General features: G+C 36.5%; 1 pseudogene; it reads right to left on the reverse strand.

Moving 5' to 3' along the window:
* Nucleotides 1-8,576: 8,576 nt before the first annotated feature.
* Nucleotides 8,577-34,742, reverse strand: LOC110212460 (peroxisome biogenesis factor 10 pseudogene; annotated as a pseudogene).
* Nucleotides 34,743-72,089: the final 37,347 nt, after the last annotated feature.

The following is a 72,089-nucleotide window of genomic DNA, read 5'->3' on the forward strand; positions in this document are numbered from 1 at the left end:
CTACATGCTTTTAAGTCAAATCCTTATAATTCTCATTAAAGATATGCTTTCTGTCAATAAGGCTAAGCTGCTATGTACTCTTAGTTAGCAAAATCTAAATTAATTATTTTGCAACATTCACATCTCTTCAATCAAGGAAATAGACATTTACTGCATGTATGCCACGTTCCAGGCACAGTTGATCTCTATCATATTATTTTGATAATTTTAGTACCACATTCCGTTCATTAAACAAAATCCATTAACTAGAAAATTTGTAATTCTTCGTTCACAATAACAGAAAAATCTGTTAAGAGACAAAAAACCAATAGCCTTAATATTCTATTCTTAGAAGAAGGAAAAGAGTTAGCAAATGATCAATGGAAAATTCTACTAGTTGAGGCTCTTCCTCCTCATGTGAAGGACTGCTATTTGATTCAGCAGAACCATAAGTAGCAGAGAGCAAACAGAACTTTACTCCATGGCTCCAATATTCGAGGACATGTAATTCCTCCTACAATGGACTTGTTCAATGAATCTCAGCTTGCATTGGCCATAACATAATACAAGTACATTTTCTCCCCCAAGGTGACCACTGTCATCACAATTCACTATGCAGTCCTCTAAAGGCCCAAATTATTGTAGGAACCAAATACTATCACATAAAGCACCCCTGTCCCAAGCAAGATCCAATCACTGTAGCCCTTTCAGACCTGCCTCCAACTCTTTGAGGAAGTGAAGACTGGATTACTGGCTCTCTAACCCATGAAGAAGCATTTATAATGTATATATATTATGTACCAGGCACTGGCCTAAGCAGTGGGAATACCAAGAAAGGTAAAAATAGTCTCTATTGCAAAGGAGATCACATTCTAATGGGAAAAAGGGAGGAATTTACAAATAACTAAATACCTATAAGATATATACAATATGTAAACTTAAAGGGAAGGGACTAATTGACAGTCAATAAACATTTATTAAGTGCCTTATACATGACAAGCCCTGTGTGATTGGGTGGTACAAATAAGAAAAAAGAGTTCCTGTCCTCAAGGAATTTACAATCTAACAATAAAAGACAATACAGAAAAAGAAGCTGTAATGAAGAATAGGGTGCTAGAGAGTACCCAGTTTAGGGAATTGAAACAAAACAGAATACCTAGTGGGAAACGAAGGAAGGACTAGTACTGAGGAGGAGGGGTTACCAGGGGAATACATCCTGGAGACATCAGAATTTGAACTAATTCTTTAAGGAAACTGAGGAAAATAGATGTCTGAAAGGAGGAAGAGCTGTATTCTAGGTAGAGACAAAAGGATAGAAAAAGATTGAATAAATTGAATATCCTTTGACCTAGTGATAGTAGGTCACTGATACTGATTCTCAGTCTTCACTACATAGAGAACAGAGAAAGAGTTAAATTAATTTAATGTTTGTTTGTTTTTCCTAAACTAGGGGTGGGGGGGAGGAAGAGACAAGGGACAAAATAAATTCCTGTTGACTAAAAAAAATAATAAATGAAATTTAGAATTGATAAGATAGAAATTGGAAGTGCTGAGTATGAAACCTTTCACTAGCAGTTTAGTTAAGACTGTTCCCACAATCAGACTATCTTGTATATTGCCACCACCTGCTACACTTCACTCCACTTTTCATGCAACTATTTTTTTCCCTCTCACGTAGAAATATTCCTATCTACAACTTAATGATTCAGGCAGTATTGGACAACATATCATAATGTTATCTTTGCAAACTGTGTGATTACTGGAATCAGATATATAAATGATTTCTTCTTGTCTAGTAGGAATTTTTTGTGTTGAATGGGCATTGAGTAGATGGTACAGTTTCAGGTTTTTTTTTTCCAATGTGATATTAAAAGAGGCTTTTTCACTTCTCCCAGTAATTGCTGAACTTTGATGATTACTACTATATCAACTGATTTTTTTTTTTCAATAAACAAGGATTTATCTTCTCTCTCTACTATTCATCTATTCCCACTGGGAAAGATATCAAAAGAAAACCCTTATAAGAAATATTCATAGTAAAGGTAAACATAGTTGCATAATGGCCATGACCAAAGATGTGACTTTCTAATACAGTTTAATGTCCCCACAAAGAAATGATGTAAAGGGACCCTCCTGCTCAAAAACTTTATCTCAGCACTATTTTCTACAGAAGTTTAGCAAGTGAGGTGCAGAGCCAAGATGGCAGAGTAAAAGCAGTGATTTGCTTGAGCTCTCCCCAAAACCCCTCCAAATACCTGTAAAACCAGTTCTAAACAAATTCTAGAGCAGAAGAACCCACAAAAATACAGAGTGAAACAAATTTCCAGCCCAAGACAACCTGGACTGCTGATCGGAAAAGTCTGTTGTGCCAGGCTAGGAGAAGAACACAGTTCAGTGTGAGTGCACAGGCAAAGCCCAGACCTTGGCAAACCTGGAGGAGTCCTCAGGATTGAATCAAGGAGAGCTGTGGCAGTTTCCAGACTTCACAACCCACAAACACCAAAGATAACTTAGAAAGTCAGTAGGAAAGGTCTGTTGGACAATGGTGAGAGGGGAGTTCAGTCTGGCCTTAGTCCCGGCACAACCTAGGGGTGACTGCTGCTTCCAGAGCTCTTGGCCCACAGACTGAAGGGGAATCGAGTGCTTGATAAGAGGGGGATTGCATGAATGTATTCTGGTACTGAGGCAGGATTCTCTTGCTTTGCTTGTGCTTGGATCTGGGTCACAGTTCTGGGTGGTGGTCTTGGGGTGAGGAGGAGTGCTGGTGTGGTGGAGCTTGTTGTGGTAGTAAAGAGAAAATCCTCTTCACAGTTGCAAGGTAGAAAAGAGTGCTTGTGGTCACTCATAGACCAGAGCACAGGTCAGGAAAGGAGTAAACACCTCGACCCTTATCATACCACCTTGGAAAAAATGAAAATTTACAGGTCCCTGGACCTATCACAAAACCCCTGAAGCTTGGGACAGTACATTCTCTACTCTGGAAGCAGACCCCTACCTTAACAAAGAGTTTAAAACTCAAGTAATTGGATGGGATCGTGAATAAACAAAGGTTCAAAAAAAGTCAGACCACAGAATCTTACTTTGGTAACAAAGAAGATCAAAACATACAACCAGCAGAAGACAAAAAAGTCAAAGCTCCTACATCCAAAGCCTCCAAGAAAAATATGAATCAGTCCCAGGCAATGGAAAAGCTCAAGAAGGATTTTGAAAAGCAAATAAGAGAAGTACAGGAAAAAATGGGAAGAGAAATGAGAGTGATGCAAGAAAATCATGAAAAAGTAGTCAACAGCTTGCTAAAGGAGACCCCCCAAATCCTGAAACCTTAAAAACAGCCTAACCCAAATGGCAAAAGAGGTCCAAAAAACCAATGAGGAGACTGCCTTAAAAAGCAGAATTGGCCAAATGGAAAAGGAAGCCCAAAAGCTCACTAAAGAAAATACTTCCTTAAAAATTAGAATGGAGCAAATGGAAACTAATGGCTTTATGAGAATTCAAGAAATTAAAAAACAAAACCAAAAGAATGAAAAAATAGAATACAATATGAAATGTCTTATTGGAAAAACAAGTGACCTGGAAAATAGATCCAGGAGAGATAATTTAAAAATTATTGGACTACCTGAAAGCCTTGATCAAAAAAGAGCCTAGATATCATCTTTCAAGAAATTATCAAGGAAAACTGCCCTCATATTCTAGAACCAGAGGGTAAAATAGAAATGGAAAGACTCTACCAATCACCTCCTGAAAGAGATCCTAAAGGAAAACTCCTAGGAATATTGTAGTCAAATTCCAGAGTTCCTAGGTCAAGGAGAAAATATTGCAAGCAGCCAAAAAGAAACAATTCAAGTATTGGGGAAACACAATCAGGACAACACAAGATTTTACAGCTTCTACATTAAGGGACTTGAAGGATTGGAATCCATATTCCAAAGGTCAAAGAAGATAGGATTACAACCAAGAATCAAATACCTAGCAAAACTGAGTATAATCCTTCAGAAGGAAAAATGGGTGTTCAGTGAAATAGAGGACTTTCAAGCATTCTTGATGAAAAGTCCAGAGCTGAATAGAAAAATATGACTTTCAAAAACAAGACTCAAGAAAACCATGAAAAGGTGAACAGGAAAGAGAAATCATAAGGGACATATTAAAGTCCCTTTCTCAGTATTAGGGTAGTTGGAAGAAAAAAGATATAATTATGTATAGATAGGTAGAGGGCTCAAGGTGAGTTGAAGGGGTGATATTTAAAAAATAATTAAGAGGTGAAAGAGGATTATATTGGAAGGAGGAGAAAGGCAGAGGTAGAATGGGGTAAATTATCTCACATAAAACAGACAAGAAAAAGGTGTTACAGTGGAGGGAAGTGTGGGAAGGTGAGAGGAAGTGAGTGAATCTTCTGCTCACTGGATTTGGCTTAAGGAGGGGATAACATACACACTCAGTTGGGTATGGAAATCTATCTTACCCTTCAGGAAAGTAGGGTGGAAGGGGATAAGAGAGAAAGGAGATAACAGTAGGGAGGTCAGATTGGGGGAGGAGGTAATCAGAAGCAAACACTTCTGAGGAGGAATAAGGTTAAAAGAGATAATAGAATAAATGTTGGGTGGGATAGGATGAAGGGAAATATAATTGCTTTTTTTTTTCCTGGCTAGGCAATAGGGTTAAGTGACTTGCCCAAGGTCACACAGCTATTGAGTGTTAATTGTGTGAGCCCAGAGTTGAACTCAGGCCCTCCTGATTCCAGGGCTGGTAGTCTATCCACTGCACCATCTAGCTGCCCCAAGTTGCTTTTTCACAGCATTACTACTATGGAAGTGTTTTGCATGACTACAGATGTATAACCTGTATCGAGCTGCTTGCCTTCTCAATCAGGTGCGGGGGAGTGCGGAAGGGAGAAAATTTGTTACCTAAAGTTTTAAAAACAAATGTTTAAAATTGTTTTCACATGCAGCTGGAAAATAAGATATACAGGCAATGGGGTATATAAATCTATCCTGCCCTACAGGAGAAGAGAAGGGGAAGGGGCTAAGAGAAGGGGAGTGACAGAAGGGAGGGTAGATTAGGGGAAGGGGTATTCTGAATGCATGCCAACTTGGGGTGGGGAGGGGCGAGATGGGGAGAAAATTTGGAACTCAAAATTTTGTAGAAGTGAATGTTTAAAATTAAAATTAATAAAATACAAGAGAAAAAAAGAAATTTAGCTATTTTATGGTTAAAGTATTGACACTTTTATCTTAGGCAACATTATTAAGGAGTAGATAGATTAATACATTAATAGATATAGATAAACACATAAATCACACATGCACATATACACATATGGGTACATATGCATATATCTCAAAGTATTCATTTAGCAAAGAAGAGTTGAGTATACTCTCCTAAAGAAAATATTTAAAATAATGATTGGAGTTAATCAAACCAAGTAGTAGCATTAATTACTATCTTTTAATTCTTGAATGGTTTCAAATTCTCTCCTTTGTTTAGAATAAATTAAATAATACCATAAGGCAAGAAACCCTCATGAATAAAGTGTTACAGTTGGAGGAAGAAAGCCTAATGTTCAATTTTGCCTCAGTCCCTTGATAATTAAGTGTATAAGCTTGGGAAAGTCATTGCCAGTTTCTTCACCTTCAAAGTAGGCAGGTAGAAAAAGTGTTTATTTAAAGAAGGAACAGGGTTTACATTATGATTTTGCTACTTATTGGCATTATGAACTTGGGAAGGTAGCTAGCTTCACTTCTCTATGTCTCATATAACCTTCAGTAAAATTAGGTAATTAGATTAAATTATCTCCAAAGACAAGTCTACTTTTAATTTTCTTTCCCTATGCTCTGTAATCATTATTCACTTTCCCCTAGTTTTTATGACAGCATCTAATGAATAACTGTATAGATTGGAATTTTTTCCTTTTATTTCTTACTTTAAATATAAAATTGTCAAGAAAATTCAATAAAAATTTAAAAGATAAAATTAGATCTTTTTGTCAAAAGAATAAAAGTCTCATAAACAGAAAACAAAAGTAACTTCTAAGATGTCCAAAGGTGCCCTAAGGAGTTCAATTTGGATTTGACCCTGTTTAAACAATAATGAATTTCTATGACAGTAAGGGTTTTGAGGGACTGATCATATATTTTAACAATATGTTCTTGACATGGGAGCTTTTGCCCTTTCTTCTATCCTCCCAAGCTTCCAAGAACCAATCCAGAGTCGAAGAATGAGATGCAAAGGAAGTTAGAGAAGATGAGAAGCATTGTATAAAAATAACCAATCTGCCTAGGATTTTTAGTAGAGATATTAAAAGTGATGAGTAGGTAAATCTCCACAGTAGCCCTATGCTAAGTACTCCAAGAGTCCTTCACTTGAGTTTGATGATTTGTGGCCAAAGACTCCCAACCAATACTACTGTTAGAGAAGACCATGTCCCTGAATCACAGATGTCACAAAAAAGACAGGAATTTTAAAGTTCTTACCTAAATCATACTTTAACAGCATTTCAGTTGACGTGATCAAGGGGCCTTTAACATCATTGCTTATTTGAATGTAACTCCTTTCCCATAGCCTAATGGTATGGGACTCTCTTCTTATTGGTGAAGATGAAGGTCCTATGTGACAGCTAAGACAGAAATGGTGAGAGGTAAGAGAGCTCAAGCTTTTGTCAATCCACTTTGAGGCCCCTTTGTGGACACATCAAACATAGTTTCCTTTTCCTGACCCTTCTTCAAACTTTTGTTGTGGAAATAAATTATTGTATAATGGTGAGTGTCCTCTTTTGAGAATCTCCAAGTAAGAGTCTTCTTCAAGCATGGCATGGAGCAGGCTTCCATCTTAAAAAGAGAAGATGGAAGAGGCCAATCTTATTTTGTGTTGCAGAAGTAAAGGACTATGGGAAAATAAAAAAGGTGATGATATTCTCCAACATTTTCTTTTTCTATCTTGCTACATTAGAATTCAGGGAGTTTCCCCTTGGATGAGATACAGACCAATCATTCTTGGTTGAAATTAGTAATGTTGCTTCCAATCAGAGATCTCCTTCAGTCTATATTTTTGGTATATATTCTCCAATGTATAATGTTTTGGTTTCTGTTTTGCTATTCTTTATGTGTATTCATTGTGCAAGGGGTATTTGGTGGAAAAGATGTCTAAGACTTGAATATAGAGCTTGGGGTCCCCCTTCCCACAAAAATGAGAAAGCAATCAGAAGACATATAGATGTATAGATATGTAGATATAGATATAATATCTGATCATATATATGTATATATGTATGTACACATATATATGTATATATAAAAGGTATATATGTATTTATATACATACATGTATATATAATGTATATGTGTATATATAAATTATATATGTATATCCATATATAATATCTGATCATGTCCCCCTTCCCACAAAAAATGAGAAAGCAATCAGAAGACACATATAACATCTGATCATATTCCTTAGATCAACAATGTTTAAGGGATCACATAGATAAATTTTTAGCCTGATACACTCTCTCTCTGACTCGAGCACATGCCCTCTGGCTCCAACTTCCTACTTCCTCTCCTTGCAGTAATTAAAGTCAACTCTTGGAGAAGAATGGAGGCAAAAAAGACTAGTAATGTCTCCTTTTGAGACACATGAGGACAGCCCCTTACCACAGGAAGACCTTCATAAACATGTGGAATTCTCTCCATTTTGTCACATATATTTTAGTTTTGTTTACATAATAGTATATAACATATGACATACTTTGAACATTATTAGAAACTGATCAGTACCTCCTAATCTATATTGATGTCTGAGTGATTTTATATATCATTTCCTTCAGTGTCATAAATATGTCAAACTTAATTTCCCTGTAAAAATCCTTAGGTTTTGGATTTCTGGGGGGCAAGTTTGTTTTTTTGTATATACTGTCACAAGATTGGTTTGGTTTGGATAGAATCAGTGGGTTCTTTTTTTTTTCTCCAGAAACATTTATTATTAACTGCTTAGAATGTAAATTCAGAAGAATCTGGTTTCAGCTGTATGTTAGTTGTGGGATAAGAAAGAAAACAACCTAAAACTCTGCTTTTTTGATGAGTAGAGTGAGCCCCTTTCTGATTAAGCAAAATGCCAACTACTCAGAAACTGTTTTCAAGTAGCACAGAAACTGGGGGAAAAGAAGTTAGAGTACTATTTGTCCAAAATAGTTAACTTAATTATCTCAGGCTAATTAGAAAGAAAGATGGACATTTGGCAAGTATCTAAGATCCAGGATGACTTCTCTGAATAGAAGGGAGCTTGCCTTTGTGTATATGTTCCAGTGTGGACATGCTTTCCTGTTTGAAGTGCTGACCTTTGACCGGAAGGACATCTTAATACCCCAATGGTAGTTACTATGTTAGGCCTAGTTTCTGACCACATGTCTCCCCAGTAGCCGAGCAGTGGACAAAGTACCTTATGTAGTGATTTCAAAACCAACCTTGATGACTTCAGTGCAAATGATGTCACCATCATGATTCTGGATAAATTAAGATGAACTCTGCTTTTGGTTCATTAATAACGACATGATCTCTTGAGAGCTTCTTCCTTTTCTTCTGTTGCCCTTTGAGCTGGGTTTGCTAGTACTAACCATAATGCTGCAGGTAAATCAGTTTCTGTGGCTGAAACTTGTCTCTGCAGAGGAGACATGCCATCTTGGTGTTACACCACTCAGTGATGCACTCCCAACCGAAGAGGTGGCCACACGGCGCCTGAAGGTGCTCCTCCAGGCACAGGTTACACGGGAAGCCCCTGCCCACAGCTTTGTCTCTCGTCCACGTTGCTCTTGTGGTGGGAGAGGCTGCAATGGAGCTTCCACTTCTTCGGTGCCCGCTGCCTCCGACTGAAGCTGTAGATCTGGATGCCAACCGAGAGCTGGAGGTACAACAAGAGCACCATCCCCAAACTGCCACAGCCCCAACAAACACTGTAGTCATCCCAGGGGAAGCAGGGCATGCGGAAATACTCAATACCCGTGAGCCTTTCGGCCATGTGGTAGAAGATTCCATCGATGTAGAACATGGGGACATGCAGCCGGTGGAGGCAGGTGGCACTTTGCTTCAGAATGTACACCATGCGCAGGAGCGTTTTCTTCTGTGGCTCTGTCAGATGGCGGACATGTCTGTGAAGCCGCCGCCGCACCGCCGACCTCTCGGACACTAGGCACGGGACTGTTCTGCAGGTGCCTGGCACTCTCGACTTCTGCCTGCAGCTCGCGCTTGAGATGGGCTAAAGCCTTATCCAGCACTTGGGAACGAGGGTGTGCAAAGAGATAAAAGCGGCTCGGAGAAGCCAGGAAGGGACTTTTCTCTTGGGTGGGTCCACCTGGCTGACGTTCACGTGTTCTTCCCCAAGAGCCTGCTACCCTGAAAACTGGTGAGGGTGAAGTACGCCATATCTGACAGCAGCTCAATTTCCTTCCTCCACTCTAACCATTTCTTAACCCCTGCCAGGATATGCAGGGCTGCTCTGGATGCTCTCCACAGGCTGCCCTAGTGATACTCATTGTTTTGCACAGCACGGATCACTTCCAGCTGATTGGCGGGAGCCAGGTTAGTGACCACAACCCTAACCGCCTCCTGGCACCAGGCAAGACCCCTCAGCACCCAAAAGATGTGGGTTATTTTGATGTTTCCATTTGATGCTTCTTTTCCTTATTTTATTTCGCATACTATTTTTTAAGTTCTGCATATACCTTTTGGGAACCTTTACTAGTTAAGAGATAACCCTCCACCATGTGTTCTATTGTGTTAAAATTTATATATCACTTGAAAACTTGCAAAGCTCTTTATATTGTCTTATTTATCCCCGTAGCAACCTTTTGACATAGGTCGTATTATCTGTACTGTACATTTTGTCTCCCAACAGGGTAACAATGAACAAAAAATATCATGTAAGTGAAAATAGCAAAAGAAAAATGTAGAAATTCTGTAAACATATTGTAAAGTACCTTTATTTTTAAGTTAACACGTTGGAAAATATTCTTTAGATAATTTGGAGTCACTGAAGGTGTTTTTAAGGAGGGAGATTATCAGACCTGAGTTTTTGGAAGATTTATCTGGAAATACTATGTTGGACATAGCCAAGCCTGGGAATTAATTATGAGGTTATCGCAGTATGATAGGTTAGAGATACTGAGTGTTTGAATTAAAATTCATACAACACAAAGAAAAAAAGAGGAAACTAGAGGCAGAGTTAATAGAAATCAGCAAGTGACTAGTTCTAGGAGTGAAAAAAAGGAAAGATGACTCTAAGCCATTGCTTCAGGATGGTTGGAAAGGAAAGAGGAACAAGCATTGGTTGAATGAGGAGGGACGTTATGATTTAAGACATGTTGAGTTTGAAAAAAAATAAGGTAAGTTAGGGTGGATTTATATCCAACCATTGGAAATGTTGGAGTAGGATTTAAAAGAAAAAAAGTTTGGACTGAAGACTAAATAAAAGTTGAAACCATTGAGGATAGATGCATTTGTCAAGAGAGTGTTAGAGAGTGAGAGTTCTGTGAATAATCTTAGGAAATGCTTACATTAAGCAGAAACAAGTAGGAGGAACGGGAGATTTATTTTTTTGTTTGTTTGCTTTTGTTTTTTGTTTTTTAGGCAGTTGGGGTTAAGTGACTTGCCCAGGGTCACACAGCTAGTAAGTGTCAAGTGTTTGGTCTGAGGTCAAATTTGAACTCAGGTCCCTCCTGATTTCAGGGCCAGTGCTCTATCCACTGTACCACCTAGCTGCCCTGGGATTTTTTTTTTTAAAGGGCCCTAGAAGAATTTTTTTTTTTTAAAAGAGAGAGATGGTAGAAGATTAAGTGTTTTGTAATGTCACAGAAAAAAAAAAGAAATTTCAGTTAGCAAAATTGATCTTGAGAAACAGAAACATTCATTTGGATTTGTGATTAAAAGTTAACTAGTGATTTTCAAAAAATAAAACAGGCTCACTTGAATGATTGACACAGAAGCCAGATTCAAGAATGAATAATTGAAGGTATAGTGAACACATTGCCTCTGTATGTAATAGATTTTAACAGTAAACTTCTTTGGTTTTCTCCAGCAGTCCTTATCAGAAAAGTGATATGGTTAAGTAAGGTTCAAGAGTAAAAGAGTAGAATTTAAGGTTTATAGTGTATGCACACACATGTACACATAACATATCCATGTGTATATGTACATGCGTATACCCATGTATATCTATATGTGTATGTGTTTATGTGTAGGTACTTATACATATATAATTGAAATGTCTGAACATAAAGCAGAGACAACGTAGGGAGATTTCATAGTTTGAGATCTTGGTTTGATGAATAATTCTAGAGATATTGATGAAGTCTATAATATGTCTAGGCTAAAGTGGAATGAAGATGGATGTGAGCAGAAATGAAGAATGGAGGTATCGTGAGGACAGATATTTAAGAAGGTTAACAAACTAGATATTGGCATTGAAGATGAGGGGAGTGATTCATTGCCCTTTTCTCTAACTGTATAGCTCAAAATTTAAATAATCCTTTAGCTTCATTAAGAAGGCACAGGTAGTATACAGGGCATGCACTTGCTCTTTCTACAACTCGGAGGAGTAGCCCAATGTAGTGAAGAGCCTTAAATTTGGATTACTTATTTGGCAAAAGGAAACACTTAGGCAGTGGGTGGTATGGAAAAGAACTGTCTTCAAGTACCTACAGGACTTTCAAGAGGAAAAGAGATTATAGATTCGTCCCAATTGGCCACAGAAGACAGAACTAGGAATTATAGACATAATTTGAAGAAGAAAAAATTAAGCAATATTTCCTTAAAAAGTTAGACCTATTTAAATATTGGAATTGACTGCAATGGGAGGAAAGAAGCTTATTATCTATAAAATTTTTAAGTATAGATACTTGTGATTTTTTTTTAAATTTTTAGGCAGTTGGAGGTAAGGGACTTGCCCAGGGTAACACAGCTAGTAATTGTCAAGTGTTTGATCTGAGGCCAAATTTGAACTCAAGTCCTCCTGACTTTAGGGCCAGTGCTCTATCCACTGCGCCACCTACCTGCCCCAACTTCTGAATTTTTAGCCGGGATCTTTGTAATGGTATTTCTTTTTCTCCTTCACCTCTGAGATCCCTTCCAACTGGAAGTCTATGTGGGTGAAAGAGTAGATGATCATAAAACCTGTGTCAATATAATTGTTCATTTCTAATTTTAAAAAGAATTTATATCCTAAGAAGATGGAAAATAAGAGGTTCCTACATATAATATATTCATACCAGCATTTTTTTTTATAATTGCAAAAAGTAAATTGAAACCAAAAAGATTCCTCTGTAATGGAAAAATGGCTAAACAAATTATAATACCGGAGTGTAATGCAATATTACCGAGGTATAAGAACCAATAAAAATGAAGTTTTCAGAGAAATAGGAGAAAACGTGAAATTTCCACTATGGATGGGAAATACTATACATATTGTCAGATATGTCCTATGTGTTTGCCACTCTTGCTGTGCATTTTTTCCCCTCTTTCTTTTAAAAATTTTAGTTACAAAGAATAATTGGGGAGGGCTATATATGTATGTGTGTATACAGACAGACACATATATACATACATGCACACATATGTATATATGAAAAACATACATATGTGTGTGTACACACATACACTCAGAAATTAATCTGATATAGAAAGAACAAATGGGAAAAAACTAAGAATGACTTTTTAAAATTATATATAATATAGCTGCAAAATAATTTACTACTTCCTCTTTAAATACAGTCACTTTTCCAGCAAGTAAGAGCATGCCTTGAATTTTAACCATTTTATAGTCATTCTGTGTACTTTAAAATGGCCATATTAAGCTTCATCTGAGAGAGGCGACTTTATAGTTTTCACTATTATCTATATTTGAGTAAAGCAAAATCTTTTTTGAAATGAAAATGATGCTAAGCAGCAGGCATAATGGAAAAAGAAGATTTACATGTAGTCATGAATAGATGAAAAAAGAATTTAAGAGCCTACTCTGTGACAGGTACTGTGGTAGACCATGGGGGTATTATTACAAAATATGACATTCTCTGACCTCAACACTTTTAGGTGAATGTCAGACAGATAATGTAATTTTGGGTTTTGGAGTAGCAGGAATGGCAGCTGGAGATATAGGATATGCAATTGGGAGTTGTTTTCCAAAAGTAATAGTAGTATTGATTCGATTACTGTTCCTAGGGAAGGATGTAGAAATGGGGGATTACAGTATTGGGATGTTCCAGGATGAATGGGTAGATGGGCTATGAGCATTGTCCAGAACTGGTGAGAAATCGTGGACTAGTTAAATTTGTACTCATTCAGTCACCAATTTTGACAACTTAGTTCCAGGGTATAGTTTCAGAGCTTAAGGAATATTCAATTAATAAGATTAAATTTATTAAAAATAATTTTATTCCTTAGACTTCACAAAGTATTACCTTCTAAATGTGAATGGAATCTAAATTATTATTGGAGATTTGAATATCTTCATTTTTCTTCTTTGTTCTAACATCACAGGCTTCAGTCCGTTATCTTTAGAAAAGTCCTTACATTAGGTAATGAGCTAATTGAATACCTTTAGGCACCACAAGTATTTTATATATCATTTTTACTATAAAGTTAACCCTTCTTTTAAGTTTTAGAAATCTTAATATTGTAGTAGCTTCATTCATCAGTAAAAATCATTTAGCACCTATACAAATATTGAAAAGGTTTATCATGATAATTATTTTGGCCTGATATTCCACCTTCAGAACACACCCATTATAGTAACTGTTGTTGTTTTTCAATGTGGGACTATAAAACACACATGCCCATTAAAAGAACAATTCTAATGTCTCAGCAAGATTGAAAATAAACTAGCTCTACAGCAATTGAAGTTTTGTCAAATAGTGAAAATTGAGCTATAGGTTAGCCATGATCTTGACCTCATTTTGTAAGGAGTACATTATTTTGTAATTTCTACGGCAACTCCATTTGTTAGTTGCTCATGAAGCCCTTTGAGGTATCACACCCAATAAGCATTCTTTCCAAAAATTCTATGATGAGTCGAAAAGCACAAGGCCTTGGAATATGTAAAGGTCAGAAATGAAATAGGTTTTAGTGACCTTGATGTGACTAATATCAGTAGTCTTATATAACACAAGAAAATAATGAGCAGAACTATTTGGCTAGAATAAGCGGTTTTGCTGTGGATGTGAACTAATAGGATCCAGCAAAGAGTTCTTGCCTTAGTCAGAGCCAGCTAGAACACTCCCTTGCTCTTATATTGTCAGCATTGTATGGGCCTACAGTAAATTGTTAAACCTTAAAATCCATCAAATATTTTCATAAAATTCTATAGTAAACAATTTTATATAAAATAAAATTCAAAGAACATCATTCAGCCCTCCGTAAGTTTACACATATCACATTTAACCGTAGCTTGTTTTTTAGTCCTAAAGTATCTTTATATCTTTGTCTTAAGCTTTCATGTTGTCTCATTTTTTTAAAAATTTTAGTCAGTCATTAGCCAAATAATAAAGGAATGCTATGTAAAAAATGAAAGATCCGAGAGATAGAAAAGAGCTCTGACCTTATTTCATATGACTCCCAATTAAACAGAATTCCTTGCATAGCATCCCAGAAAGGTGTCCAGCCATTCCACACTTGTAATCTCCAATTATGGTAAGCTTATAATTCTCTAGGAAATCCTTTCCTCATTTTAAAAATAATATAATGTCCAGTTATACAGCATTAGGTTTCAGAAGAGAGGTTAAGGCTGCATATACAAATCAGAGGGTGATCTGCAGAAATACAGTAATGACTAATAATGTCATGAGAGTAAGAGTACAGAGATGCCAACACATAACCTTCGCTGTATTCCTTTATTTAATGAGTAGAAGGATGCTAATTTGCATGTAAAAGGAAATAAAATAAAATAAAATATATTTAAGGGAAACTAAAAAGAGACAGTTGCACAGATAAGATAATCAAGAGAGATCAGGGTCATAGATATGAAGGGAGTACTAAGTGTCCAGGAAGTGACACTGTTCATCAACAGTGTCAAAACCTTCATAGAAGTAAAAAAGGATGAGAACTGAGAAAAGGCCATTGGATTTAGCAGTGAGGAAATCATTAGTAACATTAGTAAAAGCTGAATTAGTTGATTGGTTAGTCAGAAGACTGATTGCAAGGGTCTATGGTATGAAGAAATGAAGATAGCAAGCATAGACAGCTGTTTCAAAAGTTTTGCTAGAAAATAAAGAAGATATATAGGATAAGAGCTTAGAGAATGTCAGGGTCAAGTGATGGTTTGCTTTGGTTTGGTTTTAAGGAGAGAGAGAGAGAGAGAGAGAGAGAGAGAGAGAGAGAGAGAGAGAGAGAGAGAGAGAGAGAGAATGAATCATGGAGGATAGTATGGTATCGAGCACAAATTTAGGGGTTACCCTTGAAGAGGAGAAAACCATTTGCTCACCAGAGAATGAACAAAGGTGAGTGATGATGAAAAGGATGTGAAGGTATAGAGTTGGGGAAAAGAAGAAGCTCACAAAAGATGATCTTTTAAAAACATTTTTTTCTCAGAAAAAAAAGAAGCAAGTTCATTTGCTTAGGTGAACACACCAGAGTGGGTTCAAGAAGTCTGAAGGAAGAATTTGGAATAGCTTTGTGTAAAGAAGAAAAATTAAGAAGGAAAAGGCAGGGGGGTAGATTGCTGAACTTATGCCAAGGTCTTCCTTCATAGAGGGCAGAAACTGGACTCACTCCACTTTTCATCTGCTGCCACCTGAATTCAACTTCACAAAATAAAGTGCCCACATCGGGTATTTTCCTATATTCTTTTTCAATTATTCAGATACCCTTTATTCAAAAGATAGAATTGACTTCCACAGGAAGAAAGAAGTTTTCCATCAGTAATGCTTATATTATTAACAAAGTTTACAATCAATAATCATGTCCTCCCACACTGTTTTCCTTCTTTCTTTTCTGAGTTCTCTCCAACCCTTTAGATGTTTAAGCTCCTTGAAAAAATAGGATCTTGGGGGCAGCTAGGTGGTGCAGTGGATAGAGCACTGGCCCTGGATTCAGGAGGACCTGAGTTCAAATGTGACCTCAGACACATAACACGTACTAGCTGTGTGACCCTGAGCAAGTCACTTGACCCCATTGCCTAACCAAAAACAGACATACAAACCAAAAAACTATCTGAAGAAAAAATAGGATCTTTCTTTGTTTTTTTAATTGTATCATCAGCATTTAGTACAGTGCCTGACACACAGTAGGCACTCATAAAGTTTATTGGATAGTGGAAGGGAATCAGCATTTATATAGCAACTACTGCATGCCAGGTATTTTTCTAAGCACTTTAAAAAATTATCTCAGTTGGTCCTCACAACAACTTTATGAGGTAAGTGGCTTTATTGTTATTCTCATTTTGAATTCAAGGAAACTGAGGCAGGCAGAAATTAAGTTACTTGACTGTGATCACATAGCTAGGAAGTGTCCGAGGCATGATTGGAATTCAGGTCTTTCTGACTCCAAGCACAGGGTTCTACTCACTTTGCCACATAATTGTCCTGAAACACTGGAGACTTAGTTGAGCTATGATAACATTTATTTTTAATTATCTAGTGCTTAGTACAGTTCTTGGAACATAGTAGTTTCTTAATAATATTTACTTGATTGATTAATCCAGCCAACACAGTTACATGATTTTCTCGTGGTGTATTCAGCTGCACAAACATATAGAAAGAAAGTGAGGGGAGGTAATCTAGGCCTGGATGTTGATTAATGGTGACTGGGATCAGACAAGGGAAGAAAGAATTGAATAGAAACTAAGCAGATGTGGTCAAACTACTTAACCATCAGACTAAGACTGAGAAATGGAGGAAAAGATAATAGGTAAGAGGTAATGGTCTGGGAAAGTAAAGGGGCTTGAGGGTGAGGTCAACATTAAGATAGGTTTTAAGAAGTAGGAGGTATAGGGAGAGATGGAAGGAGGTCATAGTACAGTAGAAAAAATTGGGAATAGGATGGCTATGGGTGATGGTCAGATTAGATCAAGATAATGATCATCCCTTTTTCTGACTGAGGTGAAGAGGAGATATAATTAAACAGCACTTCCATAACATGTAAAAGTTTCTAAAGCATTTTACATTCAAATCACTCAATCCTCATGACAACCCTGTGAAATACATGCTATTATTTTCTCTATTTTATTATCCTCATTTTACAGGTAAGAAAAGTGAAATGAGAGAGCTTAAATGCCTTGTCCAGTATCACATGCCTAGTAAGTGTCTGAGTAATATTTGAAATTAATCTGTGACCCTCAGTTTCCTCATCGGTAAAATGGGTGTAATTATAACACCAATGTCTCAGGAGTGTTTTGTGTACCAAATGAGATTTTATATGCAAATTGCTGCATGCAAATTAAATAGTTCTACACATATTTTCTATTAGATTGGTTTGCCCCTCAGAGCAACTGCTTAGGAGACCCAAAATCCAAGAAGCTTAGGCCTGAGATCTCTTAGGACAGCACATAGTGGCCTCTTAATTAATGCTTATTGACTGACTGACTTAGAGGCTCCTGTAGACAATGATCTGTGTTCATTTTTTTCTTGCCCATCCAGGATTTCTCACCTTGTAACAAAATAATGAACCTGATCTACATATATCAGAGAGTTATGGTCAAAATCAGAGGAGGTGACATGCATGAAAAACCTTTACTAAACCCCTAAACACACTAAAGAAGTTAAAGAATTGTTTCTGGGAAAAAAAATAATAAAGGGCAAAGATACCTCAGGAAAATCTGACAATTCAAACATTTGCGTAAATTCTTCACAGGAATGTTACTTTATTGTCAAGAGCCGTAAATTGTGTATCATGGTAAGATTAATTGTAAGATTATTTTTAGCAATAGAATTTGGTGAAATGTATGAAATAATTGATTCAAATAGCTAATTATTCCCAATCATAATAATTTTGAATCTGGGTTGTCAAGTTGTAAATATAGTGTTAATGTATAAATAAGGTAGGTGTTACTTATTAAAATTGAAATAAAATCCAAATTAATTCCTTGAAGATTTTTCATGCTCATTTAGCATATTTTAGTGATGAAGCCATAATTAGAGATGGGAGGCATTTACATTTAAACTGTTTTCTTTGGAATCTAAAATAATTTGTAATCTACCAAAAATCAATATAAGGAACTAATAGTCAGTCTGTTGAAGCTTTGCAACAGAACTGCTAAAATAAGCCTCTTCAGGCATTTCTATGTTAACTTTAAACTTAATTCTGTCAAGGAAACACAATTTGAATCAAGTAAATAGCAAACATTAAATGTATTTCCTCCTCAACTCTGCCTTACTTCAGCTTACTTCAGTAATTCTGTCCTTCAGAACACTTATCCTCATTCCCACCCCAACCCTTGCCGGTTTCTAGTGACCACCCTTCTAGAATTAAATTTTGCATTTTCTTATCTATATTTATACTGCCCCCTTAATTGGATATAACTCCTTGAGGAAAGGGACTCTATTTGTTTTGTTTCAGGATTCCTATTATCACAATATCTGGCAAATGATAGGCACTTATTAAATGTTTATTGAATGAATGAATAATTGGATGGACACAATATAGAAAATGACACATCCTTGAGGATATAGCTAAAGGGAGGATTTCAGAGGGGAAAAACGAAATGAAGATATATTAAATCATGTCATGGGAAGATAGTGGAGCCAACGGAATGATGTAAAAAAAAAGTGACTCTACCAGTGTGTATAATGTAAATGAAAACAGTCCAGAATGACAACAAAATTTGGGTTAAATAAAATGGCTGATATCTAATATTGGTAGCAGTGTATTCATGTTAACACATACATACTTCCTCTCTTAACAAATGGTAAGCTTCAAAAGTGTCATGGTGTAGCCATTACAATCACCAGATTAAGCCATTTTGCTTAACTACTTTTGGAAAAGTACTTTGTGTAAAGTTTATTTGAACATTAACGGGGTGGTGTCTATTGTATCAAAACAAAATATATCTACAGAGGCTTAGAGGGAAAAAAAGAATTGCTAGTGGCAAACAAATTATTTACTATGAGATAATGTGATAATGTACTGTCTTCAGAAGTTCAGATAGAATAGAGAGCAATTTTTTGCTGGTTTGACTGTCCATGATAATTTTAATAGTTTCCAGTGAAATTATTCACCTGCATATATGTGAAGATTGATATTTGGGGCAGATTAAGCACTGCTCACTCATTTTAGACCTTTTCATAATTAATTTACACAACATAGTGGCTAGTATGTTCTCTTGACTGGACTTTGCTATATGCTTCTATTTTCCTATTATCTTAAAATTGGATTATCCAATTCACTTCACACTAGAATGTGCTCTAGAGAGGTTATTTTCTAAAGCGTATTCAAACCTGATTCAGCTGGCTAACAGTTCTTTGATTGCAACTGTGTGGGTCAGAAATGGAACATTAGACTGCATATCATTAAATCTAACATTTTGCAAACCTTTTCTAATGGAACTAAATATGTGAAATAAATCCCAGAGACTGTCACAGTTCCATTGCACATATTAAGCATTTGATAAATATTGAATTGAACTGAGATCGTGTTACAGCTACAAGAAATTAAACAAATGTAAGGTTAACAGGGTTTTCTTATTTTTGACAACCTCTACTAGGTACACAGGTACCCTAGAAAATTACTTGAGCAATTTCTGTAGCAGTTGCAAACCTATGAAATACAGTTTGTTTATGTAAGTCATAAGAAAGCACTTAAAACAGTGATTCAAAAACCTCTAGAACATCAGAACTGGGTAGGAATTTAGAAATTGTCTAGATCTGCTCCCGCATTGTATACAAGAAGAAAATGGGTTCATTGAAGTGGCTCATTGGAGATAGCAGGGCTCCCAAACTGCAAAAAGGACTAGAACCTAGTTTTGACTCCCTCAATTCATCTGAAATTAATTAAATTCAATTTAATTCAGACTGACAAGCATTTATTAAGTGCTTACTGATTAGAGGGCTCTGTCACATTAGGGATACCAAGACAAAACAAATAAAAAATGAATTTCAAGGCTTGTGTTTCTTCCTTGTAATTTAGAATACCTTTCAGGAGTAATAGAAGCAATAGAACTGTTTGGCCTGAAAAGATCCACTGGAGGCTTATGAACTCTAAGCCATTTTGAATTAGTGCACTTAGAAGGTTGGGGATTTCCTAAAGTAAGAGTTTCCAGTGGCTCTTCACTATCACCACAAGCTTCCTCTTATGTCTCTGCCTACTCTTTATGTTAAAGGAAGAGAAGCTGGCTACAATCAATGCCACTCATCTACTTCCAGATATCTCTATTTTAGTGTAAAGGTTGTTGAAAAGACCAAAGGGTTGACTTCTCTCATTTTCATACCCGTTTCCTGGTCACATAATGTCACACCTTCCTATCTCCTAATTCTGATATATGTACCACAGTTATAGTTCCCTACCTTTCCAAAGTAGGAACATGAAGATTGCCTTCTCATGTCATTTCTTTGTGGCTAAACTTGGCCATTAAAGTTTCACAATGTTCAATTTGGATTGGATTGCTGTTTATGCCCTTTCAATTTATATTTTTGTCATTGTGTGCATTGTTTTATTGGTTTTAATTACTTTATCTAGTATCATTTCATATGCCTACCCATGCACTTGTATTTCATTAGATCCAGGATGTCATTGATGTCACTATAGCTCACTACTCCTCCATGCCTTATCATCCTATGAAATTCTTATGCATGTCTATTAGTCAAATAAACAACTAGAATGTATTAAGTGCCCACTATAAACTAAGCATTATTAGATGCTGAGGGTGCAAAGACAAAAATGACAAAAAAAAAGACAAAAATTACATGCCCTCAAGAAACTTATATTTTACCAAAGTAGACTAAAATAGCTTTTGTTTTTTTGGTGAAAAACACTAGTGATGGAGTGATCTGGAAAGGCTTCATAGATTCTTTAGCTGAACTTTGAAGGAAACTAGGAATTAATTATAAGAGGCTGAATAAAGATGGGTATTTGTAATATCCTAAAAATTCTCCATGTATGTTATATACACTGAATTGGAAGCCTAGAAGGCAGTGTTTTGTAGTAGAAAAAGACATGGAATTTTAGTAAGAAGAATTGCCTCTCATCTGCCTGTTTAATCTTGGGGAAATAAAATTTGATTTCTTTAGGTTTTGATTTCCTCATACAGAAAATGAAGCAGTTGGACTAGATTTACTTCATTGAACACTTTCAGCCAAAAATCTGAACTCCTGATCTTTTTTTCCCAGGTCTTTTAATATTGATGAAGAGAACTTTGGGATGTCTACCTGTCATTCTTTACTCATGATACATGGCTCATGACCTTTTCAAATATGCATGTTTTGAATAACATCTTCCATGTTATGTTTCTGTGCAAGTCATTGATAATATGAAGCAGTCTCCTTGTTTTCACAATACATCTTTACTGCTCTTTATGTCACTTTTCCACGATGACCCTTCTGAGATTGTGTTTCATGAATCAGAGTGATTTAGAATGCCTGGACAATCGTCAACATTATAACAATAAATTATTGTATAAGGAAGAGCCTGGGATCATTAAGAATCCCATATTGTTTCCCAAACACAAGCCTCTTTTTCTTTGTAAGTTTTAGACTCTACTGATTTTCTATGTGCAGTGTCTTATCAAAGATATTGATGGCACAATCAACAGATTGATTTCATAGGCTAGAAAATGGGCAGTATTCACAAAAGCATCTATAGCATTTGGGAGATTAATGACATAAATAATTCTACCAATGCCCATTCATAGACAGTCATATTTTAACAATTGTCTAGACACAAAGAAATGTAAATTTTTGGTGTTAGGGGCACTTGGAGGTCAAACTTTCTCATTTTGTCAATAAAGAGGATCTCAGAAATATTAGGGGAATTAGCCAAGTTTGCACAGCAGACTGCTGATAAAGGCAAGGCTAGTAGAAACGAAGTCTAGAGATTGCCCACAAAATAGTTCTTCCTGTTTAATAAGAAAATAATCATCAAAATGAATTTAGTGCCTATTCTATGCATGTATTAGGATTTGTAGTGTAAAGCCATCTAGGGTTTTATTTCACTAACAGGTATCTTCATATTTAGCCTTTTATGACAATATTTCAATAAGGCACTTCTTGACTGAAAATAATAATCTCTTACAGGATGATATCATCTTTGCTGTTTCTGGCAAACAAAGGATGCTATCAGAGTCACTCTTTTTCTCTTGTGGAAAGGAAAATGTGATTGTGATTTGTCCAGAAAGATGGCATTTAGGAATATTGTAAGAAAATTTTTGAAATAATTTTTATCGAGTATCACACACTAATTTTCCATGCTCATTTCTTAATCCCAGAAGCTCAACACTTTATCTTGCATAGTTTCCACTAGTATTCCGTTAGTACAGAATAATGTGAATCAAAGCTCATTATCAGGGGCATTGTAAATAAAAACATAGTCATTTTATTAGGGTCTTTTCATTTTAAAATTAGCTACAAAATCTATATAGTCTCTTCGTGACACTATTCCTACTCATGTTTTCAAAGTATGTTCCCAAAAGAATCATTTGACATTAGCTGGGGATTTTTTTATTACTTGCTAAAACTAAATGATTTGTTGTTATGGCTTTGATTTAGCAATACTTTTTTCACATATAATAACTGAAATTGGCAAAAAAAATGCAGCTTACACTGTTCTGTGTATGTATATTTCAATTGTTCTACTTTTAATTTCTTCAAAGCAATGAATTGTTATTTCAGGGTACTGTGTAATTCAGAAAGAGGCAATTTGGTTGAAGGGAAAAAAGAAAATTAGTTACATGAAGGGTAAAGAAGCTTTTTAATATTAAATTTAATTTTTCCAGAACATTTCATTGCTAAATGGTGAACACTCATTAGCTACCTCTTACCAAAGAAATTGGCATTTAAGATCTTTATTTCTTTGATAGTGGAGAAAAATCAAAATCAGGTGAGTGATTCTCAGGGTCATAGACCAAGTTAGTGGCAAAACTTACTAAGCTCTTTATTTCTGATTTAAATATCTTTCATTTCCCCACTTACAATTCAGTTCTTTCCCCTATGAAATGGTTTTCTTATACATCTACTGTCCTGATTTAATGATTCTACTCTTTTTCTGCAAGAAAATTGGAAGCTTATAGATATCAATGCATTATATCTTCTAATATATACCATAAGTGAAAAAAATTGTTTGAATCCCCAGAGGTCCCATAGTCATGTGGTAGACTAATCATTAAATGATATTTTGAGAGAAAAATACCAGTACCAGTCAGCTAGTCTCTTTTTTCTTGCCATGTTCATTTCTGTGTTGAATACTTTTTGTTTACTATCTGTGCTGTGTGAAACCAAAAATGTCTTCCCCTCATCTTTTTACCTATCCAAAACCTTCATTGTTTACTAGTTTCCCATATTCTTTTATTTCTTTATTATTTTTATTAATTTATTTTGATGTATCAACAATCACTTCCATAAGATTTTGAGTTTAAAATTTTTCTCCCTCTTCCACCCCACCTCCCTCCCAAAGATGGTACACAATCTGATATAGGCTTTACATATACATTCCTATTAAACATATTTTCAGATTAGTCGTGTTGTAAGGAAGAATTAGGAGCAATAGGAGGAACCACAAGAAAGAGGAAACAAAATAGAAGAAAAGAATGACAAATAGTATGCTTCGATCTGCATTCAAACTCCATAGTTCTTTCTTTGGATGTGGATAGCATTTTCCATCATGAGACTTTTGGAGATGTCTTAGATCCTTGCATTGCTGAAAAGGGCTAAGTCTATCAAACTTAGTTATCACACAATATGGCTGTTACTGTATACAACATTCTCCTGGTTCTGCTCACTTCACTCAGCATCAGTCCATACAAGTCTTTCCGGGCTTTTCTGAAGTCTGCCTGCTCATCATTTTTTATGGCACAATAATGTTCTATTACATTGATATACCACAACTTGTTAAGCCATTCCCCAATTGATGGGCGTCCCCTCAATTTCCAGTTCTTGGCCACCACAAAAAGAGCTGCTATAAATATTTTTGTACATGTGGGTCATTTTCACATTTTTATGATCTCTTTGGGATATAACCCTAGAAGTGCTCCTGCTGGGGCAAAGGGTATGTACATTTTATAGCCCTTTGGGCAAAGTTACAATTTATTCTCCAAAATGGTTGGATCATTTTACAACTCCACCAATAATGCATTAATATTTCAATTTTCCCACATCTTCTCCAACATTTATAATTTAGTTCTTTCATCATGTTGGCCAATATGACAGGTGTGATGTGGCACCTCAGAGTTGTTTTGATTTGCATTTCTCTAATCAATAGTGATTTAGAACATTTTTTCGTATGACTGTAGATAGCTTTAATTTCTTCATCTGAGAACTGCCTATTCATATCCTTTGACCATTTCTCAATTGGGGAATGATTTGTATTCTTATAAATTTGACTTAGTTCTGTATATATTTTAGAAATGAGGCCCTTATCAGAGATAGCAGTTGTAAAAATTCTTTCCTAGTTTTCTGCTTCCATCCTAATCTTGGTGGCATTGGCTTTGTTTGTGTAAAAACTTTTGAACTTAATGTAATCAAAATTATGCATTTTGCATTTCACTGTGTTCTCTATCTTGTTTGGTCATAAATTCTTCCGTTCTTCATAAATCTGACAGGTAAACTACTCCTTGCTCTCCCGTTTTGCTTATAATGTCAGCCTTTATATCTAAATCTTGAATGCATTTTGACTTTATTTTTGGTATATGGTGTGAGATTTTGGTCTATGCCTGGTTTCTGTCATACTCTTTTCCAGGTTTCCCAGCAGTTTTTTGTCAAATAGTGTATTCTTATCTCAGAAACTTGGGTCTTTGGGTTTATCAAATAGTAGATTACTGTAGTCATTGACTACTATGTCTTGCATACCTAACCTATTCCACTGATCCACTACTCTTTTTCTTAACCAGTACCAAGTAGTTTTGATAATTGCTGCTTTATGATAAAATTTAAGATCTGGAATGGCTAGGCCACCTTCACCTGCATTTCTTTTCATTGATTCCCTTGATATTCTGGACCTTTTATTTAGGGTCCCATATTTGTTACACACATTTGGCACCATCAGTACCCTTTTTTTTTAGAGTATCACTCAGAGACAGTGCATTAATTCATATTCCTTAGTGTTTTTTTTTTCTTACCAGGAGAGTCTATGTCATAAAAGAATTAGATAATTTAGATTTAGAGGAGAATGGACTGTAAGAGACTGAATAATCTATCATCTACCTTTTATAGGTGAGGTAAACTGAGGTTTAAAGAAATTAAGCAACTTTTACAAGATTAGACAAATGGTAAGCATCTGAGGTAGAATTTGAAATCAAGTCTTCTAACCCCAAAAGACTTAAAGATTCTGCCATAGCACATTACCTTACACTTCTTTGATAAACTGTACAAAGCGTGACACAGTTTGTGAGATCTCACAACTGCAGGCTTGAGTAGATGTTAATCAATCAACAGTTAATAAGTATTAAAAAGATCCTAGTATGTATTAGACTGTGTTAAATGCTAAGGATAAGAGTACAAAAAATAAAAATACTTCTCTACTCACAATGAATTGACATTCTAATGTGAGAGACAGTATGTACATACAAAGACACATACTACTTAAATAGAAAATGAATAAATCCAAATATGTACTCCATAGTTAAATACAAGGTAGTTTGAAAGGATGGGAAATAGCAGTTGGGAGGATTTGAGTAACATGCTATCTGAACTGTATCTTCAAGGAAAAGAAAGACTCTCTAAAATTGGAGTCAAGTATTGGGGGCAGATAGTGAAAATTTCAGTTTTATTGCAATAGAGTACAGAGAAATTATAATGTCTATCTTAATGAGGGTGGAATAGTAAGTTGGGGCCAGGTTGTGTAGGGCTTTAAAAATAAATGGAAAATTTTGCATTTTATCCTAGGCAAGAGGAAGCCACTTGACATATTGAATCACAGTTGATGTGAAAAAGATGTTGGTAGACTGTTATATCAACATTAGTCAAATGCATGATCAAACAACCAACAAAGCAAATAATCTCAAATCATTAATAAGAGAAATACATAGAAAAAAAGGAATTTACGGTCTACTCTGCTCTGGCCTAAACAGAACAGACTGAGAGTTCTAGAATGTAGTTCTGCATTCCACATTTTAGTCAATCAGACAGTAAAAAATAAAAATTTATTAAGCACTTAAACATATGTATATGTATATCGTATTAAGAATCAGAAAAAAAGGACATCTTCAAGAGGTTCACATTCTAATGGGGGAGAAAGCAAATACACATAAGATAAACTGAGTAGAGAGAGGGTAATATGAGAAAAATCACTAGAACCTGGCAGGAAATAGAAATACTTCCTACAGAAGGTGGTGGGTGAATTGATAAGATGAATCACATTCAGGAGAGCATTTCCAGGATAGTGAGGGGACTCAAAACCACATCACCTATGGATTCAAATTAAATATCTGATAATGGTCTTGAAATATATGAAATGTCATATAAAAAAGTATTAGGCTTATTCTACTTGGTTGAACAAGTATAGAAGAAGGAATTTCCTAAAATTTCCTAAAAAATGGAGCTAATAGAATAGAATAGTCAGTGTTAGCAATTAGCTACTTTTCCCTTGCAAGAGATCTTTTATTTTAAAATGTGTGTGTGTGTGTGTGTATATATATATATATATATATATATATATATATATATATACATATATATATGTATATATATATAATATTTTATTTTCCACAATTACATGTTAAAACAATTTTAACATTTTTAAAAGTTTTGAATTCGATATTCTATCCTACCTTCCCTCCTTCCCCTTCCTAAGCTGGTAAGCAATCAGATATAGGTTATACATATGTAATCACATGCAACATTATTCCATATTAGTCATTTTGTACAAGAAGACATGAATGAAAAAGAAAGTGAAAAATAGCATGCTTCAGCCCAAATTCAAATATCAGTTCTTTCTCTGGCCGTGTATATTATGACATCATGGGTCCTTTGGGATTGTGTTGGATAATGATCCAAGATCATTGTATTGCTGAGAATAGCTAAGTCATTAGCAGTTCTTTATATTATATTATTGTTACTGTGTACAATGTGCTCCTGGTTCTGCTCACTTCACTTTAACCTGAAAAAACCTTACAAGAAATATAAATTCCTTGAGATAGAGCTCTGGAAATCTAGGCATTGATAAAACTGTTGGAATTCAAATGGAGCTACCTGACTATAACTTAAACCCCAATCACTTTGACTGTCACTGAGCTGGTCACTGAGTTTTATTGGCTCAGAGTGAATGTAAATAGCAATTATTCTGTTCTGACCAGAAGCCATGAGGATCTTCTTCTCAAAGATTGATTTTTTTTTTGAGTGGGTAAAACAGGCCATCTTTTGCCTCATTTCTTACCTAGCCTTAATTGCTGAATGGGTGTTGCCTCAGACTAAATAAGACCTGAGAAAGACTTTAGCTTACATTAGCTTGAAAAGGCCAAGATCTCCGTTGCATCTGGGGCCATCTCCACTCGCCATGATCTGTGTCTTTCCATTGGACCCAGATGGCTCTAGAGGAAAGAGTGAGGATAGTGACTTTGGAAAGACCTGCCTCACTTAAATCCAATCCACTTTTATGTCAAGATATAATCTTCCTCATGTTATTGGTCTTCTTGGAGAATGAAGGACAAACAAGAAGCATCAGTTCATGGAAGTCTTTCTAGGTTTTTCTGATATCATTCTGCTTGTCATTTCTTATTGCACAAGAATATTCCATCAAAATCATATGCCACAGTTATTTAGCCATTCCCCAGTTCATGGGCATCCCTTCAATTTCCAATTCTTAGCCACCACAAAAATAGTCCCGTTAAATATTTTTGTACTAAACATTTTTGTATAAATAGGTCCTTTTCCCTTTTAAATCTCTTTGGGATATATACCTAACAATGATATTGCTGAATCAAAGGGTATGCACAGTTTTATAGCCATTTGGATAGAGTTCTTAATTGTTCTTAAGAATAGTTGGATCAGTTCACAACTCCACCAGCAGTGTGTAGTGTCCCAATTTTCCCACATCTCCAACAGTCATCATTTTCATTTTCTGTCATATTTGCCAGTCTGATAGGTATGAAGTGGTACCTCAGAGTTGTTTTAATTTGCATTTTTCAACTTCTGCTTCTGGGAGCCAAGATGGCAGGGTAAAAAGGTAGTCACTCTCACCCTCCCCTATCAACCTCTGAAAGCCCAGAAAATATTGCACCAGGAAAAACCCTGGAACAGCTGAGACAGAAGAAAGACAAGGAGCAGCAGTCCAGTCGCCCAGGTAACTTGAGGGATTAACGGGAAAGGCCCCTCTTGCCCTGGGGGAAGGGGAGCAGTATAGAATGGGAGGCATCCCAGCAAGCTAGCAGAAAGCCCCACTTTAGCACACCAGGAGGAGATCCCAAAACCCAGGTGGTGGAGCAGGCAAACACCAACACTGAGTGCCTCAGTGAGGGCAGGTGAACTGGTGGAAACCAGCTCAGAAAAAAACCAGGTGCATCAGCATACTACAGCAAACAGGTCTCCCAGTGCCTCAGCAAAAATAAGGGAAACAGCATTACAAAGGGCCCCAGGTGGATAAACACCCTGCAACATCCATCTGAAAGGAGGTGAAGAAGGTGAAAGGAAAGGAAAAACAGGCAACCTAGAGTTACCCTAGAGTTCCAGCCTTGCTGATTCCAGCCCGACACTAGGTAAGCTGCCAAAAACCTACAGCCTCTAGTCGCCAACATCAGAGGACCCAGCACACAAAGCCAACCAAGACCTAGGCTCCCAACACAAAAAGCTTGGGTCAGTGCCCTCTGCTCCCCAGCAGGAGAGCTCAATGTCTTTAAAGGCCAGGGAATAAGGAAACACCATGAACAAAAAGAAACGTACCATAGATTCATATTATGAGAAGAGTGAAGATCAAGGCAGAAATTCTGAAGAGGACAACATTGTCAACAAACCCACATCTGGAACCTCAAAAGAGAATACAAACTGGTCTGAAGCTCAAAAAACCTTCTTAAAAGAGCTCAGAGAGATTTTAAAAGTCAAATGAGAGAGGTAGAAGAGTCCTTAAAAAACACAGTTGGCCAACTGGAAAAAAGTACACTGAAGAAAACAATTGTAAAATTACACTTGGCCAAATGGGGAAAGAGGTAAAAAACCTAATAGAAGAAAACAATTTGTTAAAAATTAGAATCAGGCAAATCAGGTACATTTTCTAAGATCAGATTGATCCACTAAACCCACTTGGTTAGTTTTATTTATTAGTTCAATAGTTTTCTTAATTTCAATATTATTAATTTTTCCTTTGGTTTTCAATATTTCTAATTTAGTGTTTAGTTGAGGATTTTTAAGTTGTTCTTTTTCTAGTTTTTTTAGTTGTATGCCCAATTCATTAATCTCCTCTTTTTCTGTTTTGTTTATTTAAGCATTTAGAGATATAAAACTTCCCCTAAGAACTGCTTTTGCTGCATCCTATAAGTTTTGGTATGTTGTCTCATTATTGTCATTCTCTTGAATAAAATTATTGATTATTTCTATTTTTTGTTTTTTGACCCAATCATTTCTTAGGATTAGATTATTTAGTTTCCAATTATTTTTTAGTCTATCTTTCCATGGCCCTTTATTACATATAATTTTTATTGCATCATGATCTGAAAAGGATGCATTTAATATTTCTGCCTTTCTGCATTGAATTTTGAGGTTTTTATGCCCTACTACAGGGTCAGTTTTTGTGTATGTGTCATGTACTGCCAAGAAAAATGTATGTTCCTTTCTATCCCCATTCAGTTTTCTCCAGAGGTCTATCAAACCTAACTTTTCTAATGTTCTATTCACCTCCTTAACTTCTTTCTTGTTTATTTTGTGGTTAGATTTATCTAGCGCAGAGATGGGGAGGTTGAGGTCCTCCAGTAGTATAGTTTTGCTGTCTATTTCTTCCTGTAACTCCCTGAGCTTCTCGTGTAAGAATTTCGATGCTATACCATTTGGTGCATATATGTTTAGTAATGATATTACTTCATTGTCTTTGGTGCCTTTTATCAGGATGTAGTTTCCTTCCTTATCTCTTTTGATAAGATCTATTTTTGCTTTTGCTCTGTCTGAGGTCAGGATTGCTATTCCTGCTTTTTTTACTTCAGCTGACGCATAATATATTCTACTCTAGCCTTTTACCTTTACATTGTATGTGTCACTCTTTTTTAAAGTGTTTCCTGTAAACAACATATTGTAGGTTTATGGTTTTTAATCCATTCTGCAATCTGTTTCCGTTTTATGGGAGAGTTCATCCCATTCACATTACTATCTGTGTCTTTTTCTCCATCCTTTTCCCCCCCATTTATGCTTTTCTTTCTCCTTTTTACTTTCTCCCCTTCACTAGTGTTTTGCTTTTGACCACCACCTCCTTCAGTCCCTCCTCCCTTTTATTATCCCTTTCCCTTTTCTTCCCCTTTATTCTTACTGCTTCTTCCCTCCCTTCTTTTCCCTCCTCCCTTTTCTTTCCCCCTCCCTTTTCTTTCCACTTTTCCCTCCTTCTGCCTATAGGGCAAGTTAGATTTCTATACCTAACTGTTTATGTTGTACTCTTCTTCAGCCAAATCTGATGAGAGTAAGGTTCAAACAATGCTCCGCCCCCCTTCTTTCCCTCTGCTGAAATAGGATTTTGTGTCTTTTCCTGTAATGTAATTTACCCTTGTCTGCCTCCTCCTTTCTCAGTACATTTTCTAAGATCAGATTGATCCACTTATTTGGATCCATTTAACCCACTTGATTAGATTTTTTTTTATCATTACATCAAAGTCAACTAATATCCACCCTCTTTATGTATACTCCTTTAATATGGTGTAATAACAACACAGTTCTGAAGGGTTGCAAGTGTCATATTCCCTTGTAGGGGTTTAAACATCACCTCACTTATTAACAACACAATGTATCTCTCTCTCCCATTTACCTTTTTTGTCCTTCTTGAGTTCTGTACTTGAAGATCAAATTTTTTGTTGAGCTGTGGTCTTTTTGTCAGGAAAGTTTGGAAGTCTCCTATTTTGTTGAATATCCATCTCCTCCCTTGAAAAATGATGCTCATTTTTGCTGGGTAATTGATCCTTGGCTGCATTCCAAGCTCCTTTGCCTTACAGAATATCATGTTCCATGCCCTGTGGTCTTTTAATGTAGAAGCTGCAAGGTCCTGTGTAATCCTGACTGTGGTTCCATGATATTTAAATTGTTTCTTTCTGGCTGCTTGCAGCACCTTCTCTTTCATCTGGTAATTTTGGAATTTTGCTATTATATTCCTTGGCATTGTCAATTTGGGATCTCTTTCAGGTGGTGATGTGGATTCTTTCTATGGTTATTTTCCCTTCTGGTTCTAGGACTTCCAGGCAGTTTTCCTTTATGATTTCCTGAAAGATACTGTCCAGGCTCTTTTTTTCATCATGATTTTCAGGTAGTCCAATAATTTTTAAATTGTCTCTCCTGATCGATTTTCCAGGTGTTGTTTTACAATGAGGTATTTTATTTTCATCTATTTTTTCATTTTTTATTTCTGTTTGACTGATTCTTGCTCTCTCATAGAGACATTAGTTTCCATTTGTCCAATTCTAGTTTTTAACAGATTGTTTTCTTCTGTTAGTTTTTGTACTTCCTTCTTCAATTGGCCAATTGTGTTTTTTAGGGACTTGTTTTCTTCAGTGTACTCTTCTGTTAGTTTTTGTCCTTCCTTCTTCAATTGGCCAATTGTGTTTTTTAGGGACTTGTTTTCTTCAGTGTATTTTTTTTCCAATTGGCCAATTGTATTTTTGAAGGACTCTTCTACCTCTCTCATTTGACTATTAAAATCCTTCTTGAGCTCTTCTAAGAAGGCTTTTTGGGCTTCAGACCAGTTCATATTCCCTTTTGTTGTTGCAGATGTGGGTTTGTTGACAATGTTGTCCTCTTCAGAATTTCTGTCTTGATCTTCACTCTTCTCATAATATGAATCTATGGTAGTTTCTTTTTACTCATGGTGTTTCTTTATTCCCTGGCCTTTAAAGAGATTGAGCTCTCCTGCTGGGGAACAGAGGGTACTGACCCAAGCTTCTTGTGTTGGGAGCCTAGGTCTTGGTCACTGGCTTTGTGTGCTGGGGCCTCTTATGCTGGCAATTGGAGGCTGTAGGTTTCTGGCAGCTTACCTTGTTGGGCTGGAATCAGCAAGGCTGGAACTTTCAGGCAATTCTAGGTTGCCTGCTTTTCCTTTCCTTTAGCTTTCTTCAGCTCCTTTTGGATGGGTGCTGCAGGTGTTTATCTGCCTGGGGCCCTGCCAGTGTTGTCTCCCTCTTTCTGCTAATGCACTGGGAGATTCCTTTGGTGGAGTGTGTGAGGCACCTGGTGGTTTTCTGAGCTGGTTTCCACGGTTCCCCCCCTCACTGAGGCACTTGGAGGTCCAGGTGTTGGTGTTTGCCTGCTTTACCATCTGGGCTTCAGGATTTCTTCACATTTGGAGGCTGCAGGGCTCTGACAGCTCACCTGGTGTTGGGCTGGAAGCAGCAAGGCTGGGGCTTTAGGAAGCCTTTAGGTTGCTTTCTTCACCTCCTTTCAGATCAATGCCACAGGGTACTTATCTGCCTGGGGCCCCTGGTAGTTCTGCCTCCCTTACATTTGCTGAGGCACTGGGAGACCCATTTGCTGGGCTGCTGTACTGCTGCTCCTCATCTTTCTTCTAGTTCAGCTGTTCCAGGGTGTTTTTCTAGGGTGATATTTTCTGGGTTTTCAGAGGTTGATTGGGGAGAGTGAGAGGGACTACCTTTTCACTCCACCATCTTCGCTTCCCGAGGTAGAAGTCTAAAGATATGCTTCTTAACAGTTACAACTATTATCTTCCTGTGAAGGGATTTTATTGAATAACATTTTTCCCCCTTTGCTTTTTACCTTTTTATGCTTGTTTTGAGTCTTGTATTTGGAGGTTGAATTTTCTGTTCAGCTCTGGTCTTTTCATTAGGAATGATTGAAAATCCTCCACTTCATTGTATGCCCATATTTTCCATTGAAAGGTTGTGCTCTGTTTTGTTGGGTAGTTGATATTTGGTTGTAATCCAGGCTCCTTTGTCCTCCCAGAATATTGTATTCCAGGCCCTATGATCCTTTAATGCAGACTCTGGAAGGTCCTGCATAATTCTGACTCTGATCCCACAATATTTAAATTGTTTCTTTCTGGCTGTTTTCAGTATTTTCTCCTTTACCTGATAAATCTGGAGTTTGACTACAACATTCTTTGGAATTTTCATTTTGGGATCTCTCTCAGGAGGTGACTGGGGGACTTCTGTTGAGTATTTTGCCCTCTAGTTTTATGATATCAGGGCCGCTTTCCTTGATAATTTCTTGAAAGATGCTGCCCAGGCTCTTTTTTATCATGGCTTTCATATAGTTAATTAATTCTTAAATTATTTGTTAGATCTATTTTCCAGGTCATTTGTTTTTCCAGTGAGGTATTTTTTATTTTTTTTTCATTCTTTTGATTTTGATTGACTGATTCTTAATATCTCATAGAGTCATTAGCTTTCACTTGCCAAATTCTAATTTTTAAGGAATTATTTTTCTTCTGTTCCCTTTTTTGCTTCCTTTTCCATTTGTGCAATTTTGCTTTCTTATGAATTCTTCTCTTCAGTAAGTTTTTGTACCTCCTTTTCCATTTGGTTAATTCTACTTTTTAAGGAGTTGTTTTCTTCAGGTTTTTTTTTTCTTTCCTTTTGCCAATTGTATTTTTAAGAAATTGTTTTCTTCAGTCAATTTTTGTCCTCCCTTTCCCAAACTGTTGACTCTCTCTTGCATACCTCTCATTTCTTTTCCCAATTTTTCTTCTGCCTCTCTCATTGATTACTGAAATCCTTCTCGAACTCTTCTAAGAAGGCTTTTTGGGCTTTAGACCAATTTATATTCCTCTTTGAGGTTTCATATTTAGGTATATTGATAGTGTTGTCCTCTTCTGAGTTTGTGTTTAATCTTCACTGTCACCATCATAACTGTCTGTGTTAGTATTTGCTTTTGCTTTTTGCTCATGATATTTGCCTATTCCCTGGCTTTTAAAGTTGAGCTCTTTTGTTGGCCCACAGCTTCTTGTGCTGGGGCTAGGGGTCTAATTCCTGGCTTTGTGTGCTGGGGCCTTAGGTACTGGCAGCTCACTTGATGCTGTGCTGGGGTTCTAGTGATGGTGTCTGCTGTGTGCTGAAGACAGGTGGGTTTTTTTCTGCATTTCCCTGTGTGATTCACTGAAGCACATGGACACCTGGCCACTGAAGGATGCCTGTTTGCCTTGTACTGCCATGAATCACATTGAGATCTTGCAGCAGAAAATATCGGAGTGCCTTAGGCTGCACTGAAGTATGGTGAGGTCCAGCCACTGAAGAGGTCTGCTCCTCCTGGACTCTGCCTAAGCACAGGGAAGTCCTACCCCTGGAGGGCACTTGCCCTGGGCTGCACTGAAGCTTGGAGAGGTCCAACAACTGAAGAGGCCTGCCCTCCTGGGCTCTTCCTAAGCATGGACAAGTCCAGTCACTAAAGGATACCTGCCCACTTGAGGCTGAGCTGATGTACCTGGTGCTTCTCTGAGCTGGAGTCTGCTGATTTCCCTGGCTAAGGAATGTGGGGAGGGGGTCTTGGTATTGGTATTTGTCTGATACACCACACTGCACCTCTGCATCACCCACTGGTTTGCTGAAGTCGGGCTCACTGCTGGTTTGCTAGGTTGCTTCCTGTATTTGAATGGACTTTCCTTTTACCCAAGTGACATGGACATTTTTTGCCCATCCTCCAAGTTTCCCAGGCTGAAAAAGTGTCCCTCCCCATCTTTCTGCTGACTCTGCTATTCCAGAATTATGTTCTGGGGTGAATATGGGAGAGCAACAATGGTTTTCTGCTTACTCTACCATCTTGGTTCCTGGAAGTCAATTACATAGTTTTTAAGACCAACTTCCTAATGTTCTTATGTGTTCATTTCCCTCTCTCCCTCTTCCTCTCTCTCTCTCTCTCTCTCTCTCTCTGTCTCACTAGTTTTATTTGCCTAACAGTTAGGGCATTACAGTTAAATAGCAAATATAAAACCAGTGAAACTACATTTTTAAAAAATCCATATTTAATTGAAAATTCAGGATGGATTTAGGGAGGTTACATTCAATTTCAAGAGCTGGAATTTGGCCAGAAAATCATGAATATTATAGTTTCATTAGGTAGTGTCTCCTAGAGAATTTCAAGACTAATATATGGTCTGGAGTTAATCTGAATAAAATCTTGAGCAATCTGATCCTTCCTGGAAAAAGTTGGATGTTTAATAAAGTAATGATTGAAAGCAAATTCTCTTAAATCACTATTACCAGTTCAGCACCTGGTGTTTCCTTGGAGGCTTCCCATTTACTATACTCACCCATCCAATTTTATGAGATGTGACAGGGTAGTAGCACAAGATGATGGGTGCTATTTATATGGAGAAGTGTAAAATTCAGCTCTAAACTAATGAAAAGTTTTGCAAAGCTACTCATCCTTATCTGAACCATTCTGTGATGTCACTCTTTGGAACTGACCCAAAGTCATCTCTACCTCAATCTTTGGTCAAGAATGACTGACATCCTAATTTCAAATACATAGTATTTATTTGATGCAAATATCTTACATCAAAAACAAATCATTTCTGTAATCTACACAAAACAATACATTCTGGACAGTGCCACATCAATCACTGCTGTGAGACCGTCTTACAGTATGAAGGTATATATTCAGTTCACAGACAGTGGAACAACTGCTTTCTCCTCAGACATCTCACAGCTCTGAACTTTTATGCTCATCATATTCTGCTGAATACTAAAGATAGTAATATGAGTGCTTTTACTATATTTTAAGTTGCTGAAGGTCTTAAACTCTGATGTGCTTTATTTCTTTAGAGACAGTGCCTTGTGTATAATTCATATTTATATTTATTATAATATTTATTATACATATTGATATATATTATTTGCACAGTATAATAGCATTCAATAACTGATGATGGATTGGATTAAAGAAAATGGAACAATACACTTATCTTCTTGTTGCCAATTCCTAAGTTGCTGTTCAATCATTTCCGTTATGTCCATGTCTTCCTGACCTCACTTGGGGATTTCTTGGCAAACCTACTAGAGTGGTTTGTAATTTCCTTATCCAGCTCATTTTACAAGTGAAGAAACTGAGGCAAACAGGTTGAGTGCTTTGCTCAAGATCACATATCTAGTCTGAGGCCAGATTTGAGCCACTGAAAATGAGTCTTCATGACTCCAGGCCAAGCACTTAATCCACTGTGCCACTGGTTAAAATTATAATTGAGGCCTTAGAAGTTAAACCTTTTTTTTTTTTTTTTAGATTTGGCAGGCCAGTGACTTCTGCTCATTTCTTATATAACATTTTATTTCCCCATGACTACTTTCTATATCCTTATGACTCAGTCTATTAGTAGCAATTGACCTAAAGTGTGGCAGGATAAAGAAATTTTGTGGAGATAGCATCTGTGATTCTCCTAATTGATTTCTACCTTTCTCAGTGATGAAAAAGTCGAAATAATGAAACTTACCCTTTCTATTATTTTCCATTCACTCCAGCTTGAGGGTTCTAGAGAAATACACCATAGGATTACATATTTTCATTTATAATTACTTTTTGACCTCTATCAATGAGTCTTTAGAGTGTTTTATAGTAGGGCATGCAGGGAAAGTAACTACTGAGACCCTGGGATTGACTTACTACCTTTTGTTTGTTTGTTTGTTTGTTTTACCTAGGCCAGAAGCAATGCACTACTTAGTCCCTTGCCCCAAGTAGGAAAAGAGAGGGTAAGGGTAGAAGAGTGAAGAGGAAGGAGAGAAGCTAGAAGGACAGTAAAAGTATTTTATTTTGCTTTCATTATACCTCCCTTCCCATAATCTCTTTCACAATAACTTTATTCTTCTGCTTCCTTACAATATGAAGATTGTTCTAAGTTTTAGAAGGACATATTTGTTGAGATTAAACTGTTTCAGGATCTTCAAAGCTGGAAAGATTTATATTAGACTTCTGGGATAGACTGTCTTTCTTAAGTTAAGTTCAGAGAGGCTAATCAACAGAAGGTATTCTGGGTGTGCTGGCTATTTTAAAGAAGAGAGAAGAGCAGGTAAAGTATTTTAAATACTTTGTGATATAAAATGATAAGGAGATTGGACATAGCAGCAAAATCAGACCCTTAGTATGCTCCAATGAAAACTATTAGGAAGAGATCATGATAAAGCCTGATTGGGGTAAAAAAAAATGCCATAATCCATTTCCTTAGCTATTTCTTTTAGATGGGTCTGCTGGGGAAAAAACAACAATAACAACAAAACATTACAGTTATATACTTTGAAATATGTTGATGGAGTTGATTTAGACTGAAAAAAAAATAAATTAACCTTGATCACTGTATAAGAGAAATTTCAAAGTGAATTTTAAATGAGAAGAAGCAAAGCATAGTGACATTAGGCCTCAGAATCAAGAAGACTGGAATCTACATCCTACCTCAGAAACCCTGGGCAAGTCTCTTAATGTCTCATTTCTCTAAGGAATTCTCTGAGACTAAGTTGTAGAAATGTTGCTGATGTGTATTGGTAGAAATAGTTTTCTCTGCCAGTTTTCTCATATTTATTCTCATATATTCTAATATTCTCATGTACCAAGTAATACCAAATGAATCACAGGTCTAGTCATAAAAATGAATATGTATGTTTATCTGTCTATCTATATTTAAAATATATTAGTGAAAGGATGTTTGGATTAATAACATTAACCATTTATTTCTAAATAGCCAGATACATATAATGAGGAGAGAGGGCAGTCTATATCTATTTTCCAAATTTTTGAGCCAAGATTTTTAGAGATTCAATCTATTCAAAATAATATTCATGAATCCCCAATTTCCTTGAGTTTTCTCATTCCCCAAACAAATTACTTGATTTCATGCTGTTTTGTTTTTTTCTAAAGAACGATTTACTTAAAATAGGATACATTGTAAGTCAGAGAAACATCAAACAATTGATAACATAAAACATGAATATTACTTTCATTCAAACCCCAAACTTCTTTCCTCACACCATCTTGGCAAATAACTTCTCATTTCCTATCAATCTTTAGAGGTAAATACTGATATGTTCACTGCCTTCTCACTAAATCTTCTGTTTATGAATGTTTGAGAAGAATAGCTAAGCTGTGTATGAAGGGTAGCAGAGAATATTGACACTATTCTTTAGGTGTGTTAGCTCTAACAGCATGTGTTAGAAAACAATAGAAACTTTGTTCCTCACATGGGCTCTGTTTGCTACAGACCATCGCCTCTATCCATACTACTTTTAGCAGGAATGCTGAGTTTAAATTTGAATATCTGCAGCAGGTACCACATTCTTTTAAACCAGTGAGAGAAGTTAATATTATGCTGTTATGTTAATAACTAATTATTCATTTGTGATCCACCATTTTCCATTCATCTCTATTAAAACCGAGCCCATGAAAAGGTTAGTTAGCCTCTGAAGGGCATAGCTGAGTGATAAGATTTGCTGCAAGCCTCCAAGACTTATTCTCCTTAACTTTGGGCCTGACCACACCTAACTGGGAGACCTAATTTCTATTTAGAATATAAATAAAATCCAGTCTAGGTCAGCCTTTGCCTAGAGGAAAAATCCCTTGGCCTTTATTCCCCCCATTAGAGTGTAGGGCAACATAGCTCATGAGGAATAAAACTACATGGAGAGATCCACATAGAAATGGCTTTTCCTGCTCAGATACCTTGAGACTTCTGATTCTCATGAACAAGCCACGTTTTCATTAAATGTCCACTCATCAGAGTTGAGTTTCACTTATCAAGGAACTTCTCTTTCAGGAAAGATTTAAAGTATTTCAGGATTTCCCTTGATAAATTTGGTTATGGTGAAAAACCATTGACTATCAATTTATTGATTGCTGGCTAGCTTAATTAATAAATTATTAATTACCCACAAACTCTGTCACTCAGAGTTGTCATTAATCACATTAGTAGGAGAAGAGTCCAAGGTCATTTTTTTAGGTTCTCCTGTAAACCTCTTTTGCCTTGATGTGTCTCCTTCCACCACTTTCCTTAACAAAGGATTCCTTCTTTTTATAAATCATTGTGGAACATATAGTTCAAGTGAATTTCACAAAAAGTATTCACTTCTGACCATAAAATAGTATGAGAATATGGGGTCTTCAAAAGTCTTTGTTTTTAATGCTTGGTATGGTTAGAATTTATTATTAATATAACTTCATAAGTTTTTTTTTTGGGGGGGGGTTCTTGTGGCTATTACAGCACCTAAGAGTCCATAAAATAATATTTTTCTTGGTTTATTATTAGTATGTATGTGTATGTATACACTTTCATCTATCAACCTGATACACACGTACATATATACACATATATACATAAATGAACATGGATATAGATATATACTGGTAGGGGAAATTTAGGCATCAATTAAATGATTATATTTATGTTAAAACTTAGTGTAGGATATATTTACTCACATTAGAAAAAGATGGTTAAATGCTAGTGAAATCTTTCATGCACAGTCAGGGAGGGAATTTAGTATAAGATTGTGGATAAGTCCAAGTAATTAGTCTCTGATTCCCTTTTTAACCTACCCTCCCTGATGTAGTTCAGTCTTTGAGCACTTTCTTAGAATGCAACAAAGATCAGTCTATCTTTATATATTGAGGAAAAAAAAACCCAACAACTTTTAAAAGCATCATCAGCAAATAAAGTTTAAAAACAGGAACTTCAGAGATGACAAATGTCATTTAGTCAAGAAGTGATGAGGGAGAAGACAAAAAATGGACCATATACAATCATCCTTTCCAGAGACTAGTGAATATGTACATTTTGCAAAGAGCAAATACTCTCTAGGAATTTTATTCCTTGAGAGGTTAAATGAGCCAAACAAGGCTCCAGTTGCTGATGATTATATTCACTTCAGGACAGCAGCATTCTTGTTGAGATCATCACACTGCTAGTGTGTGTCTGTCCTGGGCCTCTTACTGCTAAGCCAAGAACTTTCCCTGGCTTCTGTGCCTTACTCATTCTTTATCCTTTTATTCCCTCCTACCTGAGAAAAACTTCACTTTTCATGATGTTCTTTTCACATGAGGATCTTTACTGTATAATGTTCAACACAAAAATATATTCAACAAAAACTCATTTATATTCACTTTTGTTTAGACTCCCATCTTAAAAGTTTGACATTATCCCTTCATGTTTTCAGAAGAAAAAAATCATATTTTTGAATTAACGCAAAAAAGAGAAAAGCAGCCACCAGAAAATTTAGCTTTTTAAGGGAATTGGTGTAGTGTAAGTAGTTGATTTTGAGTTCCAACTCTTTCCTATTATGGTTTCCTTTGTTCCTAACATGTCATTTCCTTAACAGAGTAATCTAGGTAAAGGTTTACGAAGAAAAGGGGGGATAGGAAAAAAAAAAAGGTCAATAGAACAGCTCCTCTGATATTTTTACCCCTTTTTTAAGTGCCAAGTTTGAAAAGTAACATTAACACAGGCTGCAGGGACAAACAAGAATAATGTAAATCATAGAGTCCCCTTAATAGCACAAGCTGAAGAAACAAAAAGCAATATTTTTTTTTTGTTTTGGTACTATATAAGCATCCTAGTTTGATGTTGAAATCAGTTACCAGGGAGCTTTTGAAAGCAAAGTAAAATGCTGTTGAATTGCAAAGGAAAAAAAAATCACAGTAAGGCCCTTTTATGATTTCAGATAAAATTAAAACAATGGGGTTTTTTTTAATTGTTTTGTGAAGTTTCACGTCACTATCAAACTACCACTTTGGCACTAGAATCATGGTGGTCCTTAAGAACACGATGACTTATTAGGGAGGAAAAAATATAAAGCCTTGGCAGATAGACCAACAGAATGAAAACATATAATTCTCATAATTTTTTTTTATGTATAACATTTCATCATTTTAATCAGAATAATTTCCACAAAACTAGTTTGTGCAAACTACTAGACTGTGGACTGTGAAAAGCTTTCACACCACTAGACAGTGGACTCTGAAAAGCTGTTGTTGTTGCTGTTGTTTGTTTGTTTTGGTTTTGTTTGTTGGTTTTTCATTGTGATGAAATAGTGATGGGGTGGGCTTTTGCTGTTTCTCCAAATTAATTTTTCCCCATGATTTGAAGACTTCACAGAACCCTATTTCCTGCGACTAAATTATATTGAGTATCTTGATGAAATTATTACATACCATACATCGAAATATATCAATATCAATTCTATTGTCCATTTTCCACTTTTAATATTCGATGTATTTTAAAGAATTCAGGATTAAATTTGTCTGTACATTGTATCTCATTATTTTTTAACTTTCTTCTTGTTATGCTTTCTGATTTGATCTCTGACAGATCAAACATAACTGCAAAATCAACTCAGCAACAACTCCCATATCAAAAATAAATCTTTTCCTCTCTACTTAATATAGTAAATGCCATTTTGTGCCATGTTTGATGCTCACCATTTTCACTTTCTACCCATTTTTAAAAAGTGTTTATGCTATAGAATGAAGCTTCTAAATAATCTGTCTGTGTTCTTTCCTTTCTTGTTCCCAATCGTACTTTGCCCTATATTTCTCCCCATCCTCAACTTTTCCTAACTTTGCATTGAAGTTACTACATATACAGTATATGTGAGTCATCAGCCAATAAACATATATTTGGTGTCTACTATGTGATAGATACTGTGTTTAGTGACGTGGATACAAAGAGAGACAAAAGTCTCTGCTCTCAAGGAGGCCATAGTCAAATGAGGGAGAAGCTCCCAGTCTAATGACAGGGAAGAGGGGAGGAGAGTCAGCATGCAATAACTTTGTAAAAAAATGACCTTAGTATGGAATAAATTGAAAATAAGAGATGTAAGGCTTTAGAACTAAGGGGAATTAGAAAAGGATTCCTGTAGAATCCTTCCTTTAAAACATGAGATTTTAGGTTAGACTTAAAGGAATCCAGTAGATGAAGATGAGGAGGAACAGAAGTACAAATATGGAGGACAGTCAGTAAAAATTCACAGATTTGGCAAATGGAATGTTTAGGGTGAAGAAAAAAAGAAGAGTGCCACTGGATCAAAGAATATATGGGCAAGTGTAATGTGGAGGGATACTGGAAATGTGAGAGGATGCATGTTGTGAAGGGCTTTCAACTGCCCTTTTGAATTTATCTTTGATTCTGAAGGGGAAAGGGAGCCACTGGAGTTCATTGACTGGGAGTGTGACCTGGGCAGATCAACACTTTATGGAGATCATTTTGACACTGAAGTGGAGGATGGACTGGAGTGCAGAGAGACTTGTGACAGATGAACCAACCAGCAGACTGTTATAATAGACCAGATTTGAGTTACTGATGTGGTGCTTGAACCCCAGCCCTAGGACCATATCTCTTTCCAGCCCAAAGACCGTATCTCTGGCAATAACTCATGTGTGCGGCAGTGAGGCAAACTATCTCTCCCTGTTACAAGAACAAGCTGACTTCTGTAGAATTTCCCTTGAATGAACATAACTGTCTCGTACCAATAGAACAATCATGTACTGATACCCACAGTTACTGTATGCAATCCAGAGGTCAAACCATAGATGTCGACTCCCAAGACTATCCTGTTGCAGACAAAGATATACAGACCTTTAGAAGCCCTCTCTCCCCCAACCTCATGTTTCCAGTAGTGATTGATGCCTGTGCCCAAGGTACAGAAATTGTGTGTTCACCACCAAATTAGTATACATGCCATACAATTCACTGAACTTTTTCTATATAAGCTTTAGCATCACTCCTGTTAGGTTGTAAGTTCCCTAAGGTGCTCTGCCTGCTGTGTTAGCATTACAATGAACTTTTTGCCACTTGACTGGAAGACTTCTTGAGTCCATGACTTCTTTCCAGACAACTCCACCCTGAACCTAAAACAGTATCATTTAATGGCACCCAATGCAGGGCATTTCTGAGGTCTCAAGCCCTCATCTCACAGGCACCTAGGAAGGCTTGTCAGGACTCTGGGTCAAGCCTGCCTCAGCCTCTGGTTCAAGCCTGCAACAGGCCCTTGGCAGAATTCTCTCATGACAAGGGATGCCTTGTTTTGGGAACACATAAAGTCATTTCCCTCTCTGGTATGTCAGTAGAGGTGTGACTACAGGTGATTATTGATCTCCCTTTCTCTTTAAATCTTGCAGGTAAAAAAATGGACCAATTTGCTCTTAGGTTACAAAACTGGAAAAATGTGTTGCCTGGCCTCACTATGATCTAGAGGACCAAGTGAAAATGTCTTGATTTGTGCAGGGAATTTCTTACAAGCTTCTCTGAACTTTTTGGATACTCCCTGTCATTATTTGTATCACTCTGTTCTGCATTTATGTCTCTGTGTGGTGTGAATGAGTGTGTATGTAATGCAGGTTCTGAGTGTAGATGGATAGAGGAGAAAGTTATTTCACTGATTAAAGAGAGGCAGACTTGGGAGCTATGTCTGGGAAAATTTTCAGAACTTGTACTTTGGAAAAGAACTGGCACTTCACTCTTTCCTGCCTCACCTAAAGAGGAAAAAAAAAATTGTGTACAGGACAGAACCAAAAGGTGACTAAACTCATTCTAATCTCATTTTAAGTGAAATATGTCTTTCCTAATTTGATGTTTAAGACAAGTCAGATTTTTTTTTACTGTATAAGGTAATTTGGAAATGCATTCAACAAGATTAGAGTCACCTGATTGGTAATGTGTTCATTCAAGTTTCAAATATATAATATTATTTCAACTTGATAAACCTTTGTATAAGTTTCAGAAATTATGTGTTACACCAGGCCAGAGGGAAAATATCATGGGGTGGCATAGAAAGACCAATACCTTCTCTGTGGTACTTGTCAACTCCCCTTATTTTGTAAACATACTAGGTCCCTGGAAATCATTAGTGTGGGCAAGGTCATCAGCCCTGGGAAAAGAGCTTGTTTGGGTTATGGAATTCCTAAAAAAATGAACTTGGCTTGCTGAGAATTTACAAGTTTATGTACAATAGATAGAAATGATTTCTAATGATTGCCTTTTACACCAGGACAAAGGTACATTTGAGAAGGAAAGATGTTAAGTGAAATCTCTGTTGTATGTAAGTCCTGGTAAATTTGTGTTGCTTATTGCAGCTCCATAAGACTGAAAATAATTGTATCTGGCCCTAAACTATGATTAGTGAAACTTACTGTTTGAGGTAAAAACTCTTGGGACTGTTTAAGTCTGAATTTGGGTATAATTTTTCTGCATTAAATCACTATCTGAGAGAAATACCACAAGCTACTCAGAGAGAAAGTGATACAGGGAGAGGTCTGCATCTGGGAAAAAGCTGAGAGAACAACCTTAGCCTTAATCTAAGGTGTGGTCCCCTTGCCTCAATTTTCCCATTATTTTCTTTTAAAAATTAGTATTTCCCATATAGCTATTCCTGAGTCTGGGTATGAGGTAGAATTGATACTGCAAACAGAGCTACAGATGTTTTATCCTGTCATACTTGGTATAGTCATATCCCAGCTTTTTTTTCCCTTTTATAGCAAATTTCTATCATCACAGCAAGTGGTCAGTAAAAGATGTGAACATAATGTAAGTATGTGAGATCTCTCTGTTTTAATTTGAATCTATAGTCATTCCATGACCTAAGCAAGAGTTAAATTAGTGTTTGAACTTATCATATGTATTAAATTCAATTTCTGAAGTATCTCTTTGTTCCAGAATGAATATAATTAGAGAAGGATAAACAGGCTTGTGAAATAAGGATGTCTATCTATTAAATTGTGAAGTTAAAGTCAGAAACTTCTTGTTTTATTTATGGAATTGGATTTCAGTAAACTTATATTACTGAAGAGTAATAACTTATGAGCTATCTTGTATTATGGTTGAAATGTAGAGGAAAGTTGAGTAGTCTGAGTAATGGGTTCAAAAGATTTGGACAAATAAAGATTTGATCAAAAATATGGAAGGTAGATAAGAAGATTTGGGGACAAATGGTGAACATCTGAGTCCCTCCTGTCCCTGGATAGTTGCTCTGGTTACCCTTTTGCCAACTTCAGAAGGTTTAAGTATTTTAAGAGGGTGTGAGAAAGTTTGACTGAACTTTAAGAAGAAAGGAAAATTATGTACTTTGATTTGAAAGTTAATAGTGTAATCAAATTTCAGATGTCCCTGTCAAAAGGATCCCAGCCCACGCTTACCCCACTTCTGGTCATTTTCCTCCCACTTCTGTTTGACCTTTGTTTGCTTAAGCTTTTTGCCAGATTTGTCTCCTTTGGGCTACAGAGACACCCATTTCCTGATCATTACTCAGGTTGGGTACCAACCTCTGTCTGAGACCACAACCTATCACTCATTGGACCTGGTGTTGGCCAGGTTCTGAAAAATGGTTAAAGAACTAGCCCCGTGAATGGGAGTCCTCAAGGCAGGGATGGTTCTACATCCAATCTCAGCAGGAAGCAGTTTCAGAAGATAAGACCTATGTCCCTTGCCCCAAAAGATTTTGGGTCCCATTTGCTTGAGGGGGGAATTGAGGTCAGGGAGAAAGGTCTGTCACATGTGGATGAGAATGGAGTATAGTCCAGTGTAAGGCCAGGCCAGCAGAGCCCTGGCCACAGCAAACCATAGGTAGGCCTCAGGAGTGAATCAGCAGCAGTGGCTGCTTCTGGAGATCTCAGCCTACAGACAGTAGGGGGTTGAACGACTGGTCAGAAGGAGGGGTTTTTTGTGAGCACTGAGGCAGGACACTGTTGCTTTGCCCATACTTAGATCCAGGTCCCAGTACTGGGAGCACAAGCATTGCAGAGATTGCAGCCACAGTGGAGAGGGGAAAACCTCTCCATTTCCAGGGCAGGAAAGAGTTCTTGTGGTCACTCATTGACCAAAATACAAGCCAGGAGAGTAGTAACACTTCTTAGGTTATACCACCTTGCAAAAACTGAAAACTTACAGATCCCTAGAAGTATCTCTGAAAACACTTGCACAAACTCCCTGAAGCTTGGGACAGAGTACCCTCTAACCTGGAGTAGAGCCCTACTTTAACAAAGAGTTAAAAGTCAACTAAGAGTCTGGTAAAATGAGCAATGAAAACAAAAACAAAAGCAAAAATAACAAAAAACTTTGACTATAGAAAGTTATTATGTTGACAAGGAAGATCAAAACATACACTTAGAAGAAGACAACAAAGTCAAAGCTCTTACATCAAAATCCTCCCCAAAAATATGAATTTGTCTCAGGCCATGGAAGAGCTCCAAAAGGCTTTTGAAAAATCAAGTAAAAGAAGCAAAGGAATAACTGGGGCTCCTTCTGGGAGCCAAGATGGTGGAGTAAGAAGTTGCTCTTATCCTCTCTTATTAACCTCTGAAAGCCCAGAAAGTATTGCCCCAGACAAAACCCTGGAACAGCTTAACCAGAAGAAAGATGAGGTGCAGCAGTCCAATAGCTCAGGTAGCTTGAGAGATGAACAGGAAAGGCCCCTATTGCCCTGGGGGAAGAGGAGAAGTACACAAAGCCAGTGACCAGGCCCTGGGTCCCCAACACAAGAAGCTTGGGTCAGTGCCCCCTGTTCCCCAGCAGGAAAGCACAGTCTCTTTAAAGGCCAGGAAACAAGCAAACACCAGGAGCAAAAAGAAAAGTATGAGAGATTCTTATTATGGGAACAGTGAAGATCAAGGCAGAAATTCTGAAGAGGACAAGAAGGATTTTAAAAGTCAAGGGAGAGAGGTAGGAGAAAAAATGGGAAAAGAAATAAGAGGTATGCAAGAGAGAGTCAATAGGTTGGAAAAGAAATATGTTTAAATCTGCATTCAGACACAATAGCTCTTTTTCTGGATGTGCACAGCATTTTCCATCATGAGTCTTTTAGAGATGTCTTATAACATTGCATTGCTTAGAAAAGCTAGGCCTGTCAAAGATAGTCATAACATAATATGGCTGTTACTGTGTACAATATCCTCCCGGTTCTGCACACTTCAATTAGCATCAGTTCATATAAGCCTTTCCAGGTTTTTTCTGAATACTGCTTGCTCCTCATCTCTTACAGGAAAATAGTATTCCATTACATTCATATACCACAACTTGTTAAGCCATTCCCTGACAGATAAGCATCCCCTCAATTTCTCATTTTTTGCCACCAGAGAAAGAGCTGCTATAAATATTTTTTTGCACATCTGCATCTTTTTCCCATTTGCATGCTGTCTGTGGGATTCAGACCTAAGAGTGGTATTGCTGGGTTAAAGAGTATGCACAGTTTTATAGACCTTTGGGCATAGTTCCAAATTGCTCTCCAGAATGGATGGATCAGTTCACAACTCCACCAACAATGCATTAGTCTTTCAATCTTCCCATATCTCCAACATTTATCATTTTCCTGTTTTGTCGTGTTAGCCAATTTGATGGCTGTGCTGTGATATCTCAGCATTGTTTTTTGTAATCACTAGTGATATAGAGCATTTTTTTAAGATGACTAAAGATAGCTTTAATTTCTTCTTCTGAAAACGCGTGTTCATATCCTTTGACCATTTATAAATTGAGGAATAACTTGTATTCTTATAAATTTGAATCATTTCTATGTATGCTTTAGAAATGAAGCCTTTATGAGACACTTGTAAAAATTCTTTCCAAGTTTTCTGCTTCTCTCTTAATCTTGATTGAATTGGCTTTGTTTATGCAAAAGCTTTTCAATTTAATGTAATTAAACTTATCCATTTTGCATTTCATAATGTTCTCCATCTCTTGTTTGGTCATAAATACTTTCATTCCCCAAAAATCTGACAGGTAAGCTATTCCTTGCTCTCACAGTTGGCTTATAGTATCAGCCTTTATATCTAAATCAGGTACCCATTTTGACTTTATTTTGGTATACTGTGTGAGATGTTGCCTTATGCCTACTTTCTGCCATACCTTTTTCCAGTTTTCCTAGCAGTTTTTGATTTCAATTTTATTAATCTTTTCTTTGGTTTTCAGTATTTCAAATTTGGTATTTAATTGGGGATTTTTAATTTGTTCTTTTTCTAACTTTTCTTAGTTTCATGCCCAATCTATTAATCCCCTCTATTTTATTCATGTAAACAGTTAAAGATATAAAACTTCCCTTAAGAACTGCTTTTGCTGTATCCTTGTCTCATTATTGCCATTTCATTTTGTCAATTGTATTTTTAAAGGAATTGTTAAAATTTTCTTCTGCCTCTCATTTGACTTTTATAATGTGCATTTCCCTGGTGTTACACTGAAGCTCTCCAGATTGGGGTGGGGATTGAGATGGTCCAGTAGCTCCATGTTGCCTCCTCACCTTGGGTTGCTCTCAAGCATGTTTAGGGTCAACCGTTGGTGGATGCCCATCTGCTGGGGCAAGTAGTGGTTCTCTATGCTGGCGTCTGTGAGTTCCTCTGGCTGTGCCAAGGAACTTATGAGAGCCACTTGCTTTCTCCACCACTCTGGGGCTCAGGATCTCCAACTGGTCTGCCTGGGGAGGGGGGCTTGTCACTGGCTTGCTGAGATGCTGCCCATCCTATACTGGTCCCCTTCAGCCACAGCAACTCCTCCCACCAATCCCCTTAGCCTCATGAGCCAAAAGACTGCGGCACCCCGTCTGTCTGCTGGCTCCACTGTTCCAGGATTGCTCCTGGGGATTTATTTACTGGGTCCTTCACATTCAGCAAGGGAGAGTGAGAGTGACCCTCTGCTTACTCTGCCTTCTTGACTCCTGGAAGTCCTCAAATAATTCTTATATATTATGGATTTCAACACTTCCCCTTTCAGCACACAGCATTCTGTTTATTTATCATTTTGACTTTGTATATATCCTAAAGATTATGGGAACATGCATTAGAAATAGCAAATACAACAACAATTAAAAAAAACCCTCATGTATTTGCCTTATTCAGAGTTACTACTAGATGTACAAGGGATTGATAACCCATTCTGTTATCAGCTGCAAATAATTTACCATTAATCAGAAAAGTGAAATAAGCAAGACATGGTGGATCATATTCCTGATCTAGAAATCTAGAATAAAGAAAACTGAAACATCTCTATGTGGCTATCCTAGAAAATAAAACACATTTACTCCTATGATGACTTTTTTCCCCTTTGATATAAAGTTAGACACCACAAAATTGATATTTTTTTAATTTTTAATTTAAATTTTGTGACTCAGAATCGTGCCCACAAAGCAGATGAAATAGTCATAGCATCACGAGCTGAAATAGGTTTCAATCTAACTGTATGCCGAAGGTACCCATCATTTTATTGATTAAGAAACTGAGTACTAGAGAGTTTATGTGTCTTCAACAAAGTCATTAGCAGATCCAAGATGCCAAATCTGATTTTCTGACTCCATCTTTATTGTGCCATACTGTTATTGAATTTGTGATGAGGAATTACTGAAAATAAATTGCCTCCTTAAGAGGATTTAGCAACATCATTTGACTTTTTTCCAATGGACATTTCAATTTTCTCTTTGTAGTCATAATTTTTAGAGTTGAGGTCACCCCAGTTGCGTCACCATTCTGATTTTTTAAGCATGTTTAATTCCAAGGCAGGTATTTTTTTTTTTCCTGGTTAATGAAAGAAACATCGATACAATGGATGGAAACAACCTAATAGGTCAACTAATTTTTCACCTTGCCAGTATAGGACTACTCTTTACAATATACCCTCCAGTGTTTTGTCCAGTATAATTTTAAATGTCTCTCCTGAGGAAATTTCTCCTACTTCCCTTGGTGTACTATCCTGTAATAAGATTTGCAGTTGTTCTATTGACAAGGAAATGCCACAGTTTTCCAGTTTTAATTCTCCATATCAAGTTCTCTAATTTACTTGAAAAAAAAGAAATCCACTTCTCATAAGGTTTATATTTTATGCTGTTCTAGATTCATGTCATATTCTTCCTTTCCCTATTATTTTGTGATTGGTAGCATCCACCCCTAAAATTCTTCATAAAGTTATATAAGTGCCTTCATTTGTAAGGAGATAGTTTCTTCTGTGATTTACTTTGTGTTTTTTTTTCCATTCTGTACTTACAAAACATTAATCTCTTAGAAATCTCAGTCTATTTAAATTCAGTTTCTAAATGTACACTGGTGTATGCTAAGGCCTTTTGCTTCATTTTTCATTTCTTCTATTCACAAGTTGCATTAAAGTTCTCTTTTTTCATACTCAAATTCTAAGAATTGCTTTTTGTCTATTTTCACATCATATTTCTCATGTCATATAGAATGTATAAATTTTATTTTTTCATTAGTTGTTGACAGATTTATACACATTAAAGAGTTGTTACAATCCCCAAACTAAGACTATACCTTTTAATATTTCAGTATATGTGTGAACTCATTTATATAGGTACTCCTCAACTAAACTTAGAGATTGTAACCCAATAAAGCTTTCTCATTCTGGGCAATTATTTTTTCCTTTATTTCTAAAAATTCTCCAAAGATGATATATCCAATACACTGGAGGATTTCCTCTATGGCCTTCCATATGTATTAAGTACTAGTGCAAAACTAATACTTTCCATCTCTTACTCCTGTCTATATGATCAATCTAGCTCTTGTTCCATTTAAGCATGCTATGCATAATGTCTTTTATTGCTCCATTTAAACATAAATCATGGTTGCTAAGATAATGTAGCCAACTTTAATTTATCTTGTGACTTTAAAATGCCCTCTGAGATGCCTGAAATTTTGATACTTAAAAGATTTTGGTGCTCCATGATTTCAAACATATGGCATCACTGAGTGGATATTGATGTTCATAGGTTTAGACTTTGATGCAGAGAACAGCTTGAGATTCTAGGTGCCACTGCCTAATTTCTCAAATATGATCTAGCTCATTCGCTTTCTTGGGGAACTTGTTTCAAAAAGAATGGAATTCTCTTTCCTTTTTCAATTCTAGGCACAACAAATTTTTCACTTGCAATACATGTCTAGGATATGTATTAGTTTTCCTGACTCAGGAAAACATGAGTTTAAATTCAGTCTCAGATCATTCCTAGCTATGTGACACTGGACAAATCACTTTGCCTCTATCTACCTAAGTTTTGAGTATCCAAGTAAAAAAAAAAAAGAGGGTACTACATGGATATCAGAAGCCATACAAAAGAGTATGTAGATCTGATTATTTCATTTCTTAAGTCTTACTCCTCATAATTAGGCAGCTAGCCATATGCCTGGGCAGAATGAATGGTCTACATAAGCAAACAAACAAAAAAAGAAAAAAAAAGAGATGGGGAACTCATTTAAAAAAGAATGGAATGTTCTACTATAATCTGTGGATACTATGGTATATTTGTGTTCCTTCCAGTACCTTATATCCTGTATGTAAAAAGTAAAAGTTTATCTACATCTTAGGGGAAAAAAAAATAAAGAGATGGAGAAACACATTTCTGTTATCTATTGATGGAATCCTAAAGCTGCCCACATTGGGAGTGGGGGACTGTGGGCCACACTGAACCACATTCCCATTGCCCCTAGCTGGCCACAGCCCCCAGATCCATTCTACATATTTGAACAGATGTCTTCTTATGCACAACCACAATCATATTATCCATTTAGCCCAAGACCGGACCACAATACCTAACTATTCATCTTGACCAGACAAGACCATAATAGCTAGATAATCAGAAAGCAACATGACTAGGATGTTTGACTACCAAACAATAGAAGGGACCCTCTTCCCTATTATCTAATCCCTTAACAAAACCCTCCTGCCTTTCTAATATCAATAATATTCCTTTATGTAAATTTGATTGTATAATCAGCATCATATACCCTATAAAATTATCTATCTTACCTTACTGAAATTGCAAGTTACTCTAAGGAACTTAGCTGCTCACCAGAGCATGAAACCACAAATCCACAAAAAATCTCTCCAACTGGCTTGGAGAAGGCCTGATTCTTTGAAATTCTTTGAGACATCCCACCACATCACAACCTGACTTTCATCACTGTGATTTCAAGGTCACAAATGTCACTAAATTGAATGGAAGCAGTTCTTTAAGAAGGAAAAAAAAAGGAAAATTAAGTGTAGAGGCTGAAGCAAATTCATACATATGTCAAGAAGATGGAAGATGGAAGGCTGAGTTACAGAGAAAGAAGGGAAGCAGAAAACACTAAAAGTTGTAACTTTATAGTTTTTTTTTTCCTGAAAAGAAAGGAAATAGACCCATCTACCTCTTTACTCCAACAAATAATAGTATGGCCCCATAGAACCCATATTACCTGATTGTTCAGGTGAGAAATTATCCCAAATAAATTCAGTATGTTTGATGAATCCCAGAGGATGGCCACAGACACAGCTTTATACTTACCTAAAATAACATAAAGGTCTGCTCTCTTCCTGGGGCATATTTCTGTGAGGTGATGAAGAGCCAGTCCAAATTATTAGAACTAATGGCTAAAAATTATAACTCCACTCTGGTGGGGACAACTTATTGCTGATTCCCAGAACCATTCCTCTGCTTCTCTGAATACTTCTGTCTCTCCCATACCTCTCTCTGTATCTTTCTTACACTACATTAATATAAGGTCATGATTTGGGAAGGGCAACATTACCTCTAAGTTGGGATAGAAAAATATATAGTTTTACTCTTACTGAAAAACAAACAGTTTTGGAGAAGTATGCTGCTCATTACCATTGTTTTCTAGTCATTATTTCTTTAGCTCACAGAATCTTCTGAGATTCTCAATTGTGTTGAACTTGCATTTCTGTTACTGAATAATGACCTTGTAATTACACCACCTCTGGGATCAATTGTCTCTTTACTGGCTTTTGACAATGAATGAAGATTTAAGGACATGAGAATTATTGATCATCATCTTTTAAAACATCCTTCGAGTAGCTATATTGTTTGGATTCCTTCATCTTATTGAGTTTTCACTACAGTCTATGTAAGCATATATAACCAATGTTTACTCATGTGCCTTGAATTGCTTTGAAATTTAAAAAATCATTCTTTGTTGACCACAGATTCTATATTCATTGGACTTTGGGCCATATATTTCAGGAGAGGTGATTTGTAAAATCAGAAGTATGTGAAATCACTCGAATTCATCCTTTATTAGAAAAATAGCATGTCATTGGTTTGAAAAACAAGAAACATAATTTGTAATCCAGGCTCTTCCTGAGTTTTTATAAGACCCTGAATAACCGTTAATATCTATGTGACAGCATCAATCTTTGTCACAGAAATACAAGTAGTACTAATTTGTTGTTGCAAAGCATTGCCATTATGTAAGTGAGTAATTATCTCTGGGAGTTTCAATGCCATTTTTCATCAGTGTAAAATTTAACCTGCAGACATTTATTTTAAAACATCTTGACTTGAAATCCATGATAATTTAGTAAGATTTAAGCTTCACTAAAAACAAATGTCCTAAAAGTTGTCATACTTTTTGTTACTGTTTTTTGCATGTGACTATTTAAATAAAATAGATGAAAAGAATGACTGAGGGAAAATGTAATGTATCTCGAAGATAGATTTCTTAATTTTACTTTAAGCCAGGGGTTCAAATCAACTAGGGAAACTGTCCTGCCATTATTTTTCTAGTATCTTTAACCTCCTGAACATGTTATACTTTGAAATATCAAAAAGAAAATTCAAGGAAGTGGATGAATTATGTTAATAAAAACTATAAATTCCACAGTTCCTGACATTCTATAACTTGTAACTGGTAGCAATCCTAGCGTTTAAAGAACAATGTTATTCTTTCATATAAAATACTTCCTAGTTTTCTCAGGAAACTATTATATACATATGACTTATTTCTAAATAGATTGTAACCCTTCAGAAGTGATTGTGATTCAGTCAAAGGGAGCTGTTAGGTCACTGGCTTCCAAACTTTTTGATTGCACACACTATTAACAAATAAGCAGAAAGAAAGCATTCATTCACTTTATCTCTCTCTCTCTCTCTCTCTCTCTCTGTCTCCCCCTCCCTCCATACATATACACATGCATACACACACATATATATTTTATTTAGAAATTAGGTACACTTTCTTTAAAATATTATATTTTTCCATCTACATGTAAAATTATGTATACATATAATATGTATCATATATATTATATATACACATATATATGTATATGTATATATATATAATTTTAACATTTCATATATAGATATATATTGAGTCTGAAATTCTTCCCCTCCTCTTCCTTCCACACTCTTGATATAGGTTATTCATATGCAGTCATGAAAAACATGTTTCCAAATTAGTCATACTGTGAAGCAAAACACATATCAGAGGAGGCAGAGCCAAGATGGGAGAGTAAAGGGAGGGACTCTCCTAAGCTCTCCCCTAAACCTCTCCAAATACCTTTAAAAAACAAATTCTAGAGCAGAAGAACCCATGAAAAGACAGAGAGAAACAGATTTCCAATCCAAGGCAACTTGGAAGGTTGGCAGGAAATGTCCCTTGTACCAGTTGAGAGAGAAATGCAGTCCAGCACAGGCCATGCCAGGGCAAATCTGGCCCCAGAAAATCCAGAGCAGCACTCTGGGTGACTGAATCACTGGCAGCAGTGTCCCACAGACATAAAAGGCAACCTGGAAAGTCAGCAGGAAAGGTCCATCACACCAGGGTGAGAGTGGGGCTCAGTCTGGCACAAGGTACACAAGTACAGCCTCCACCTCAGCAAACCAGGAACAAGCCCTGGGAGTGACTGAATAAGCAGCAGAAGCAGCAGCAGTGGTAGTGGCTGCTTCTGGAGCTCCCAGACCACCAACTGTAAGATGGTTATCGAATATCTGGTAAGAAGGGTATTATAGGGCTCTTTTTGCTAGTACTGGGTAGCAATTCCAGGATGAGAAGGAGCACTAGCATAGCAGAACTTACAGCCACAGTCAATGAGGGACCTTCCTCACCATTTCAAACACATAGAGTGTTTGTGGATGCGTACACGTTACAGTACAGGAGAGTAGTGAATACCTCTCTTTGGGTCATAACACCTTGGAAGAACTGAAAAATTATAGATCCCTAGAAGTATTTCTGGAAAAACAAAACCAGCTGCACAAAAGCCATGAAATTAGAACAGTGCACTAGAAGCAAAGCCCTACTTAAAAAAAAAAAAAAGTTAAAAATGAAGTGATAGTCTGGGAAAATGAACAAACAGTGGAAAATACTCTGACTATAGAAAGTTATTATGGTTACATGGAAGAGCAAAACACACACTCAGAAGAAGACAATAAACTCAAATTTCCTACATCAAAAGCCTCCAAGAAAACTGTGAATTGGTTTCAGGTGGTGGAGGAGCTCAAAAAAAATTTTGGAAATCAAGTAAGAATGGTAGAAGAAAAATTGGAAGAGAAATGAGAGTGATGCAAGAAAATCATGAAAAACGAGTCCACAGCTAGGTACAGGAGACACAAAAAATACTAAAGAAAATAATACCTTAAAAAATAAACTAGGCCAAATGGTAAATGAGGTCCAAAAAGCCAATAGAAGAATGCCTTAAAAAGCAGAATTGGCCAAATGGAAAAGGAGTTCCAAAAGCTCACTTAAAAAAAAATCCTTAAAATTAGAATGTAACAGTTGGAAGCTAGTGACTTTATAAGAAACCAAGACACTGTAAAACAAAACCAAAAGAATGATAAAAGAGAAAACAATGTAAAATATCTCATTGGAAAAACAACTGAACTGGAAATTGGATCCAGGAGAGATAATTTTAAAATTACTGGACTACTTGAAAGCCATGATCAAGAAAAAAGCTTAGACATCATCTTTCAAGAAATTATCAAGGAAAACTGCCCCAGTGTTCTAAAACCAGAAGGTAAAATAAAAATTGAAAGAATCCACCTATCACCTCCTGAAAGAGATACCAAAATGAAAACTTTCAGGAATATTATAGTCAAATTCCAGAATTCCCAGGACAGGAAGTAAATATTGCAAGCAGCCAGAAAAAAAAAAAGTATCATGGAGGCCCAGTCAGAATAACACAAGATTTAGTAGTTTCTATGTTAAAGGATCAGAGAGCATAAAGTATAATATTCCAGAGAGCAAAGGAGCTAGGATTACAACCAAGAATCACCTACCCAGCAAAACTGAGTATAAACCTTCAGGAGAAAATAACAGTCAGTGATAAAGGACTTTCAAGCCTTCTTGATGAAAAGACCAGAGCTGAATAGAATATTTGACTCTCAGATACAAGACTCAAGAGAAGCATGAAAAGGAAACTGGAAAGGGAAATCATGAGGGACTTAATAAGGTTAAACTGTTTACATTCCTACAAAGGAAGATGATATTTTTAATTCATAATATTTTTCTCATTATTAGGATAATTAGAAAGAGTATATATGTAGACAGAAGGCACAGATCTAAGTTGAATAGGAAGGGATGATAAAAAAAAAATTAAGGAGTGAGAGAAGAAGTTCCTGGGAGAAAGAGAAAGGGACAGGCAAAATGGAGTGAATTGTATCACTTAAAATTGGCAAGAAAAAACCTTTTAGAGGAGGGGAAGAAGGGGAAGGTAAAGGGGAGTGAGTAAACCTTACTCATATCAAAATTGGCTCAAAAAGGGAATAACATATATCAGCAATTGGGTATAGAAATCTATCTTACCATACAGGAAAGTAGGAGGGGAATTGGATAAGGGAACAGGGAGGTGATAGGAGGAGTAGATTGGGGGATGGGGTAGTGAGACAAAATAATTTTGAGGAAGGACAAGGTGTAAAGAGTGAGAGAAGAGATAAATGGGGGAGGGGGAGATAGGATGGAGGGAAATGAAGTTAGCAGCAATAACTGTGAAAACAGTTTTGAAACAAGTTTCTATGATGAAGGCTTCATTTCTTAAATATATAGAGAACTGAGTCAAATATTTAAAAATAGGAGTCATTCCTCAACTGATGGATGATCAAAATATATGATTAGTGCACTTCTGGGATCCAAAATGGAGGAATAATAACTCACTCCCATCCCTTCTTACTAACTTCTTTTTTTGGAATTTCTAATTAATTTATTAATTTTAGTTCTCATCATTCACTGCCACAAGACTTTGAGTTCCAAATTTTCTTCCCATCTCATCCCTTCCCCCACCCCAAGGTGGTATGTATTCTAAATACCGCTTCCCCTAATCTGCCCTCCCTTCTATTCCCCCCACCCCCTTATCCCCTTCCCCTTCTATTTTCCTATAGGGCAGGATAGATTTCTATACCCCATTTCCTATATATCTTATTTCCTAGTTGCATGTGAAAACAATTTTTTTAACATTTGTTTTTAAAACTTTGGGTTCCAAATTTTCTACCTGTTCCCTCACCACACATCCTCACTGAGAAGGCAAGCAACGCAATACAGGTTATACATTTGTAGTCATGCAAAACACTTCCATATGAGTCATGTTGTGAAAAATTAAGTATATTTCCCTTAATCCTATCCCACCCTCCATTTATTCTATTCTCTCTTTTGACCCTGTCCCTTCTCAGAAGTGTTTGCTTCTGATTACTCCCTCTCCCAATCTGCCCTCCCCTCTATCATCCCACTGGTCTCTTATCCTTTTCCCTTCCACTGTAAAAGCCTTTTCTTGTCTGTTTAATGTGAGATAATTTATCCCATTCTACCTCTCCCTTTCTCCTGCTCCCACTATAATCCTCTCTCACCCCTTCCAGATATCACCCCTTCATTTTCAACTCACCCTGTTCCCTCTATCTATCTATTCTATCTATCTATCTATCTATCTATCTATCTATCTATCTATCCATACACATAATTTTTCCCTCCAACTATCCTAATACCGACAAAGGTTTCATGAGTTACAGATATCATCTTCCATGCAGGAATGTAAACAGTTCAACCTTAATATGTCCGTTATGATTTCTCTTTCCTGTTTACTTCTTCATGTTTCTCGAGTCTTCTATTTGAAAGTCAAATTTTCTATTCAGCACTGGTCTTTTCATCAAGAATGCTTGAAAGACCCCTATTACACTGAATGCCTATTTTTTGCCCTGAAGGATTATACTCATTTTTGTTGGGTATGATTCTTGGTTGTAATCCTATCTCCTTTGCTCTCCACAATGTTGTATTCCAAGCCCTCTGGTCCCTTAATGTAGAAGCTGCTAAATCTTGTGTTATCCTGATTGTGTTTCCACAATAGCTGAATTGTTTCTTTCTGGCTGCTTGCAATATTTTCTCCATGACCTGGGAACTCTGGAATTTGGCTACAATATTCCTAGGAGTTTTCCTTTGGGGATCTTTTTCAGGAGGTGATTGGTGGATTCTTTCAATTTCTATTTTACCCTCTGGTTCTAAAATATTGGGTAGTTTTCCTTTATAAGTTCTTTACAGATGATGTCTAGGCTCTTTTTTTGACCTTAGCTTTCAGATAGTCCAATAACTTTTAAATTATCTCTCCTGGATCTATTTTCCAGGTCAGTCATTTTTCCAATGAGATATTTCACATTGTTTTCTATTTTTTCATGCTTTTGGTTTTGTTTTACAGTGTCTTGATTTCTTATGCAGTCACCAGCTTCCAAGTGCTCCATTCTAATTTTTAAGGAAGTATTTTCTTCAGTAAGCTTTTGGACTTCCTTTTCCATTTGACCAATTTTGCTTTTTAAGGCATTCTTCTCCTCATTGGCTTTTTGGACCTCTTTTGCCATTTGTGTTAATCTATTTTTTAAGGTGTTGCTTTCTTCAGTATTTTTTGGGTCTGCTTTAGCAAGCTACTGACTTGTTTTTCATGGTTTTCTTGCATCACTCTAATTTCTTTTCCCAGATTTTCCTCTACTTCTCTTGCTTCTCAAAATCCCATTTGAGCTCTTCTATGGCCTGGGACCAATTCACATTTCTTGGAGGCTTTGGATGTAGGAGCTTTGACTTTGTTGTCTTCTTCTGGTTGTATGACAAAGGAGAGAGAAAATCATAAACAAGGGGAGGGTTAGGATGGAGAGAAAGACATAGATAGTAATCAAAATTGTGAATGTGAATGGGATGAGCTCACCCATAAAACAGGACTGGAAAGCAGAATGGATTAAAAAACATAATCCTGCAATTTCTTGTTCATAAGAAACACACTTGAAAGAGAGATACACAGAGAGTAAAGGTAAAAAGCTGGAGCAGAATATATTATGTTTCAGTTGAAGTAAAAAAAAAAAGCAAGGGTAGTAATCTTGGTCTCAGACAAAGCAAAAGCAAAAATAGATGTCTTTAAAAGAGATAAAGAAGGAAACTACATCCCAATAAAAGGTAGCATAGACAAGTAGGTAATACCATTACTAATCATATATGCAAGAATTGGTATAGCATCCAGATTCTTAGAGGAGAAGTTAAGGGAGGTACAGAAAGAAACAGACAACAAAACTATACTAGTGGGGGACCTCAACCTCCCCCTTTCAGAACTAGATGAATCTAATAACAAACTAAACAAGAAAGAAGTTAAAGAGGTGAATAGAATTTTAGAAAACTTAGATATTGTTAACTGAAATTGAATGGGATAGGACATAATATCCATTTATCTTGGCAATATATGGCACCTATACAAAAATCAACCATATAGTAGGGCATAAAAACCTCACAATCCAATAGAAAGGCAGACATATGAAATGCATCCTTTTTTAGATCATAATGCAATAAAAATCATGTGTAATAAAGGGTTATGGGAAAATAGACTAAAAAGTAATTGGAAACTAAATAATATAATCCTAAAATAAGAAGTGTGGGTCAAGAGAGGCCAATACAGCCCTGGCCCCAGCAAGTTAGGAGAAGGCATTAGGAGTGACTGAATAGCAGTAGCTGATGCTCCTGGAGCTATCAGCCCACAGACAGAACGTTTGAAAATCACCTATTTTGATTTCCAGGAGCCAAGATGGTAGAGTAAGCAGTAAGGACACTCTCACCCTCCCCCTATTGTCCTTGAAAAACTCAGACAATATTGTCCCAGGAAAAATCCTGAAATATCAGAGGCAGCAGAAATACAAGGTGCAGGAGTCTTTGACCTTGGGGGAGGGTAGGGGGATTAATGGGAAAGGTCCCCTGTGCTTTGGCTAAAGAGGATCAATAGAGGACAGGAGGCATCCCAGCAAGCCAGTGCCAAGCCCCACTTCAGCAAACCAGGGGAAGATCCAGAGTCCCAGAGTAGTGGAGCAAGTAAGGGCCAACACGGGCCACACATCAGTTACCACCACCAGCTCCAGCTCAGCACCAGATAAGTTATCACATGCCTACAGTATCCAGCTGCCAACATTTGAGGCCGTAGCACACAAGCGTAACCAGATCCTTAGCCCCCACCACAAGAAGCCTGGGACAGTGCCCCTTGTGTCCCAGAAGCAGAGATCAACTTTAAAAGCCAGGAAAAAGGTAGAAAACATAAGCAAGAAGCAACAAAGAAAAACAGTGACCATAGAGAAATATCTTGGTGACATGGAAGATCAAAACACAAATTCAGGAGAGGACAAAATTGTCAATATACCTACATCTGAAACCTCAAAGGGGAATATGAACTGGCCTCAAGCCCAAAAAGCCTTTTTGGAGGAACTCAAGAAAGATGTTAAAAATAAAATAAAAGAGGTAGAAAAAAATGAACAATTCCTTTAAAAATACAATTGACAAAATGGAAAAAAAAATGTACATTGAAGAACAAAAAAAAAGAAAAAACTCCTTAAAAAGCAGAATTGGTAAAATGGAAAAGGGGGTACAAAAGCTAGGTGAAGAAAACAATTCTTTAAAATTAAATTGGGCAAGTGGTAGCTTATGACTCTATGAGGTAGCAATAATCAGTCAAACAAAATGAAAAGAATGAAAAAAAATAGAAGAAAATGTAAACTATCTCATTGGAAAAATAACTGTCCTGGAAAATAGATCCAAGAGAGCTAATTTAAGAATTATTGGTCCCCTTGAAAGCCATGATAAAAAAAAAAAAGAGCCTGCATAGCATCTTTCAAGGAATGAACAAGGAAAACTAGCCTGAGTTCCTAGAATCAGAGGGCAAAATGGTTATCAAAAGAAAGGGAGGGGGAAGATGGAAAACTCAAAAGCTTATGGAAGTGAAAGTTGAAAACTAAAAATGAATTAAAAATAAAAAAGATGATTAGTTTTCAAGTGTTATATTTATAGTGATATGAAAAGATGTTCTAACTCACTATTGTTATAAATGATGCAAATTAAAATAATTCTGAGATCCTACCTCATACCTATCAGATTGGCTAATAGGACAGAGGGGGTGGATGACAAGTGTTGGAGGGGATGTGGGAAAGGTGAGACCTTAATGCATTATTAGTGGAGTTTTGAACTGACTCAAATATTCTGTAGAGCAATTTGAAACTATGCCCAAATTACTATAAAACCATGCATACCCTTTGACTTAGCAATACTACTACTAGTTCTGTGTCATCAAAGAGATTAAAAAAAAACATAAAGAATGAGGACTTATATGTACAAAAGTATTTATAGCAGCTCTTTTCTGGGGCAAATAATTAGAAATTGATGCCATGCCCATCAATTGGGGAACAGCTGAATAAGTTGTGGTATGTGATTATGACAGAGTACTGTTGTGCTATAAGAGATGATGAGCAAGAAACACCTGGAAAGCCTTGCATGCATTAATGTAAAGTGATGTACTGTGAATAAAGTCACAACAATATTGTAAGATGATCAGCTGTGAATGATAGTTATTCTCAGCAATACAATGATCTCAGACAAGTCTGAAGGACTTATGATGAAAAATGCTATCCATCCATAGAGAAAGAACTGATAGTGTCTGAATACAGATTGAAGCACAATTTTTTTAAACTTTATTTTTCTTGAGTTTTTTTTTTTTATGCTTTCTTTCACTATGTCACTATTATGGATACATTTTGCATGACTACACATGTATAACCTATATGGAATTGCTTGCCTTCTCAAAGAGGAGGTGGAGAGGTAGCAAGGGAGAGAATGTAGAACTCAAAATTTTATAAAAGAATGTTAAAATTGTTTTTTTTACATGTAATTGGGGAAAATGAATACATTTTAAAAAATAAACACAGACCAAACAGAGTTTTTAAAAAAGTGAGGAAAAAAATGTACTTACACCAGCATTCAAATTCCATTAGTTCTTTCTCTAGAGGTAGATAGTATTTTTCATCCTAATTTCTATGGACTTGTCTTGTATCTTTGTATTGCTGAGAAAGCTAAATTATCCACATTTGATCATTATACAATATTGCGCTTACAGTGTACACTGTTCTCCTGGTTCTGCTCACTTCACTTTGCTTTCATTCACAAATCAGTTATTTTTTTTCCCTGAAAATATCTTGTTCATTATTTCTTATATCACAATAGTATTCTATCACAATCATATACCATATCTTGTTCAGTCATTTCCAAATTGATGGACATCTCTTCAATTTATAATTCTTTGATACTACAAAAAGAGCTGTTGTGAATATTTTGTATGTGTGGGTCCTTTTCCTTTCCTTTAATTTCTTTTGGATATTGATCTAGTAGTGGTATTGTTAAGTCAAAGAGTATGCAAAGTTTTATAGCCCTTTATACACAGTTGCAAATTGCTCTCCAGAATGGCTAAATCAGTTCACAACTCCACCAACAGAGCTTTGGTGTCCCAATTTTCCCATACCTTCACCAACTTTTGTCATTTTCCTTTTCTGTCATATCAACCATTCTGATAGGTGTGAGGTGGTACCTCAGAGCTGTTTTAATTTGTGTATTTCAAATTTAGTGATTTAGAGTGTTACATATGACTGTAAATAGCTTTGATTTCTTTACATGAAAACTGCTTGTTCATATCTCTTGACCATCTGTCAATTGAGGAAAGGCCTGTATTCCTATAAATTTGACTCAATACTTTATATAGTTGAGAAATGAAGCCTTCATCGAAGAAGCCTGCTGTAATTTTTTTTTCAGTTACGATTACTGTGTATTTCTCTCCATCCTATTTCCTTTTGTTTATCCTCTCTTTCCTTTCAACCTGTCCCTCCTCTAAAGTGTTTTGTTTGTGACCGCTGCCTCAGTGAATTTGCCCTCCCTTATAATCAGCCCAGTTTCTTCTTTCTCTTATCCCCATCCTGTCCTAATCCCCTGTAGAGTAAAATGTATCTCTTTTTCCAACTGAGCATTTATGTTATTCCCTCTTTGAGTTAATTCTGATGAGAACAATCTTCAAACATTTTGTACTACTTTCCTCTGTACCCCTCCACAGTAAAAGCTCTTTTCTCCCTTTTTGTTATGTTACATAATTTACCCCATTCTACCTCACCCTTCACCCTTCTCCCTGTGCATTCCTCTTTCTTATTCCCTAATTTTATTTTATTTTTTAGAAAATATCCCATCATAGTAAACTATGATCTAGGTGCTCTATCTAGATATACTCCTTCCAACTGCCTTAATAATGATCAAGTTATTTGGAGTTACAAGTATCATATTCCCACGTAGTGATCTAATCAGTTTAACCTTTTATAAATTCCCTGTGATTTATCTTTCCTACTTAGTTTTTTTTTATTCTTCTCTTGAGTCTTGTATTTGAAAGTCAATTTGTTTATTTTTTGTTTTTTTGTTGTTGTTTTAATTCAGCTTTGGTCTTTTCATCAGGAATGCTTGAAAGACCTCTATTTCTTTACATTTTAATTTTTGTCTGAAGGATTATTATTCAGTTTTGCTAGGTAGGTGATTCTTGGTTGAAATCCTACCTCTTTTCCCCCCTCCCACCCAGAATAGCATATCCCACTCCTAATTCTTTAATGTAGAAACTACTAAGTCTTGTATGATCCTGAATGTGGTTCCATTATATTTAAATATTCTCTTTTTGACTGGTTACAATATATTTTTCTTGACCTGAGAGGTCTGGAATTTGGCTGCAAGATTGTTGAGGGCTTTCATTTTAAATTTCTTTTAGGAGGCAATTTGTATTTTCTTTAAGTTTTCATATTACTTTCTGGTTGTAGGATATCAGGGAAGTTTTCCTTAATAATTTCTTGAAATGCAATGTTTAAGCTTTTTTATTTTCTTATGAATTTTAGGTATTGCAATAAGTCTTAACTTATCTCTCCTCAATCTGTTTTCCATATTGGTTGTTTTTCAAATGAGATATTTTACCTTTTCTTCGTTTTTCTTCTTTTTTATTTTGTTTTATTCTTGATGACTAATTGAGTCATTAGCTTCTGCTTGCACAATTCCAATTTTTAAGGAATTATTTTCTTCAGTGGGATTTTCTATCTTCTTTTCCTTTTGGTCAGTTCTACTTTTTAACAAATTCTTTTCTTTAGTAAAATAATGTACACATTTTTCAATTTGGCCAATTTCTCTTTTTAAGGAGGTCTCTTCAGTGAATCTTTATACATCTTTTTCCGGGCAAAAAATTCTTTTTTTTTTAAGTAGTTCTCTTCATTGGATATTTGTATCTCTTTTACCATCTGGTCTATTCTGTTTTTAAGGTGTCATTTCATTCATATTTTTGTTCCTCCTTTATAAAGTTGTTGACTATTTTTTCCGTGATTTTCTTGCATCACTCATTTTCTTTCCCAATTTTCCTCTTCCTCTTTTATTTTATTTTTAAAATATTTTTTTTCTAAGTTATTTCAAGAATTCTTTTTGGGCCTGAGACCAATTCACATTTTCCCATGAGGCTTTTAATGTAGCCCTTTTGACTTTGTTGTCTTCTGAATTTGTCTTGTGATTTTCCCTGTAACCAGAGTAACTTTCTATGCTTAAGTTAATTTGCATTGTTTCTCATTTTCCAGCCTATTCTTGACCCTTATTTAAATCTGGGCTCTTCTCCCAGGTTGGAGAGGTCACTGTGCCAAACTTCAAGGTTTTTGTGCTGCTGTTTTCAGAGCTAATTATGGGGGTTTTATAAATTTTGAGTTCTTCCAAGGTAGTATGAGCTAAGGAACAGTGTGGTTATTGCTCTGCTCTGGTCTGTGAGTAATGACATGCACTCCTTTCTAACCTGGTACTGTCACCAAGGTCCCTGCTCCTCTTCAACTGCCTGCTCTAGTGTATTAGTGCTTCTCATCACCCTGAAACTATGGCCTGAAACTGGATATGGACAATACAACAGAGTCCTGACCTTAGTCTCAGCAAGGATACCCCTCTAATTTCCTTCAAACCAGTTGTAATATCCTTTTATTAATCTGTCACATGAGATTTCTGGAAGATACTGCTACTGCCAATTCAGTCATCCCCAAGGCCTCTTGTAGGCTTGCCTAGGTGAACTTTGCACTAGGCTGTACTTCACCTCAATGAGACAGCCCTTTCCACCAAACCTTTGAATTGTCTTGGGCTGGAATTTTTTACCCCATCCCTTTGGTGGTTCTAATGCTACATAATTCATTTAAGGACATTATTTTAACTTTTTTGAGGGGAATTTAGGGAGCCCCTGCCTTTACTTCTCTATCTTAGCTCTACTTCCCCATTATGTACATTTTCTAGGAACTTTGTACATTATAAAAAATGGAAATAGATATTAAAAATAATAAAATAAAGTAAAATGATATTTGATTTAAGAGTTAATAAGGACCTAATGGATTTTGTTGATTAGGGGAATAAGACCAATATTTTGGAAAGTCACTTTTGCAATTCCATGAAGGAGGGACTAGAGTTATGGAGACACTTAAAGCACGGATATCAAGTTATCATTGAGGAGGCTTTTCTAACACTATGAAAAAGAGGACGATGATGAGGACCCGACTTTGAGTGGCTGCTGTGTGGACAGAGATAAAGAGACATATGCAAGAGGTATCATGCAAGTAAAAATGACTAGATCTGTCAACTAATTTAATATGTAGGGTGTGTGAGAGTGATACTAAGGTCATGAACCTCCATGACTAGAAAGAATGGTAGTGACTTAGACATTAAGAGTGAAACACACACAAAAAAGTGAGCTTTTGGGGAAATATAATGTAATGAGATCTAAATATAGATCATAACCCATCCATACCTATTCATTCTGTGTGACTTATTCCATTCTCTCAGAAAATAAAGATAATAGGAGATGAGTTTTTATTCATCAACTTTTATCCTGGCATACAGAGATGATTAATGGGGTAGAGAATTTTAACTATCCTAAAATTCTAGGGCCTATTTTAACTTAGGTTATAACTGCTTTGAGAAGCTCATTCCCAGACCCATTGCTGGAGATCAACAGTGGCAGGACTGAAATGGGGAAAGTATTGAGTTAAAACACATGAATACAATTATAGTTGTAGTGGAAACTAGGTCATGATTTTTTTTTTATCATACACCTCTTCAGAGTATACTGTGAGCCCCAGGGGGTACACAGCCCCCAAGTTTGAAATTATTGTTCTGTTTCATGTTCTAAAGAATCAATGCTTTGAAACTGTAGTAATGTTTCAGCCAGCACAAAGAGAAATGAATAATTGTGTTCTATATGTTACTAAGGAAAATTTATATTAGAATATTGGACAATGTTTTTGTGTAACTGTCTCCACATTGAATTATTTAAAATTTGTGGCACATTGAAATGATTGCAGTGACATTTGGAAGAGGGTCATACTGATGGATCAAGAAATATCAATGGAAAAGAAAGTATCTGAATGATGCTTAAAAAAATAAATGTTCTTACATCAAACTATTTTCCTATTATTACCTAGGCAAAATGGATAGCACTTCTACTTTCCAACACACATTCCTCATGCTGTATATTGCCCTTTACAGGTTTCCCCCTTCATAATTATAAAATTTTCTACTTTCACAGGAACTCAATATTCATATAGTCTATGAAATCTCAAAAAAAAAACCACTTGAATTTCAATATTATTGAGTTCCTTTGTATACCGATGTGGTTCATTTTACGAATTTAAGAAAATTATTCTGAGAAAGAGTTCATAATCTTCACCAGACTTACTAAGGGACCATAACACACACACACACACACACACACACACACACACACACACACACCCATTATAATCCAGTTTGTACTTGAGCAAGACTGAATACTTCTGACAACTAGAAATCCAAACTTGACTTAAAGACTTCCATTGATGAGAAACCCACCACCTTCTAAAGAAGCTCATATCCTTTTTTTTTTTTCCCACAGATATACTTGGTAAGAAAATTTCCTTTCATGTAGCCCAGTTCTGTCTTTCAGCAACTTCTGGTTCACAGTATGATTTCTCTTTAGTTCCATATTCTATGAGGATAAATCCATTTCAGAGCATTAAGTTCTCTAGTTTACTGTCTTTATTATTCATAATGTATGAATTTGTGTATAAATTTCTAGAACCATGTGTTTAATATTTTATACCTGTTAGCTTATGTGGAATTTGGATAAAGTGACATATGTAGACAATTTTGTACTTTTTCTTTTTCTACTGTCAGTTTAAAGCTCAAAATCAAATTTATGAGCCTTGAACTGAGTTTGGGGTGGTGGTGGAGCCAAGACGGGGGAGAGAAGCCAGGAAGTTGCCTAAGCTCTCCAAAGTTTCCCTCAGAAAATCAAGCATCTAAACAATTCTGGAGCAACAGAATAAAAGAGAAAAAAAAAAGACAGTGAAACAATTTCCCAGCCCAAAATAATGGTAGGACTTCAGGGAAGGTCTGTCTCACTTGTGGAAAAGGGAAGTGCAGCCCAGTGCAGGCAGTCTCCAGGCAAACTAGAAGGAAGCTCTTAGCCACAGTACACTTCAGCAAGCAAAGTTCTGCAGTCTGGGCTCAGCAAGCCAGTGGAACAGCAGACTAGCCCTGAGGTGTCCAGCTACAGCACAGCAGTCACACTGCCAGCCCCAGACCTAAGTATACAACAGGCACAACTAGACTGGACAACACTAGCACAGTGGGCAAGTTTCCAGCCCCAGACATCCTGGCACAGAAAACCAGTGACCATACCTCTGGCTCCCAGTGCAAGCTTCTTGGTCATATGTCACAATTCCTCTTAGAACAGCATTGCCATTATGTTTTACATGTTTGCCAGGTGAACAAGACTTGAGGTATTGCCAACCTTATATTGAAGTTCATGCACTTTCTCCTAATGCCATGATGCATCTTGATTTCAACAAGGTATCTTCAAACAAGTATTTAATGATAGTTTTGGATGCAATGAAACTTTTGGAGCTAATCATACAGACAAACTTTAACTTCAAATGCAATTTGATTTAGTTTTCAATTTGAAGGAAAGTCTTTTTTTCCCCCTCCAAATTGCTAAAAGTTAGAATGACCACTAACTATTCATATCAGCATAAAACGTTAAATTTTTAACCTCCTTAAGCTAGTATTTTTTTCACAAAATTTGACTCTGCTTGAGTGAAATCATCCTACTAAAATTGCCACATGATGAAAGCCACAGGAGTTAGTCAAATAGCTTCCAAGCCAATTTAAAAACTAAAAAACATATTTATATATGCATGTGATTTGTGGATCTACTCCCTTCTCAGCACTTGGAAATTTAGCTCACACTGACTAAGAGGTGATGTCAAATCTCCTTCCCCTAATGAGATACCCAGTATGTTATAATTCCTTTGAAAATAACAAGGCAATATAAATCTGTCGTAGTAAAAATAATGAAACTGGTTTAAATACCTCTCATGGTTACCTTCTCTCTATTTTCTCTTGCTTTCAATTTCTAACACCTAACCTTATTTTAAGGGCTTTTGGTCTTTAATGATATCTGCTCATGAAATTTAACTGTTGGGGCATAGACTTCCACTGCAAGCTTCTTAGCTGTATTGCAGCTAAGGGAATAGTGAAATATAGAAAATAATGACACAAATTAATTTTCCTTTCCCAGAGGTACTATATTCCCCATAGCTATCACTCAGAGAACAACCTCTTATCTGAAAGATTGATATAAAAATAATTTATGTCAGGCTAAGAGGCAGAGCAAGAGTATTTGCCTGGAATAGAACATAAATGCCTTTAACAAAAGAAAGTTGGTAGAGGCTGCTTCCATGGGAATTAAGGGTGTTTATTATCCTTGTCAGATTTTGACAATCAGTGCATAAGTTCTATAATGAAGGGATTTTCAACATTTTATATATACCTGTATGGTACAGGGCTCTCTATAATCTACTTGCCAGAGACTCAAGAAAGCTTCCTTGGTAAATTAAAGGATTTTTTAGGCCCAAATTATGCAAATATGATGAAGAAATTGTGACAATAAACATCTGTCTCAGTGATTTACTATTTTATCTAGCTAAAGCTAATCAAAGAATCAAGAACCTGGAGAGACCTAAAGAGGTCACATAATTCATGTCCTTGTTTTCAAGTTGCAATGCACCTAAACCATCCTTGAAAGCTAACTGTTGATCATCCCCCTTTAAACCTCCTGAGAACTAACTTCTACTCATTTTTTTTTTGGTAACATGGTCCAGCAGGAAAATACTTCTTTTGTAATTCCCATCATGCATCAGACCTAGAAGGCCCTACTTGGAAAAAAATAGGACATCAAGAAAAGTGATTTATTATTTATATTTGTAATCCATGGCTTCCAGTCATTCAAAAACAGAAAGACTTGGCTACAAAGTACTCAGGTTACATTTTGGTCTTTGAATGTATTGTTCTGATTAATTTTCTGTATCAAGATGCTAATGATTCTTTGATGAGATAGCTTGTGCTACTAGAAAGAGCATCAGCTTTGGAATCGGAAGTCCTCGATTTGAATCCCAACTCAGACACTGCTTAGGTCTTCGATCATGGATAGGTCACTAACCCTCCCCCACTCCAACCCCCACCATGTGCCTCAGTTTTCTCATCTAAAGTTTGCATCATAATATCTGCACTACCTATTTATACAGAGTTGTTTTGGAGAAAGCAATATGTAATCATTAAGTTCCATAGGCATGTAAGTCATTACTGACTATATAACTGACAAGTGAAATAAATCATTTTGCTGTTGTGCTGGTACAGCCTAATTAATAGCAGCTTCTTTCATAGCTTATCTCACATTGATGTCACACTTATGGCTTTCAAAGTGCTTTCCTCACATTTTACTTCTCTTATGATCCTATTGTTTCCCTAGTATTTTTCCAAGTATTCTATTATCCCTACTATTTTTTAGTATAATAGTTACTTATGATTATATAATGACATTGTTTATTTGTGCATGTTATATCCCCTTTCCTTGCTTTTAACTGTTGTGGGGGCATAGATCTCATATTTCCGTCTGTACTCAGGTTATTGCTTTGTACAGAGTCAGCACTTTGGTTGTTGAGTGAATGAATGAAAGAACAATCCTGTGATAGAAGTCATAATAAAAATAACAATGATAATGACAGATTAAAAGTTTCTGAAAACTTTAACACACGTTACTTAATTTAATCCTTACAAAAACCTTCCAAGATAGGTGTTGTAGCTCAGTGGATAGAGTGTTGGGCCTGAAGTCAGGAAAACTCATCTTCCTAAACTCAAATCAGGTCTCAGACACATACTAGCTGTGTGACTCTACAAAAGTTACTTAACCCTTTTAGCTTCAGTTCCTCATCTGTAAAATGAGAAGGCAATGACAAAGCACTCAAGTATTTTTGCCAAGAAAAAAGCAAAAAGTGTCACAAAGATTTGGACATGACTTATATGACTGAAGAACAAATTATAATCTCCATTTAATAGATGGGGAAACTGAGGTGCAGAGGTGACATAAGCTGAACATGATCACCCATGTAATAATTATGATACCTCTCTCAGAGCATTGTCATAGCCTTCTATCCTGAAATCCCATCTCTCCATTTCATATATACTTATCAAAGTAATATTAGTAATTCAGACACATTATGTCGCTACATTATTGAACATTTTTTCAATGGCTCCCCATTGCATAGAGAATAAAATATTAACTGAATAGACTGGAATAAAACACCCAATACAATCTAATTCCATCCTTTACTTTTATTTACTAGAAGGAGGAAGAGTGACAGTAATGGTAATAGTAGTAGTGGTAGTAATAATAGTAGCAGCAGTAGTGTTAGTAGTTTAGTGGTGGTAATGATGATGGTGGTGGTAGTAGTAGTAGTAGTAGTAGTAATAGTAGTAGTAGCCATACTAGTAGTAGTAGTAGTGTTAGTCATAGTCATAGTTGTTGTCATAGTAGTAGTAACTATCATTTTTATTTTGCTTTAGGGTTTGCAAAATTCTTTGCATGTGTTTTCTCATTTGATCCTCATAATACCCATGTGAAGTAGGTGCTTTCCTAATTTACAAATTAGGAAAGTGAGGGGGCGGAGCCAAGATGGCTGAGTGAAAGCAATGACTTGCTTGAGCTCTCCCCCAAACCCCTCCAAATACTCATAAAAAATGGCTCTAAACAAATTCTGAAGCAGCAGAATTCACAAAAAGACAGAGTGAAACAAATTTCCAGCCCAAGACAACCTGGATGATTGATCAGAAGGGTGTATCACGCCGGGCTGGGAGCACAGCGCAGTGCAGCGTGGGCGCGCAGGCCTCAGCAGACCTGGAGCAGGCCTCAGAGGACTGAATCGCCGGCAGCTGTGGAGGTTTCCAGACTCCTCAATCCACCAATGCCAAAGACAACTTAGAAGGTCAGTGGGAAGAGTCTGCTTCTGTCCGTGGTGAGAGAGGAAGGCGTGGTCTCAGCTCCATTCCCCAAGAGCATGGCCCTGGGCGGGGCAGCTGCTTCCTGAGCTTCCTGCCCACAGACTGAGGAGGAATCCAGAGGCTGATCAGAGAGGGATTGCAGGGATCTCTTTGCCAGTGATGAGGCAGAAATCTCTTGCTTTGCCCATGGGTGGATCTGGGTCACAGTTCTGGGCAGCAGTGCTGGGGTGAGGAGGAGGAGCACTGGCTTAGTGGAGCTTGTAGTGGCTGTGGAGAGCAACCCCTCCTCACAGTTACAGGACAGAAAGGAATACTTGTGGTCACAGGCCAGGAAAGGAGTAAACACCTCACCCCTTATCATACCACCTTGGTAGAACTGAAAATTTACAGGTCCCTACAAGTATCTCTGAAAACAGCTACACAAACCCCTGAAGCTTGGGTCAGTACACTCTCCACATTGGAAGCAGACTCTTACCTTAACAAAGAGTTTAAAACTCAAGTAATTGGCTGGGATCATGAGCAAGCAGTGCAAAAAGAGTCAGACTAT

Source organism: Phascolarctos cinereus, unplaced genomic scaffold (assembly GCF_003287225.1).
Source record: "Phascolarctos cinereus isolate Bilbo 61053 unplaced genomic scaffold, phaCin_HiC Scaffold_7;HRSCAF=346, whole genome shotgun sequence".
NCBI classification, from domain to species: domain Eukaryota; kingdom Metazoa; phylum Chordata; class Mammalia; order Diprotodontia; family Phascolarctidae; genus Phascolarctos; species Phascolarctos cinereus.